This window comes from Coregonus clupeaformis, unplaced genomic scaffold (genome assembly GCF_020615455.1).
Source record: "Coregonus clupeaformis isolate EN_2021a unplaced genomic scaffold, ASM2061545v1 scaf0225, whole genome shotgun sequence".
Lineage (NCBI taxonomy): Eukaryota > Metazoa > Chordata > Actinopteri > Salmoniformes > Salmonidae > Coregonus > Coregonus clupeaformis.
Genome location: NW_025533680.1, coordinates 271 through 72,359, shown reverse-complemented (window position 1 = coordinate 72,359; position 72,089 = coordinate 271). Strand labels below are relative to the sequence as shown.

Here is a 72,089-nt window from a genome sequence, read left to right as displayed (position 1 = left end):
CACTCACAAACTCACACATTCACACACTGGACACTTACACACACACACACACACACACACACTGGACACACACACACACACTCACTGGACACACACACGCACTGGACACACACACTCACAAACTCACACATTCACACACTGGACACACACAAACACACACACACATGGACCCACATACATACACACTGGACACACACACACATACACACTGGACACACACACATACGCTGGACACACACACACTGGACAAACACACACATACACACTGGACACACACACCTGACACACACACACACACAGGACACACACATTGGACACACACACACACACACACACACACACACACACACACACACACACTGGACACACACACTCATACACACTGGACACACACACACACTGGACACACAAACACTGGACACACACACACACCCTGACACACACACACACACACACTGGACACATACAAACACACACACACTCACACTGGACCCACACACTCATTACATACTGGACACACACACACACACACTGGACACACACACACCTGACACACACACACACACACAGGACACACACACACTGGACACACACACACACACTGGACACACACACTCACACACACTGGACACACACACTGGACACACACACTCACACACACTGGACACACACACACCTGACACACACACACACACACACAGGACACACACACACTGGACACACACACACACACACTGGACACACACACTCACACACACTGGACACACACACTGGACACTCACACTCACACACACTGGACACACACAGACACTGGACACACACACACTGGACACACACACACACACTGGACACACACACTGGACACACACCGCACACTGGACACACACACTCACACACTCACACACACTGGACACACACAAACACACACACTGGACCCACACACATACACACTGGACACACACACACATACACACTGGACACACACTTACGCTGGACACACACACACTGGACACCCACACACATACACACTGGACACACACACAGGACACACACATTGGACACACACACACACACACTCACACACACTGGACACACACACCGGACACACACACACACTGGACACACACACACACACTGGACACACACACACTGGACACATTTCCATGTGTTGTATTTTGATGAAAGGAAATCCCATATAGCCTACTGGACAGGACTTTGCTATGGCATCTTCTGTTTGGGTGTCTCAGGTCAGGTGTGAGCCATGATCAGAATGTGTCTCTGTGTCTATTTCCAGCCCTTCCATTTCTACCTGTCCTGATCTAGTGTTTCACCCTGACCTCCTCACACCGTCTCACTGTCCATGTCTGCTTTTAGCTCCCACCTCTACTTCACTGTGTTATAATGGACCTTATGCTTGTTATGTCACCTCTGTAACCAGTTATCAAACATACTGACCTTTCTGACCCTATCCCATGGCCCTACTTTCTACAACTGAACATTTAAATTCCTCTATGAGTTTTGATTAGTGTCCATTTACTTATTTATGTATTTGTTGTATATTGGGGTTGTGCTGCAGAGCATCATGGGGGGTTTGTATGTATTGAGATGATCACGTTCCAGATAAATGGTTGAACTGATTCCTGTCTCCTGTCTCATCATTATTGAATTGTTATACAGACGTGGTTATGAAACCCACGAGACATAACAAAAGATTGGTGATGAGGTAAGTCTGAATCTACAGGAACTATTCTGTCTGGAAGAAGTGGGTTTTTACAACTGTTTAAAACTGTTATTTTCTGTGGTCCAGTCTAGGCTAATGTTAGCACAGTCTATTGATAGCAGAGGCAAGTGCATAGTTGAGCTAGCTAAGAGAGAGAGTTAACCAGTCTTGTAAAGTACTTAAGTAAAATACTTTAAAGTACTACTTAAGTAGTTTTTGGGGTATCTGTACTTGACTTTACTATTTATATTTTTGACTACTTTTACTTTCACTTCACTACATTCCTAAAGAAAATAATGTACTTTTTACTCCATACATTTTCCCTGACACCCAAAAGTACTTGTTACATTTTGAATGCTTAGCAGGACAGAAAATGGTCCAATTCACGCACTTATCAAGAGAACATCCCTACTGCCTCTGATCTGGCAGACTCACTAAACACAAATGCTTCGTTTGTAAATTGTCTGAGTGTTGGAGTTTGCCTCTGGCTCAACGTACATTTTAAAAACAAGAAAAACGTCTGGTTTGCTTTATGTAAGGAATTTGAAATGATTTATACTTGTACTTTTACTTTTGATACTTTAGTATATTATAGCAATTACATTTACTTTTTATACTTAAGTATATTTAAAACCAAATACTTTTAGACTTTTACTCAAGTAGTATTTTACTGGGTGACTTTCACTTTTAGTTGAGTCATTTTCTATTAAGGTATCTTTACTTTTACTCAAGTATGACAATTGGGTACTTTTTTCCACCACTGGAGTTAACATCGTGGACGGCAGAAAAGGACTGGAGATGGACATCGCATAACTTTGTCCAAGTGGTGGTCAGAATGTTTGTCTTAACTAGCCTGATAACTACAACATGTCTGATATGAACATTGACATAAACCCTCTACATACTTGAGTTTCTCCAGTCTGCAGTGTGGATGCTCCAGTCCAGCAGAGAGCAGTCTGACTCCTGAGTCTCCTGGGTGATTGTAGCTCAGGTCCAGCTCTCTCAGGTGTGAGGGGTTTGACTTCAGAGCTGAGACCAGAGAAGCACAGCCTTCCTCTGTGACTAGACAGCCTGACAGCCTGCAAAGTCAAATCATATTAAAACCACACTGCTATTCTTTGTTGGGGAAGATATTGACAGTATATTTTTCAACATTTTCATTTAAATCAGTGTCCTGAAACCTGCTCTATCTATTCATAAATGGATGTTTCATTATTAGAAATGACAAATTATCAAAGTATTGCTTGTAGATAGAAAAATGTATAGTCCAAATATTTGAGTAGACTGACCAGAGCAGTTTAAAAAGCAGTATCAGTCCAAGACAGACAGTGAGGTATCAGATTTAGATTGTATTGAGTATACAGTCCACACCATATCTACAGTGCATTCAAAAAGTATTCAGACCCCTTGATTTTTTCCACATTTTGTTAAGTTACAGCCTTATTCTAAAATAGATTAAATTAGTTATTTTCCCCCATCAATTTACACACAATACCCCATAATGACAAAGTGAAAACAGGTTTTTAGACATGTTTGCAAATATATAGAAATACCTTATTTACAGAAGTTTTCAGACCCTTTGTTATGAGACACTAAATTGAGCTCAGGTGCATCCTGTTTCCATTGATCATCCTTGAGATGTTTCTACAACTTGATTGGATTCCACCTGTGGTAAATTCAATTGATTGGACATGATTTGAAAGGCACACACCTGTCTATATAAGGTCCCACAGTTGACAGTGCATGTCAGAGCAAAAACAAAGCCATGAGGTCGAAGGAATGGTCCGTGAGGCTCCGAGACAGGATTGTGCCGAGGGGAAGGGGTACCAAAAAATGTCTGCAGCATTGAAGGTCCCCAAGAACACAGTGGCCTCCATCATTCTTAAATGGAATAAGTTTGGAACCACCAAGATTCTTCCTAGAGCTTGCCGCCTCGGCCAAACTGAGCAATCGGGGGAGAAGGGCCTTGGTCAGGAGGTGACCAAGAACCCGATGGTCACTCTGACAGAGCTCCAGAGTTCCTCTGTGGAGATGGGAGAACCTTCCAGAAGGACATCTCTGCAGCACTCCACCAATCAGGTCTTTATGGTAGAGTGGCCAGGCGGGAAGCCACTCCTCAGTAAAAGGCACATGACAGCCCGCTTGGAGTTTGCCAAAAGGCACCTAAAGACTCTCAGACCATGAGAAACAAGATTCTCTGGTCTGATGAAACCAAGATTGATCTCTTTGGCCTGAATGTCTTTGGCGTCACGTCTGGAGGAAACCTGGCACCATCCCTACGGTGAAGCATGATGGTGGCAGCATGCTGTGGGGATGTTTTTTAGTGGCAGGGACTGGGAGACTAGTCAGGATCGAGGGAAAGATGAACAGAGCAAAGTACAGAGAGATCCTTGATGAAAACCTGCTCCAGAGCGCTCTGGATTCAGACTGGGGTGAAGGTTCACCTTCCAACAGGACAATGAGCCCTAAGCACACAACCAAGACAACACAGGAGTTCTAAAAACCCATAACTTTGTCATTATGGGATGTTGTGTGTAGATTGATGAGGGAAAAAAACAGTTTAATCAATTTTAGAATAAGGCTTTAACGTAACAAAATGTGGAAAAAGTCAAGGGGGTCTGAATACTTTCCGAAAGCACTGTGTAACTATACACTATATATACAGCAGTATGTGGACACCCTTTCAAATGAGTGGATTTTTGATATTTCAGCCACACCGGTTGCTGACAGGTGTATAAAATCGAGCACACAGCCATGCAATCTCCATAGACACTAAAGCGGTCCAGTTCTGTGAGCTTGTGTGGCCTACAACTTCACGGCTGAGCCGTTGTTGCTCCTAGACGTTTCCACTTCACAATAAAAGCACTTACAGTTGACCGGGCAGCTCTAGCAGGGCAGAAATGTGACTTGTTGGAAAGGTGGCATTCTATGACGGTGCCATGTTGAAAGTCAATGAGCACTTCAGTAAGGCCATTCTACTGCCAATGTTTGTCTATGGAGATTGCATGGCTGTGTGCTGGATTTCATACACCTGTCAGCAACGGGTTTGGCTGAAATAGCCGAATCCACTCATTTGAAGGGGTGTCCACATACTTTTGTATATATAGTGTATTTCCCTGGTATATTACTCATGTCTCACCAGTCCAGTTATGCTGCTCTGGCGCCATCCTGTGGACAGCTGGGAACACAACTTCAACTCCATTACATTCAATGTATCCCACAAAGTGCCACTTGGCTGGACAAAGCAGTCTGAATGGAAATCAGGTACTTATATGAAATCAAGCAGACACACAGCCTTACATGTCATATCACTGAGTCTCAGTTTAAATCACGGTTTAAACATAACAAGTCATTGCAAGTGAAACCATTTCTCAATGAGGTTTTAGGTTTTATTTATTCACACCAAAGAAAAGAAGTGAAAGACAAAACACTGCAGATAAATAAACAGGTAAAAACGGTGTTCAGGTGAGGATGGGAAGCTCAAAGGGCTGATATGAAAACCACACCACAAACAAAAGTAAAAAAAAAACTTTGTTCAATCAGTTAAACAAAACATATTAATTTTAATTATAAATGTATATATAAGTGGTTTGCAAAGTATTCACTCCCCTTGGCATTTTTCCTATTTTGTTGCCTTACAACCTGGAATTAAAATTGATTTTTTCGGGGTTTGTATCTATTGATTTACACAACATGCCTACCACTTTGAAGATGAAAAATATTTTTATTGTGAAACAAACAAGAAATAACACAAAAAAACAGAACACTTGAGCGCGCATAACTATTCACCCCCCCACCCCCCAAAGTCAATACTTTGTAGAGCCACCTTTGCAGCAATTACAGCTGCAAGTCTCTTGGGGTATGTCTCTATAAGCTTGGCACATCTAGCCACTGGGATCTTTGACCATTCTTCAACGCAAAACTGGTCCAGCTCCTTCAAGTTGGATGGGTTCCGCTGGTGTACAGCAATCTTTAAGTCATACCACAGATTCTCAATTGGATTGAGGTCTGGGCTTTGACAAGGCCATTCCAAGATATTTAAATGTTTCCCCTTAAACCACTCAAGTGTTGCTTTAGCAGTATGCTTAGGGTCATTGACCTGCTGGAAGGTGAACCTCCGTCCCAGTCTCAAATCTCTGGAAGACTGAAACAGGTTTCCCTCAAGAATTTCCCTGTGTTTAGCGCCATCCATCATTCCTTCAATTCTGACCAGTAAGAGCTGATATATCATGTAGATTAAAAATAGTGGAGAAACACTGGAGAACCACTCAGAGAGGTATTCATCTACAGGACTGAAACACTGTAGAACCACTCAGAGAGATATTCATCTACAGGACTGAGACACTGTAGAACCACTCAGAGAGGTATTCATCTACAGGACTGGGACACTGTAAAACCACTCAGAGAGGTATTCATCTACAGGACTGAGACACTGTAAAACCACTCAGAGAGGTATTCATCTACAGGACTGGGACACTGTAAAACCACTCAGAGAGGTATTCATCTACAGGACTGGGACACTGTAAAACCACTCAGAGAGGTATTCATCTACAGGACTGAGACACTGTAAAACCACTCAGAGATGTATTCATCTACAGGACTGAAACACTGGAGAACCACTCAGAGAGGTATTCATCTACAGGACTGAGACACTGTAAAACCACTCAGAGAGGTATTCATCTACAGGACTGAAACACTGGAGAACCACTCAGAGAGGTATTCATCTACAGGACTGGGACACTGTAAAACCACTCAGAGAGGTATTCATCTACAGGACTGGGTGGGTATTATTAGTCTGTTCTGAGTAGAAATTGATATAAACTGTGATTAAAACACAAAAACAGCGAGTTTAGTGCCCAGATTATGACACTTATCTCCAAGAAGAGAATTCCCATTTATAGTTATTTTGATACTACACGCAAAGGGGTTCTTCGTTTGTCCACAATAGGAAAACCCTTTTTTTGTTTCAGGTAGAACCCTCGGGTGGTGAAAAAGGTTCTACTTAGAACCTTTTAGTGGTGAAAGGTTCCACTTGTAACAAAAAAAAAATATTTTCAGAGGGTTCTCCTACGAGGATAATTGAAAAACCATTACGGTTCTAGGTAGCGCCTTCTTTTCTAAGAGTGTAGTCTGAGGTTAACTTATAGAACATTACTTTTCCCGTTGATTCTTCTGCTCCAAGTCTTTCTCTAGCTCAGAGTTCTTCTGCTTCAAGTCTTCAGAAGTTTTCTTTAATTCAGAGTTCTTCTGCTTTAAGTCTTCAGAAGTTTTCTTTAATTCAGAGTTCTTCTGCTTTAAGTCTTCATAAGTTTTCTCTAGCTCAGAGTTCTTCTGCTTTAAGTCTTCAGAAGTTTTCTCTAGTTCAGAGTTCTTCTGCTTTAAGTCTTTAGAAGTTTTCTTTAATTCAGAGTTCTTCTGCTTTAAGTCTTCATACGTTTTCTCTAGTTCAGAGTTCTTCTGCTTTAAGTCTTCAGAAGTTTTCTCTAGTTCAGAGTTCTTCTGCTTTAAGTCTTCAGAAGTGTTCTCTAGCTCAGAGTTCTTATTTCCCTCATTAAAATGCAAATCAATTCATAACATTTTTGAAATGCTTTTTTCTGGATTTTTTTGTTGCTATTCTGTCTCTCACTGTTCAAATAAACCTACCATTAAAATTATAGACTGATAATTTCTTTGTCAGTGGGCAAACGTACAAAATCAGCAGGGGATCAAATACTTTTTCCCTCACTGTACATACATACAGTACATATCCTTTAAAAAAAATATATTCCCCTTTATTACTTTCTAACCCCTTCCCTATTTGGAGTAAACTAGTGAACAACAACGCTTAGGCCTCTACTTCCAGCTTATACTTACTATATACATTTTATGGACACAGTCAATTTTACAATAATTATATTTTGTTTGTTTTTGCTCCTGAACTTCTTCTACTCTCAACCTCTCCGATCATTTTCATGATGTCCATCCGGTTTGCCTCTATATACCATATCTTTCTAACTGTGCTCTTTCCCAAAAGCTCCCAACCTACAACCTATATACTTATTATGGACACAGTATGCTTACGTTATTAGTTATCTTGTTATTATTTGTTGTTATTTGTTATTAGTCCCATCCTTCAACTCTATTCAATACCTCCCATCTATCTCTTAACACCATCCATATAGGATTTCTATTTGCCATATATGTTTCTACTGTACTGTGATGTTTTACAAAAGTTCTGAACCTTTCTATTAATTAATATTATTACTATATTGTATTTTATGTAAAATATCAGTATTTTTAAGTAAAAAATGTATATTGTAAAATTATGTAAATTCTACAGGTTACCCTACATTTATACAGGAGGTACCCGAAGTCATTGATGTGGATCAAGAAGCAACACCACAAACAGAAGTGATTGTTATAGAGGATAACGAGTTTGAGGAACAACAGACAGAAGCTGTATCTTTACTCAGTCACTCGCCATCAAGATATTTTAGACGTGAGTCAACATTTAAATTAGTAATCATCTTTATATAATAAGCAATAAACAAAAGGTGTACTATGTTTTAAAAACCTAATCTTGTGTTTACAGCTGACACTCCATGTAGAAGCGTGTACAGCGTTCAACCCAGGCATTATGGACTCCTCCGTTGAATGACTGCTTGAATAATTGTGAAAACGACGTTCTCCTCTCTTTCTGTACAGCAGGCTTTGACATAGACGAAACTCAAACCAACCCAAGAACAGAGGGATTGTCATACCTAGACACGCCTCCAAACCCCCCCTGAGGCGTTCAGTATATAATAGAGCACCGACACTATTTCAAAGTCCAGCACGGCTCCACAGACACATAGTTCAAGTTGACAGAATGGCTTCACCTTTGACCGAGGAGAACGATTGGTCTGAAAACGACTGGATTGAAGAACCAGCTCTTTATGGATATGGTCTGTTTTATTATAGATATAACTTTTAATGACTATGTTAAAAACAATATTATGATTATTATTTTTGTAAAAAGACAGACTCAGACATTGGACAACAGGAAGAAAACACACCTTCCATGACTCCACAGAAAAACAGGTTTAGTCAACAAACAGACAGCTATTTCCCTGTAACCCAAGTCCGAACAGTGAGAAACAGAAACAGTGAGTTAGGATATATTGATATGTTAACATATAATACATTAACTGATATACTGATTACTGCATCTAAACAGGTCCATACATTCAATGATGATAATGATGAGGATGATGTGTTGAGCTATGATGAGGATGATGTGTTGAGCTATGATGAGGATGATGTGTTGATGTATGATGAGGATGATGTGTTGAGCTATGATGAGGATGATGTGTTGAGCTATGATGAGGATGATGTGTTGATGTATGATGAGGATGATGTGTTGAGGTATGATGAGGATGATGTGTTGAGCTATGATGAGGATGATGTGTTGATGTATGATGAGGATGATGTGTTGAGGTATGATGAGGATGATGAGGTATGATGAGGATGATGTGTTGATGTATGATGAGGATGATGTGTTGATGTATGATGAGGATGATGTGTTGAGCTATGATGAGGATGATGTGTTGAGGTATGATGAGGATGATGTGTTGATGTATGATGAGGATGATGTGTTGAGCTATGATGAGGATGATGTGTTGAGCTATGATGAGGATGATGTGTTGATGTATGATGAGGATGATGTGTTGAGGTATGATGAGGATGATGTGTTGAGCTATGATGAGGATGATGTGTTGATGTATGATGAGGATGATGCGTTGAGCTATGATGAGGATGATGTGTTGATGTATGATGAGGATGATGAGGTATGATGAGGATGATGTGTTGATGTATGATGAGGATGATGTGTTGATGTATGATGAGGATGATGTGTTGATGTATGATGAGGATGATGTGTTGATGTATGATGAGGATGATGTGTTGATGTATGATGAGGATGATGTGTTGAGGTATGATGCGGCTAATCAGCTTGATACAATACATTCTGAGGTAGAGCCTATACTGATTGAGGACAGCGTCAGTGGGGACGAGGATCAGGATATAGATCTTCAAGATAGGTTTCTCACAGCCTTTTACAGGGCTCTGAAAGCCAGAGAGGTCCAGTTACACACATGTATGGTTGCTTTGCTAAAACGTCGGTACATCCAAGACATAGCCATCTGGAAGAAAAACACGTCAAATTTGATAAGCAGCAATCTGATTAAAAAACGGCCCAAACAAACGATATATAGCCGTATGTAACATGGATACTTCTAGAATACCCCTAGAACTAAGCTCATTAATCAAACAAATTAAGGATCCAGGACCAACCCCTACACAACAACACACACCTCCTTTAACTCATACAAATGAGGACACATTATCACAGGTACTCCCAGAACTTAGCTCCTTAATTAAACAAATTAACGAGCTAACCCCACCCTTAAATTAGACAACCCCCCCAACCTCACGTATATGGTATCCTAAACTGCCCTATCTGTAAAGGGCCTTTGAAAAGCAGAAACCCAGAAGTGGCTCAATAATTGGAACATGAGTGCTACCTTCAACCATCTGGTGAAGATGAACATTCAGAGAAATGTGTGTTTATGACTTTGAGAGTAATCAGCAATCAGGGGTTCATCTGCCTATTTCTGTATCTACCAGGACTTTCAAGGGTGAAAAGTGGTCGGCAGAGGACCCCAATGGTGCACTACTCTTTCTGAAACGTTTCTGAAAACCCCAGTACAAAAACTTATAAGTAAGTGTTAGACTTGTCCTGTGAACACTACGAGTGACAAGAAACCTCAAGAGAGATCAACCACAGAAAACTCCAGAAAACACGTCTCCTAGACCAATTCTAGGTGTGTTGTGTCCTTCATGTCTGGGCCACAATGACAAAACCATCGATGCCATTCTTTGTGATGCACCTGATTGTTTTAATGGTGGGATTGATATGAGTGGAGGCCAACCGGACGATTCAACAGTGAAGATTTTCACACACAGCTGTCTCAACAACCTTTTTCAGCCAAAAAAACTGGAGTTTTTCTCCTGCGTTTCACATGAGGGAATGGCTTAAGATAAGACTTGCTCTATGTCAGATCTAAAAGGCCCTGAATGGACCATCCCTGCCTGGGTACGCACTGGAAGAGGAAGTCTGCGGGCCAGATGATTTGAAACTCATACGAATCTCTTCAGTAGCGTAGAGTCCAGACTCCAAAGTGACAATTTTAGGTTGTTCTAAATTCAATAGCGCAAATGCCTCCAAATCTGTTAGTTTGTATGTATTTTCAAACGCTTGCACAGAGGTCAACTATTTTGTGCCTGTCTTTAGCTTCAAGTGGCGAGATTGGTTTAATTGTTTTGTAAACCTGTTTACCCTTTTAGAAAGAGTTCTCAGCTATCCATATTTTAATGGTCAACAGTTTGCTCATCTAGGGGGTCCCTTACACACAAGGGAACTGTATGTACACATGGGGTCCCCCAAGTGTCTTTGAAACTACTTTTTTAAACCTGTTTAACCTTTAACCTTTTAAAAATAGCTCTCAGGGGGGGGTTGTCTGGGAATGTCCGGGAGGCATCCGAGGATGGAATGTCCAGTGGATGTCTCAGTCAATTAAAAACAAAAAAAACAATTGTATTCTTAAAGATGTCCCGTTTTACTGCTGACCTAAACAGATCCATTTGACCCCATAAAAGAGCGTCCGTGGGATGTCTCAGTCAACCAAGAAAAAAGACCCAGAGGACCAGAAGGCCTGAAGACATACATCTTAAAGAGACTCCTTGAATCATTTATTCCTCATGGAGCATTTTGAAGGAGAGTTGAATTTTCAATATGATGAAGGCTTCTATATCTAACTATGCATATATATATATATATATATATATATATATATATATATATATATATATATATATATATATATATATATATATTATTTATGTTGTATATTATAAATGAATATTTTTAATAATGTATTGTATAAAATGATATAGTATATAATGAATGAGATGTTGTGTTATTGATTTTTTAAAACGAGAATGGACTCTACCTACATATGTATATATCCTACTGTTTATACCAAACAAATGTAAATTTTATGTGACATGTCTCAAGGTGTCTCAAAACCCATGAAAATGCATGCCAAACCAAGTCTCTACTCAAGAGTGGACCACTGTCTCCACCTAGTGGATGTACCGTTAAATCACAGTTATAGAAAAACTACTAGTCAATTGATTATGTGTGTGTGTGTGTGTGTATCTAGAATGTTAGTATAATATATATATATATATATATATATATATATATATCTACCTACATATGTATTTATCCTACTGTTTTTACCAAACAAATTTCTATTTTATGTGAAGTGTCTAATCAAGAGTGGACCACTGGCTCCACCTAGTGGATGTTCAGTTACATCACAGTTGTAGAAATAAATTACCCAGCACGTTAGTATACTATTCTATATCCCTCTCTCAATGGATAACAATTCACTCAATGGATAACAATGGTTTTTTAAATATTTAACAGTATTTCAATATTTGTTTTTTGCATTCATTTTAAGACTGAATGATATACAATTTTCAGGTAATTAATATTATTACTATATTGTATTTTATGTTCAATATCTGTATTTTTAAGTAAAAAATGTATATTGTAATATAATGTAAATTCTACAGGTTACCCTACATTTATACAGGAGGTACCCAAAGTCATTGATGTGGATCAAGAAGCAACACCACAAACAGAAGTGATTGTTATAGAGGATAACGAGTTAGAGGAACAACAGACAGAAGCTGTATCTTTACTCAGTCATTTGCCATCAAGATATTTTAGACGTGAGTCAACATTTATAAATAAATAAATAACTGAGTAATAATCTTTATATAATAAGCAATAAACAAAAGGTGTACTATGTTTTAAAAACCTAATCTTGTGTTTACAGCTGACTCTCCATGTAGAGGCGTGCACAGCGTTCAACCCAAGCATTATGGACTCCTCCGTCGAATGACTGCTTGAATGATTGTGAAAACGACGTTCTCCTCTCTTTCTGTACAGCAGGCTTTGACATAGACGAAACTCAAACCAACCCAAGAACAGAGGATTGTCATACCTAGACACGCCTCCAACCCCCCCGAGGCGTTCAGTATATAATAGGGCATCGACACTATTTCAAAGTCCAGCACGGCTCCACAGACACATAGTTCAAGTTGACAGAATGGCTTCATCTTTGACCGAGGAGAACGATTGGTCTGAAAAGGACTGGATTGAAGAATGCTCTTTATGGATATGGCCTGTTTTATTATAGATATAACTTTTAATGACTATGTTAAAAACAATATTATGATTATTATTTTTGTAAAAAGACTCAGACTCAGACAATGGACAGCGGGAAGAAAACATCGCCTTCCATGACTCCACAGAAAAAACAGGTTTAGTCAACAAACAGACAGCTATTTCCCTGTAACCCAAGTCCAAACAGTGAGAAACAGAAACAGTGAGTTAGGATATATTGATATGTTAACACATAATAAATTAACTGATATTATGATTACTGCATCTATACAGGTCCATACATTCAATGATGATATACTGATTACTGCATCTAAACAGGTCAATACATTCAATGATGATGTACTGATTACTGCATCTAAACAAGTCAATACAATGAGGATGATGTGTTGATGTATGTTGAGGATGATGTGTTGAGCTATGATGAGAATGATGTGTTGAGCTATGATGAGGATGATGTGTTGATGTATGATGAGGATGATGTGTTGAGGTATGATGAGGATGATGTGTTGAGGTATGATGAGGATGATGTGTTGATGTATGATGAGGATGATGTGTTGAGCTATGTTGAGGATGATGTGTTGAGCTATGATGAGGATGATGTGTTGAGCTATGATGAGGATGATGTGTTGATGTATGATGAGGATGATGTGTTGAGGTATGATGAGGATGATGTGTTGAGCTATGTTGAGGATGATGTGTTGAGCTATGATGAGGATGATGTGTTGAGCTATGATGAGGATGATGTGTTGATGTATGATGAGGATGATGTGTTGAGGTATGATGAGGATGATGTGTTGATGTATGATGAGGATGATGTGTTGAGGTTGTTTTTTTCAGACCAATCTGACATTTCAAATGTTTTGTTCATGAATCAAGACATAGCTCTGGTGTAATGGAGACGCAACAAGAAGTGGGTTCTACCCCCGAGTAATGGAAACGTGTTTCTAGCAGCTTTTACCACGGCCTATGGGCGACTTGAACTACACACCCTCATGGAGCAGCTGCAGAGTCGGGTTCTTTACCCTGACACAGACTCTGGGGTCTATGGAAGCAAGCCTGGTGATTGGAACCCCCCTCTTAGCAACTATCTGGGAGGTTTAACGAGTGAACTCGAAGATGGTGACCATATTTACATTACATTTACGTCATTTAGCAGATGCTCTTATCCAGAGCGACTTACAAATTGGTGCATTCACCTTATAGCCAGTGGGATAACCACTTTACAATTTTATTTTATTTTATTAATTTTTTTGGTGGGGTGGGGTTAGGGGTGGGGGGGTTAGAAGGATTACTTTATCCTATCCCAGGTGTTATCCTGTGGACCCAAACGCTATGATTTTAGGACTAAACACAATCACGTAGTGTTGAAAGCCAAAGGCTTGACACAAAACTATGAAAATTCCCTGCGTGTAAACTTGGAATCAATCACACGCTTAGTCAAGGGTTTTATAAACGACCGAAATAGTGTTTTAGAAATGTTGAAACTCCTACAAAAAGATTGTTAGGGATTAAAAGGGTTTCCATCTACGTAATGCCCCACTTACTAAAATATTCCGGGTCGTCTATGACAAGAGATTACTTTTACCTGACGGGACCACCTTACCCTTTGGTTACTGACTTTATGTTCCAATCCTTTTACCTGACGGGACCACCTTACCCTTTGGTTACTGACTTTATGTTCCAATCCTTTTACCTGACGGGACCACCTTACCCTTTGGTTACTGACTTTATGTTACAATCCTTTTACCTGACGGGATCACCTTACCCTGTGGTTACTGACTTTATGTTCCAATCCTTTTACCTGACGGGACCACCTTACCCTTTGGTTACTGACTTTATGTTCCAATCCTTTTACCTGACGGGACCACCTTACCCTTTGGTTACTGACTTTATGTTCCAATCCTTTTACCTGACGGGACCACCTTACCCTTTGGTTACTGGCTTTATGTTCCAATCCTTTTACCTGACGGGACCACCTTACCCTTTGGTTACTGACTTTATGTTCCAATCCTTTTACCTGGCGGGACCACCTTACCCTTTGGTTACTGACTTTATGTTACAATCCTTTTACCTGACGGGACCACCTTACCCTTTGGTTACTGACTTTATGTTCCAATCCTTTTACCTGACGGGACCACCTTACCCTGTGGTTACTGACTTTATGTTCCAATCCTTTTACCTGGCGGGACCACCTTACCCTTTGGTTACTGACTTTATGTTCCAATCCTTTTACCTGACGGGACCACCTTACCCTTTGGTTACTGACTTTATGTTCCAATCCTTTTACCTGACGGGACCACTTTACCCCTTTGGTTACTGACTTTATGTTACAATCCTTTTACCTGACGGGACCACCTTACCCTTTGGTTACTGACTTTATGTTCCAATCCTTTTACCTGACGGGACCACCTTACCCTTTGGTTACTGACTTTATGTTCCAATCCTTTTACCTGACGGGACCACCTTACCCTTTGGTTACTGACTTTATGTTCCAATCCTTTTACCTGACGGGACCACCTTACCCTTTGGTTACTGACTTTATGTTCCAATCCTTTTACCTGACGGGACCACCTTACCCCTTTGGTTACTGACTTTATGTTCCAATCCTTTTACCTGACGGGACCACCTTACCCTTTGGTTACTGACTTTATGTTCCAATCCTTTTACCTGACGGGACCACCTTACCCTTTGGTTACTGACTTTATGTTCCAATCCTTTTTACCTGACGGGACCACCTTACCCTTTGGTTACTGACTTTATGTTCCAATCCTTTTACCTGACGGGACCACTTTACCCTTTGGTTACTGACTTTATGTTCCAATCCTTTTACCTGACGGGACCACCTTACCCCTTTGGTTACTGACTTTATGTTCCAATCCTTTTACCTGACGGGACCACCTTACCCTTTGGTTACTGACTTTATGTTCCAATCCTTTTACCTGACGGGACCACCTTACCCTTTGGTTACTGACTTTATGTTCCAATCCTTTTACCTGACGGGACCACCTTACCCCTTTGGTTACTGACTTTATGTTCCAATCCTTTTACCTGACGGGACCACCTTACCCTTTGGTTACTGACTTTATGTTCCAATCCTTTTACCTGACGGGATCACCTTACCCTTTGGTTACTGACTTTATGTTCCAATCCTTTTACCTGACGGGACCACCTTACCCTTTGGTTACTGACTTTATGTTCCAATCCTTTTACCTGACGGGACCACTTTACCCTTTGGTTACTGACTTTATGTTCCAATCCTTTTACCTGACGGGGACCACCTTACCCTTTGGTTACTGACTTTATGTTCCAATCCTTTTACCTGACGGGACCACCTTACCCTTTGGTTACTGACTTTATGTTCCAATCCTTTTACCTGACCGGGACCACCTTACCCCTTTGGTTACTGACTTTATGTTCCAATCCTTTTACCTGACGGGACCACCTTACCCTTTGGTTACTGACTTTATGTTCCAATCCTTTTACCTGACGGGACCACTTTACCCTTTGGTTACTGACTTTATGTTACAATCCTTGTGTGTCTTAACCCTGAAGATACAATGGATGCTGTAGAAGGTTTTGATCCTAGGTTGCAACTACCATTTCAGCCTTAATCGCAGGACCATCCAATAGTGGTAAAACTTGTTTTGTAAAAAGGATTTTAGAGAATTCTGAACATGTATTATCTCAGAACCTGACAATATTGTGTGGTGTTATTCATTTTATCAAATTTTGTATGATGAGTTGTTGAAGAAAATAAAAATCTAATTTGTTGACGGGATACCAGCATCCCTGTCTGATGATGAACTCTTACCTCCTCATAAAAAAAAATCTGCTGGTTTTGGATGATATGGTTTTTGCCGGTAGTGAACATCCTGAAATAGCTCAAGCTTTTATTCAATACACTCATCATCGAATCTTGTCAGTACTTTACTTGGTACAAAATGTGTTTCACCAAGGTAAAATAGCCGTACCGTTAGCTTGAACGCCAATTACTTGGTTTTGCGCAAAACCCTAGAGACAAACTACAAATAAACATTCTAGCTCAGCAGAATTCCTACTTTATGGAAAGCTATGAGGATGCTACCAAAGCACAATTTTCTTATTTAATCGTGGATTTAAAATCGAATACTCCAGAACACCTGAGGCTCAGAACAGGATTGTTTCTGTGGGAGTAGCCAACAGTTTACATTCCGATTTTTATTTATTTTAATCTGCGTTTAAAAAGAAACCAACCGCTCTTGAGATCCCTAGTTGTGGCTACCTCATAAATGACGTAAAGCCATCTTGGGCCGTTGTTCTTCAGATCTCATATTATCCCTATGTGAGGTTGCTTTGGATCTTCTCAAAGGACGCATTCCACTCACCCCGACCCAATTAAAACAGTCTAAGAGACCAAAGGCAGCGATCAAACTCTTTGCCAATAAAAGGGCAAGTATTCAGAAGAAAAGACCATACAACAGTCTGGAGGTTTTCTTCTACCTTCACTCAGTATAGCCCTGCCCTTCATCACCAGCCTTATTGTTGCCGGGGGGGGTTGAACACAGAGTGTGATGGCCAGGCGTGGGGGTTGAACACAGAGTGTGATGGCCAGGCGTGGGGGTTGAACACAGAGTGTGATGGCCAGACGTGAGGGTTGAACACAGAGGGTGATGGCCAGGCGTGGGGGTTGAACACAGAGTGTGATGGCCAGGCGTGGGGGTTGAACACAGAGGGTGATGGCCAGGCGTGGGGGTTGAACACAGAGTGTGATGGCCAGGCGTGGGGGTTGAACACAGAGTGTGATGGCCAGGCGTGGGAGTTGAACACAGAGTGTGATGGCCAGGCGTGGGGGTTGAACACAGAGTGTGATGGCCAGGCGTGGGGGTTTGAACACAGAGGGTGATGGCCAGGCGTGGGGTTGAACACAGAGTGTGATGGCCAGGCATGGGGGTTGAACACAGAGTGTGATGGCCAGGCGTGGGGGTTGAACACAGAGGGTGATGGCCAGGCGTGGGGGTTGAACACAGAGGGTGATGGCCAGGCGTGGGGGTTGAACACAGAGTGTGATGGCCAGGCGTGGGGTTGAACACAGAGTGTGATGGCCAGGCGTGGGGTTGAACACAGAGTGTGATGGCCAGGCGTGGGGGTTGAACACAGAGTGTGATGGCCAATAAAATGTACTTAGTGCCTCAACAAGATTTGGATAGACTTAAACAACAATTACAGGGCCCTGAAAATATCAGACAAACAGCAGGAAATGATTTGGATACGGCCATGAAGGATATTTTGAACAGAAAAGGATTGAATCCCTATGATAAGGTCCAAAAATACACAAACCTCTTTGCAAAGGTATTTTGGCCTTGGTAAAACAAGGTGAGAGAGACCAACCATTTATCGCTTTCTCTACCAGAACTCTTAAAGGAGGAAGAGCACAGAGAGAGGCCTGCCCTGGTAATGCCTGGACCGGAGACCTTACAGGTTGAAGATCAAATACATGTTGAAGATAATGTTCTGCATGACATGTGGACACATGTTCCAGCACGTAACCAGAGAAATGTTAGATACATTATGAACAAAATAAAAGACTCACCAGTCGTGGGGTCTATGTCTTCCATGGAAGCTCCAGCAGTATCCTCCAGTCCTTTGTTTCCACCAGTCGTGGGGTCTATGTCTTCCATAGAAGCTCCAGCAGTATCCTCCAGTCCTTTGTTTCCACCAGTCGTGGGGTCTATGCCTTCCATAGAAGCTCCAGCAGTATCCTCCAGTCCTTTGTTTCCACCAGTCGTGGGGTCTATGTCTTCCATAGAAGCTCCAGCAGTATCCTTGCTAAACAGCCCAGCGCTGAACTGTGTCTTCAAAGTGTCTTCGGAGTAGTTTAGTAAACATTCCAGGATAGCCCTGTAAGGATAGGTGGCACTGCTTTGACTGATAAGGCGTTCACCCAAAGTCACATCCACTTGGGAGAAGATGGTAGCCAAGGGGTAATTAATGAGGCTCACCTTGGCATCATTTGCAATATTGGTCCCATCTCTTTAGGCCACTCTGAGACGCAAAGGTAATAAGGTGTTGTTGAGGTCCAGGTAGTTGTCACCATGGCCTGGGATGGACAACTCTATAGGTCCATTGTCTGTGTTGTTGAGGTCCAGGTAGTTGTCACCATGGCCTGGGATGGACAACTCTATAGGTCCATTGTCTGTGTTGTTGAGGTCCAGGTAGTTGTCACCATGGCCTGGGGTGAACAACTCTATAGGTCCATTGTCTGTGTTGTTGAGGTCCAGGTAGTTGTCACCATGGCCTGGGGTGAACAACTCTATAGGTCCATTGTCTGTAATGGCAGAGAGTGGGGCTATCTCCACATAACAGGACCTATCTATTGGAAACTGGGTTAAGGGGTCCGTGAAAAGATGGAGCTCTGTCTTTATAGCTCCAGAGGACATGCGGTGTAAAAGAGACATGTTGATTGTTCTTTTAGAAAACGCTTCTGAGTTTATATTTTAGCAGTTTTTGGTCGAGACCTCCTCACTTTACGTCGTCTTTGACTTACTGACTTTCTTCCAGCGGTTAACCTCCGCTTTTTAAGGAAGGACATACGTCTTCTACCCAGAGGTCTCTTTTTAAGGGAGGACATACGTCTTCTACCCAGAGTTCTCTTTTTAAGGGAGGACATACGTCTTCTACCCAGAGGTCTCTTTTTAAGGGAGGACATACGTCTCATACCCAGAGGTCTCTTTTTAAGGGAGGACATACGTCTTCTACCCAGAGGTCTCTTTTTAAGGGAGCACATACGTCTTATACCCAGAAGTGTCTTTTTAAGGGAGGACATACGTCTTCTACCCAGAGGTCTCTTTTTAAGGGAGCACATACGTCTTCTACCCAGAGGTCTCTTTTTAAGGGAGCACATACGTCTTCTACCCAGAGGTCTCTTTTTAAGGGAGGACATACGTCTTATACCCAGAGGTCTCTTTTTAAGGGAGGACATACGTCTTCTACCCAGAGGTCTCTTTTTTAAGGGAGGACATACGTCTTCTACCCAGAGGTCTCTTTTTAAGGGAGGACATACGTCTCATACCCAGAGGTCTCTTTTTAAGGGAGGACATACGTCTTCTACCCAGAGGTCTCTTTTAGGGAGGACATACGTCTTCTACCCAGAGGTCTCTTTTTAAGGGAGGACATACGTCTTCTACCCAGAGGTCTCTTTTTAAGGGAGGACATATGTCTTCTACCCAGAGGTCTCTTTTTAAGGGAGGACATACGTCTTCTACCCAGAGGTCTCTTTTAAGGGAGGACATACGTCTTCTACCCAGAGGTCTCTTTTAAGGGGAGGACATACGTCTTATACCCAGAGGTCTCTTTTTAAGGGAGGACATATGTCTTCTACTCAGAGGTCTCTTTTTAAGGGAGGACATACGTCTTCTACCCAGAGGTCTCTTTTTAAGGGAGGACATATGTCTTCTACCCAGAGGTCTCTTTTTAAGGGAGGACATACGTCTTCTACCCAGAGGTCTCTTTTTAAGGGAGGGCATATGTCTTATTCCCAGAGGTCTCTTTTTAAGGGAGGACATACGTCTTCTACCCAGAGGTCTCTTTTTAAGGGAGGACATATGTCTTATACCCAGAGGTCTCTTTTTAAGGGAGGACATACGTCTTCTACCCAGAGGTCTCTTTTTAAGGGAGGACATACGTCTTCTACCCAGAGGTCTCTTTTTTGGTCTTTGAGACAACAGCATGAGGCCTGATCCTTCTTGATGGTCAGGATCTGATGACCCACGTCTAGTCATAGCAATAGCCACCACTTCACTTACTATGTTTTTTGGCTGCTGATTTTAAATGAGGTTTGGCTATGCTAATGCCTCTCTTCATAAAGGGTATAACCATCCTAGAGAGGTTACGATATATACCCCCTATCCCCGAACCATACATGGTCTGGGTTCCATAATAACCGGGAAATCCATTACCCACTTGATCAACATAGTATGATACATAGTGGTTAGGATCAAGATGGTATTTGTCTACCATAACCATTTTATTTTTGTATTGAAATATACATATTTTATTATTATTATTGTTTTTGTTTTTTATTAGATATGTAGAGAAGCTTTGACAGGTCTAAAGTGGAGTTTTACAATCACTTTTCCAGAAGGAAACTCTATATTTTGGTTCTGATCCGTTTTGATCTCAAGCTGAATGTTTTCAAAAATATTTATTGCTTACAGTTACGTAGTGTGGCTTGTCATAGTTAACACTGACTACATCCCCATCCTTGCCATCTATATGAACTGTTCTCAGGAGGGGTACATAACTGTCTCCTACCCTTTGTGTCACAGTTCCCTCAGCCAGAACCCAGAAGCAGACCAGGACAAGGAGAGTTGAACGAAGGTGAGGGTTTATTCAGATACAAAAAGGTGCAGAATAATCCAGGGACAGAGCGGGCGGCGTGGATGAGTAGTTGGGGGTGCAGTTCTAGGTCCAGTGATGGCTCGGCAGCCGCCCGACCATCAGGCAGAGGTGGGGTGAAGGTTCCCGACGTGTGACTGCAGATGGGACAAAAACGGAGGTAAGGAAACAATAACCCAACAAAGTACAAAACAACAAAACTCACGTTAGATACTCTAAACTGATACTCAGAACACCTACTGTTCATGGCTAACGATCCGGCAGGAACTGGATGTTTGGCCAGAGCCTAAGAAGGGTGATGATGAGGACCAGGTGTGCAGATTGCTGACGGGATGCAGGTGTGGAAAACAAGAGAGCTCCCCGGAGCGTTCCCGAACCCTCGGGAAACTGGAAACTACGAACCGTAACACTAGTCACCAGACAGGACCCGACTCAGACTGCCGGGATCGTTACAGTACCCCCCTCCGACGAACGCCACCGGGCGGACTCCCGGAGCGCCAGGATGGAGGCGGTAGGAATTCGCTGATGAGGTCAGCATCTAGGACCTGTCGCCGCGGAATCCAACTCCTCTCTTCAGGACCATACCCCTCCCAGTCCACGAGGTACTGGAAACCCCGGCCCCGCCGTCTGGAATCCATGATGCGACGCACCGTGTAGGCAGGACCACCTCCGATCATCCGAGGAGGAGGAGGAGGGGGCGGAGGAGGCAACAGAGGACTGAGGAAGACAGGCTTGAGGCAGGAGACATGAAAGGTGGGATGGACTCTGAGCGTCCTCGGTAGTTTGAGTCGAACTGCCACCGGATTGATCACCTTCTCCACCACAAACGGACCAATGAACTTCGGTAACAACTTCCTAGACTCAGTCCGTAACGGAAGATCCCGTGTGGCCAACCAAACCCTATCTCCGATGGTATAGGTGGGAGCGGGGATCCGGCGACGATTCGCCTGGAGCTGATACCGGTCCGAACCTCTAAGGAGTGCCTTTCTGGCCCGATGCCAGGTCCGGTGGCAACGACGAATATGGGCCTGAACAGAAGGCACTGAGAGCTCCTTCTCCTGAGAAGGGAACAGGGGAGGTTGGTAGCCATACAGGCACTGGAAGGGAGACATCCCAGTGGCAGATGTAGGGAGAGTATTGTGGGAATACTCAACCCAAGGCAACTGAGAGGCCCAGGAGGTGGGGTTGGAAGAGACCAGACAGCGTAGCGTGGATTCCATCTTCTGGTTGGCTCTCTCCGCCTGACCATTGGATTGGGGGTGAAAACCAGATGTGAGACTGACTGTAGCTCCAATGGCCAAACAGAAGGACTTCCAGACAGCAGAGGTAAACTGAGGGCCACGGTCGGAAACGATATCACTGGGCAAACCGTGGACCCTGAAAACCTCCCTAACCAGGATCTCGGACGTCTCCGAGGCAGAGGGAAGCTTGGCAATAGGCACAAAGTGGGCGAACTTGCTGAATCTGTCCACGATAGTCAGAACGACCGTGTTCCCCTCAGAAGCGGGCAACCCCGTGACGAAGTCCAGGGCCAGATGCGACCATGGACGCCGGGGAATAGGAAGGGGGTGAAGTAGTCCAGAGCTGGGCCGATTGGTACTCTTATTCTGCGCACACACTGGACAGGCAGCAACAAAACCCCGAGTATCCTCGGCCATGGCAGGCCACCAAAAAGCGTCTGCGAAGAAACGCCATTGTCCGAGCCACGCCAGGGTGACAAGCCATCTTACTGGCGTGGGACCATTTGAGGACAGCAGGACGAACCGACTCAGGCACAAACAACCGACCGGGTGGACCGTTACCGGGACCGGGCTGAGTCCGAAGGGCCGCCAGCACCTCCTCCTCAATCTTCCACATAACTGCTCCCACGACGCAGTTCCGGGGGAGAATTGTCTCGGTCTTGGACCCACTCTCCTCCGTCTTGGAGAACATCCGGGACAAGGCGTCCGCCTTGCCGTTCTTAGACCCAGGTCGGAACGTCAGGACAAACCTGAATCGTCCGAAAAACAACGCCCACCTGGCCTGGACGGGAGTTGAGACGTTTAGCCGATTGCACGTAAGCAAGATTCTTGTGGTCAGTCCAGACAATAAACGGTTGCTCCGCCCCCTCCAACCAGTGGCGCCACTCCTCCAAGGCAAGTTTCACCGCGAGAAGCTCCCCGGTTACCCACATCGTAATTCCTCTCCGCAGGCGAAGGGCGGCGAGAGTAGTAGGCGCAGGGATGGAGTTTACTGTCCGTGGAGCATCGCTGCGACAGGATGGCGCCAACTCCCACATCAGACGCGTCCACTTCAACGACGAACTGACGGGCCGTGTCCGGTTGAGAGAGAATCGGTGCGTTGGTGAATCGCCTCTTCAACTCCAGAAACGCTCGATCCGCCTCCGGATTCCACTTGAAGGTCCTGATACTGGAAGTCAAGGCAGTTAATGGAGCGGCCACACGGCTGTAATCCCGGATGAATCTGCGGTAGAAATTCGCAAACCCCAAAAATCTCTGGAGCTGCAATCTCGTACCGGGCTGGGCCCATTCCAGAACCGCTCTAACCTTCTCCTGGTCCATCCTAATCTCACCCCCTGGAGATGATGTACCCGAGAAAGGATGTTGTGTGGGCGTGAAACTCGCACTTCTCGGCCTTCACGAACAGGCGATTCTCCAATAATCGCTGCAGAACCTGCCGGACATGCTGGACGTGGTCGGAAGGTTCCTTCGAGAAGATCAGAATGTCATCCAGGTAAACAAACACGAAGAGACCGATCATATCTCTCAGGACGTCGTTCACCATACTCTGGAATACCGCTGGAGCATTGGTCAGTCCAAACGGCATCACCTGATACTCGAAGTGCCCCCATCGGTGTATTGAACCCCGTCAACCACTCGTCCCCCTCTCTGATCCGGACCAGGTGATACGCATTGCGTAGGTCTAGCTTAGTGAACACCGTAGCCCCCTGTAAGGAGTCGAAGGCAGAACTCATCAAGGGCAGGGGATACTTGTTCTTGACCGTGATGTCATTCAACCCCCCGATAATCAATACACGGTCGAAGAGAGCCATCCTTCTTACCCACAAAGAAGAATCCTGCCCCCAGGGGGTGATGACGAGGGACGAACGAGACCAGCAGCTAGGGACTCCTTGATGTAGGTCTCCAACGCCTCACGTTCAGGTCGGGAGATACTGTATAACCTTCCCTTGGGGTAGACAGCTCCAGGGACCAGGTTGATGGCACAATCATATGGTCGGTGGGGAGGGAGTGACAGAGCCTTCTGCTTACTGAAAACTTCCCCCAAATCGTGATATGTCTCGGGAACCAGGGACAAATCTGGGGGTTTAGCCTCAATCACCTGACTGGGAACCGAATGGGGGCAGGCAGTCTTGAGACAGTTAGCATGACAATCCAGGCTCCAACTCGTTACCTTGCCCGTCACCCAATCGAACGTGGGATTGTGTTCCTTCAGCCAGGGGTATCCAAGGACCAGAGGAACATGGGAAGACGGCAGAATGAAAAATGAAATCATCTCAGAATGATTCCCTGACAACCGCATCTTAACCGGTTCAGTCCTCATCGTGATACGTGCCAGACTACTGCCGTTCAGAGTGGTCGCTTCAATGGCTTCCGGCAATTGCTCCTTGGAAAGCCCCAGCTGTTCCACCAACTCGGCATCAAGAAAGCTTCCGTCGGCACCTGAATCGATAAAAGCGTTAAGCGCTAAGCTCTGATTCCTGTTCACAAGGGTAGCCGGGAAGCGGGGTCTGACAGAGGTACTGAGAGGTTGAAACTGGCTCGCTAAAAGTCCTCCCAACTTTAGCGAGCCGGGCAGTTTGACGACCGCCGGGAGCAAGTGGAGATGTAATGTCCCGAGCGACCACAGTAGAGGCAGCAGTTGGTCCTACGTCTATGTTGACGCTCCTCCTTGGTTAACCCGTGCCGCCCCACTTGCATGGGTTCAGAATCGGGAGAGAGGTCCTCTCCACTAATCCTTTGTGGTGGAGAATGATCGACGTGTTGTGGTCCACCACCCGACCCGACTGGGAACTGAGAAGCTGATCGATTGGACGGACCCCATTGCTTCTCCCTCCTTCGCTCTCGGACTCGATTATCCACCCGAATAGACAAGGCTACCAAGCTGTCCAGGTCACTAGGCTCCGGATAGGAGATCAACTCATCCTTGAGCTGCTCCGACAGACCCTGGTAAAAGGCCGCTTTGCAACGACTCCTCGTTCACCCACTCTCCACAGCCAACGTCTTGAACTCGATCACGAAGTCGGCCACGCTGCGAGTTCCTTGGTGAAGAGAAAACAGGCGCCTAGCTGCGTCCCTCCCTCGGACGGAATGGTCGAAGAGCTTCCTCATCTCGGCCGTGAACCCCTGGTATGAAGCCATGCAGGGATCCTGTCGTTCCCAAACGGCTGAAGCCCACTCCAGCGCTCGACCACGCAGCAACTCAATCACAAAGGCTATCCTAGCCTTGTCTGTGGCATAAGAGTAGGGCTGTAGATCGAACACTAATCCACACTGCATAAGGAAGGAACGGCATCTTCCCAGCTCCCCCTCATATTTATCCGGCTCGGAACCTTGGGCTCACGGAGGGACACAACTTCAGAAGCGGCAGGCGAGATGGGTGAAACCGGTAGTGGGTCCTCCACCGGACACTGGCGTTGGTTCTGGACCTCCATCAGGCCGGTAGAAAGGTTCCGAACTGACAACGCGATCTCCTGTAGTACCGTGCTATGATGGCCCAACATCTTCTCCTGCTGGGTAATGGCATGGCGAACTGAGTCCAGGTCCGCTGGGTTCATAATTGGCCGGATCGTTCTGTCACAGTTCCCTCAGCCAGAACCCAGAAGCAGACCAGGACAAGGAGAGTTGAACGAAGGTGAGGGTTTATTCAGATACAAAAAGGTGCAGAATAATCCAGGGACAGAGCGGGCGGCGTGGATGAGTAGTTGGGGGTGCAGTTCTAGGTCCAGTGATGGCTCGGCAGCCGCCGACCATCAGGCAGAGGTGGGGTGAAGGTTCCGGACGTGTGACTGCAGATGGGACAAAAACGGAGGTAAGGAAACAATAACCCAACAAAGTACAAAACAACAAAACTCACGTTAGATACTCTAAACTGATACTCAGAACACCTACTGTTCATGGCTAACGATCCGGCAGGAACTGGATGTTTGGCCAGAGCCTAAGAAGGGTGATGATGAGGACCAGGTGTGCAGATTGCTGACGGGATGCAGGTGTGGAAAACAAGAGAGCTCCCCGGAGCGTTCCCGAACCCTCGGGAAACTGGAAACTACGAACCGTAACACTAGTCACCAGACAGGACCCGACTCAGACTGCCGGGATCGTTACACTTTGATAGGATATGATGTCGGTATGCACAAACATGGGGTCAAACCCTGCATGTATATCCACAGGGTATGGGAATAATCTATCCGTCACAGCCACCCCTTTATTGGGCGTCGTCCCCAACATGGTGTAAAGCCCTGCATGCATATCCACAGGGTATGTGAATAATCTATCTGTCACAGCCACCCCTTTATTGGGCGTCGTCCCCAACATGGAGGATAAATGACCACTGGTCTGTATAGCTAGCTCATCACCCCCTGTGATTTATACACGTTGTTGAATAGGGTTGTAGGTCAACACTATTTTCATATGATTCAGGGCTAGGAGGCCGTTCATCTCAAAGACCATCCTCTCTACAGTTCTACAGAATCATTTGTTTAAGCTTAACAGGTTTAGGGGGTTCAGATATCCTTTAAAAATAAAAATCACCGTCATTTTCCTTGACATTATACCAACTATGGGGGTATGTAATCTCGCTGAGACCTACTTCCCAGGCCTCTGATAACTCGATAGGTTTTGGAAAATTGGTTGTAAAATCCAAACTTGTGTTATTCCTATATATATCTGCAGACAAATTACTGGGGAGAGTCGGGTAAAATCCACTGTGCTCCATGATGCACTCCAGTGTACACTGGAATGGAAGTGTGTTTATCATGCGTGAGGGTTTAAGTTTACGCCCCTGCCTCCACGACCTCTTCCTCTAAAACCCAAATGTTTATTTTTTGGGGGGCCAGTTTTTCCAACGGACCAACACCCATGTTTTCCCCTTTTCTCTCTTTTGATCCAGAATCTTCTCCACATGAACGACTTTGTCTATACCCATCTTTACCTTCTGGAGTTCCTTCTCGTAAAAGGACCCCTCTATATGCTCCCCATCATAATCTTTTAACTTGTAGACAGGAGGTATACGGGGTGAACATTCTGTAACTGTGAACAGCTCATCCTTTAACTTGTAGACAGGAGGTATACGGGGTGAACATTCTGTAACTGTGAACAGCTCATCCTTTAACTTGTAGACAGGAGGTATACGGGGTGAACATTCTGTAACTGTGAACAGCTCACCGCTGTAACCTTGCTCATATGTTTTGTCTAAAAACACCCCTCAACTTGGAGATACGTACCAAGTCACCAACTATGAATTTAAAATCAATTTCTTTCTTACGGTGAAGGGGATCAACCCATACAGATTTTTAAAGACATGAAAAGAGTTATCCAAAGACACCTCATAGGGCTTCATACGGACACTCTTGTGGTAGCTGTAGTTATACCCCTTTACTAAATCTTGAACTATAGCCACATATCTACGGGTGTTGTGAGCCGTAAAGTATTTCCACATCCTCTCCTTCAAAGTCCCGTTAAAGCGTTCGACCACTGAAGCTTTAAAATCCGAGCCTGTAGCAAAATGCACGATATTGTGCTTCTTCACGAGTTTCTGAAAAATGCTTTACCACCGTCAGTCTGTACTTTCTTGGGTGCTCCTCCTTCCTCCAAGACAGAGTCAAAGGCCCGAGTCTCCTCTGCCCCACTCTTATTTTTTAAGACCCTTACAAAAGCTATTTTAGAGTAAAACGTCTATAACCGTTAGCATGTATCGATCTCCATCATTTTTATCGGCAAGTGCCTGCATGGCACATAGATCAGCCTGAAACTGTGACAAGGGATGAATAGAAAAAAACTATATTTCGATGAAAATTGTTTTTCGCACAGGTTTATGCAAAGTGTAAGCATCCTGCTCTGCTAGCCAATCGGTCACTTGGTCATCATTTAACCTGCGGCCTGTTTCTTCAGCTGCAGCTGTCTGGAACCTCTCCTTCCCACCCAAAGACCCTGGGTTAGAGGGGGTATAATACATGACCCTGGGTTAGAGGGGGTATAATACATGACCCTGGGTTAGAGGGGGTATAATACATGACCCTGGGTTAGAGGGGGTATAATACATGACCCTTGGTTAGAGGGGGTATAATACATGACCCTGGGTTAGAGGGGGTATAATACATGACCCTGGGTTAGAGGGGGTATAATACATGACCCTGGGTTAGAGGGGGTATAATACATGACCCTGGGTTAGAGGGGGTATAATACATGACCCTGGGTTAGAGGGGGGTATAATACATGACCCTGGGTTAGAGGGGGTATAATACATGACCCTGGGTTAGAGGGGGTATAATACATGACCCTGGGTTAGAGGGGGTATAATACATGACCCTGGGTTAGAGGGGGTATAATACATGACCCTGGGTTAGAGGGGGTATAATACATGACCCTGGGTTAGAGGGGGTATAATACATGACTCTGGGTTAGAGGGGGTATAATACATGACCCTGGGTTAGAGGGGGTATAATACATGACCCTGGGTTAGAGGGGGGTATAATACATGACCCTGGGTTAGAGGGGGTATAATACATGACCCTGGGTTAGAGGGGGTATAATACATGACCCTGGGTTAGAGGGGGTATAATACATGACCCTGGGTTAGAGGGGGTATAATACATGACCCTGGGTTAGAGGGGGTATAATACATGACCCTGGGTTAGAGGGGGTATAATGCATGACCCTGGGTTAGAGGGGGTATAATACATGACCCTGGGTTAGAGGGGGTATAATACATGACCCTGGGTTAGAGGGGGTATAATACATGGCCCTGGGTTAGAGGGGGTATAATACATGACCCTGGGTTAGAGGGGGTATAATACATGACCCTGGGTTAGAGGGGGTATAATACATGACCCTTGGTTAGAGGGGGTATAATACATGACCCTGGGTTAGAGGGGGTATAATACATGACCCTGGGTTAGAGGGGGTATAATACATGACCCTGGGTTAGAGGGGGTATAATACATGACCCTGGGTTAGAGGGGGTATAATACATGACCCTGGGTTAGAGGGGGTATAATACATGACCCTGGGTTAGAGGGGGTATAATACATGACCCTGGGTTAGAGGGGGTATAATACATGTTATTAATCAACTGCTCAGCCATCCTTCTGGCCTCTTTGATGACCATAACAATAATTCACCCATTTCAAATAACGAGAACATTTCATTTGCATTTTTGCATTTTATTTTTGCGTACATTTTTATGTATTACGTATCCATTCAGTTTAGGTTGTAAAGACATATCTAGGATGATCAATGGAAACAGGATGCACATGAGCTCAATTTCCAGTCTCAAAGCAAAGGGGTCTGAATACATCTGTAAATAAGGCATTTCAGTTTTTATTTTTAATACATTTGCAAACATTTCTAAAAACCTGTTTTCGCTTCATCATTATGGGGTATTGTGGGTAGATTGATGAGGATTATTATTTATTTTTTTTAAATAAGGCTGTAACGTAACAAAATGTGGAAAAAGGGAAGGGGTCTGAATACTTTCTGTATATGGGGAAATGCCATTTGGAAGATATATTCTTGTTTTACTGAACCATCACAATAATAAATAGAATGTTAGATCACACATTTTGAACATACTTGGACATTGTCCCAGGTCATTGAGAACGTTCCGTACATCACCGTTTCCTCCTGGGAATAGGCCAGTCTCCTCTTAAATATCTTAGTCTGGAATTAACATTGAGATTACTGACATACACGTAATAACCACTCATTGTACTCATAAATAAGGTAGCCTGTGTAATCACCTTGAAATAACAGAATTATGAAATAGGCTGAATCAGATTGTGTTTACATATGTTTAAGACTCACACTTACCTCAGCCTGTTTCTTCCACTTCATGATCTGGGTATCATTGCCGACCCTCAACCTGTTAACATGTCCTCTAGTGGCATCAGAACATAGGCAGATGGCCATGGAGTTCAGAGTGAAGAACATCTTCTCACAGCATCCTCCCCTCCACAGCTCCATCTCCAGGCATGTTGGTACAAACTTCATTATATTTTGCCTGCTGGTGAACAAGGCCATTGACAGCACCATCCATGTCCCTCTGTCATGGAGGTCCTGCTTCTTACGTTGAAAGTCGTCTCTGAAAGAGGAGACATTAGAAGGTTTCTTGTCTTAGTTTTGTCTTTTGTTTCGGACAAGGCTTACATGTCAGAGGCGTACTTACTTTACTAATTGACTTGTAGAAACGGTACAACTATATACAACATGTCAATTGTGAAATGATTGATATTGGACATCTAGTGTGAACATGATATTGGGTTAATCCTCACATTGTGGTGATTTCTCTACCTTTGATGAGGTCTACTTTGAGGTTTCTGGCCTGGGGAAGGGTTGCCCTCTAACAGGTGGTCATCAAAGGTGCCTTCTCCTCTGCCCACGCCAGAGTCTCACTCCAGGAAAAGGTCTGAAAGACCTCTGTCTCCACCGGTTGGGACAAGGGACCATCTTTTTCCAGCACTAACTCCTTTCTCTGAAAGTACATAGAAATCACACAAACCTATGATCCTACATTGTAGATATATGGTATGGCATATCAACTGAATTATAATCTCAAGTCTAAAAAACAATCACTCTTATCACATACTTCTACTACCTTACCTCTTGATGATGTCCTCTTTGTACTTCTTCACGTGTGACCTCATAAACAAAGCATGGAGGTATCGATGGCAATCCAGGTAATATCTGGCCATGGCAAGGGGACCAGACCCATAGACTGGAGGTGTCCTCTTCACCTCGGGGACAGGGGACTTTGTTGGTCTTCCAGACAATCTCACCTTCTTCACCTTAGCTGGTGTAACAGCCAATCTCACCTTCTTCTCCTTAGCTGGTGTAACAGCCAATCTCACCTTCTTCACCTTAGCTGGTGTAACAGCCAATCTCACCTTCTCCTCCTTAGCTGGTGTAACAGCCAATCTCACCTTCTTCACCTTAGCTGGTGTAACAGCCAATCTCACCTTCTTCTCCTTAGCTGGTGTAACAGCCAATCTCACCTTCTTCACCTTAGCTGGTGTAAGAGCCAATCTCACCTTCTTCACCTTAGCTGGTGTAACAGCCAATCTCACCTTCTTCACCTTAGCTGGTGTAAGAGCCAATCTCACCTTCTTCTCCTTAGCTGCTGTAACAGCCAATCTCACCTTCTTCACCTTAGCTGGTGTAACAGCCAATCTCACCTTCTTCACATTAGCTGGTGTAACAGACAATCTCACCTTCTTCTCCTTAGCTGGTGTAACAGCCAATCTCACCTTCTTCACATTAGCTGGTGTAACAGCCAATCTCACCTTCTTCTCCTTAGCTGGTGTAACAGCCAATCTCACCTTCTCCTCCTTAGCTGGTGTTCCAGCCAATCTCACCTTCTCCTCCTTAGCTGGTGTAACAGCCAATCTCACCTTCTTCACCTTAGCTGGTGTAACAGCCAATCTCACCTTCTCCTCCTTAGCTGGTGTTCCAGCCAATCTCACCTTCTCCTCCTTAGCTGGTGTAACAGCCAATCTCACCTTCTTCTCCTTAGCTGGTGTAACAGCCAATCTCACCTTCTTCTCCTTAGCTGGTGTAACAGCCAATCTCACCTTCTTCACCTTAGCTGGTGTAACAGCCAATCTCACCTTCTTCACCTTAGCTGGTGTAAGAGCCAATCTCACCTTCTTCTCCTTAGCTGGTGTAACAGCCAATCTCACCTTCTTCACCTTAGCTGGTGTAACAGACAATCTCACCTTCTTCACCTTAGCTGGTGTTCCAGCCAATCTCACCTTCTTCACCTTAGCTGGTGTAACAGCCAATCTCACCTTCTTCTCCTTAGCTGGTGTTCCAGCCAATCTCACCTTCTTCACCTTAGCTGGTGTAACAGACAATCTCACCTTCTTCACCTTAGGTGGTGTAACAGACAATCTTACCTTCTTCACCTTAGCTGTTTGTGTGTGTGTGTGTGTGTGTGTGTGTGTGTGTCTATATAGTAAATGCTATATATATATTATATGGTTATATATTGATCATTATATATTATATTTATATAAATGACGGTAGTGTGTGTATATATATATATATATAAATATAATGTGTAAAACTAGCAGTGTAAATGTTATAGAATAAGAGTTTACTGAAAATAATAAGTAATTAAGTGAATAATGGAACAAATGTAGTGAATGTGTCTGTTTGTAAATGAAACCTAGGCTATACAATTATTGTAATATGTAAATAAACATATATTTTTATGATTTATCTTTCCTGGTTGTTTTTTCTCAGTATCTCTAAACAGAAAATGTGCCAATCAATAAAGTTTTCTTTGGTTGAAGCACCATCTGTAGATTGTGTGATTTGATTGGACAACGAGTATTTAAAGAAAGACACGCAACTACAGAGGACAAACATTTTATGATTCATTATTTTTTGAAGTATTGACCTTGGGAGAATACCTTTTTAGTGTTTTTCAAAAATTGTATTACATGACACGTTCAAGGCAATTTTGTCTGTATTTTGAAATGATATATACTTATGTCTTATGCCTTAATTGTAGTAGCGTAACTGTGTTGTGAGATCTTAACTAGAACAATAAGAAACTATTACTGGATATAGTCAATAGGATAGTTGTTGTCATGGTAGACTTTTAAAAATAATTATGTTGCTGGCCACCCCTTTACAACTCGGAAGGCATGGTTTTGCAGATAAATGAGTAAACGTGAACTACACTCTTAAAAGAAAAGCTTCCTGTAGAATCCTTTAGGATAATATAAGGTAAAAAATATACTTTAAGATGAATTTCCAAGCCTATACTCTGCCATCAGCTCGTTGTTGAACCGTTGTAGACTTCAGGGGTTCTTTGAAGAAGCCTTTTCAAAAGAGGGGTTCGGTTTGGAACCAGCAGCGCCCTCGTGAGTAAAGGGCGCTCCAGCGCAGAATTCAAATTGAGACCGTTGGTGAAAAGACAACTGGAAGCGGGAAGCGCGCGGATGGTTGGAGAGACGCGACCAATAAGAGATGACTTGCAACGGATTGACGTGAAAGGTGAGTGAACCTTAGCTATTCGCTTAGCTAAGATAATAATTCATCAAACTACTATCAAATAACTTAAAAACAATACATGATGTAATGTACTCTTGGTTTTTCATTAGCTAGCCAAGCTACATAGCCTGTAATGTTAGCTGGTAATTGTTGTATAAATGTTGGTACGTTTTAGCTAACGTTAGCTACAGTAGCTAGCTAGTTACAGTTACTGTAACGTTAGCTAACTTTAGCTAGCTAGACTCAATATTGAGAAATTGTAGTCATTTAAACCCATGATATACTTTCTCACCATCTCCTTCCATCCTCCTCCCTTTAGTACCTGGCTTATCCTGCCCCTGTCCAGTTAAGTGGTGGAGAGTTTGGGAGCTGTGAGCTCGGATAGAAAAATGTATCAACCACCACGAACAGGTAAAACAGACACACACACACACACACACACACACACACACACACACACACAGATGACCCAATGTAGATTATGTTCGACTTGACAAAAAGAAGAATACATAAAGCAGATCAGATTAGTTAGATGCATTTGATATTGAATACTCATGTTGTTTATGTTGTGTTTGTGTCTAATTGATGTCTTTCAGGTTGGTGTATTGGGGCGGATTGTTCTGTCCTCTGTATTTCAGACCAAAGCAAGACAACGTTTAAAGCTCACTATGGATCTACTAACAGGTTAGCCTCTATAAAGTATTTGGATGTATTTGAAGTGTGATTATAGTGTGTTCTGTGTAATTCCTTTAGTCTTTTCCAATACTAACTGAATGGTGAATGAATATATTTGCAGTCAATCAATCAATCAATACAGTGTTTGAACAAAATTCAACTCCAGTTGAAGAACTGGGACAAGCTACAAATGTCATTGTGGGGTAGGCCACATGTTATGAAGATGGTTAAAGCTCCTAAACTGAATTACATCATCAGCATGTTTCCACTGTCCATACCTGCCTACACCTTTAACACCATAGACAAAATGATTCATTTGGACTATTAAAAGGGCCAGGATGAACCAAGCTAGATTACAGGTAAAGACTTAGAAGGGAGGATTAAAGCTCCCTAACATGTAATTATAGCAAGAAGCCTTTATAACTGCCCAGATAGGCTCTCTTTATTGAAAACTCTAATAGGCCAATTTGGGTTGACATGGAAGAATAACTTAATGCCCCATTTGGAGCATCATATTATCTGAGTCAACACTTAAATGTGGGACTGCAGAATCCCATAATGTCCCATACTAAGAAATATGGCGTCAGATAAATAAGAGACAGACATCTTCACCTTTCCTGACAAGCTCTGCTTCGTTATGGAACAACCATAAATACAAATGAGGAGGGTGGTTGTCTGGAAAGACAACATTTTTTTTTCACTTTTGCTTCATGTGTCAACTTTAATTTGAGTGTGGCTGTGGAAGACTGGTCCCGTGATGATGTCTGCAAGTGGCTGAGTACCAATGATCTCCATGATTCCATCCCATCATTCCAAGGTTCACAATCTTTCTGAAGAATGCCAACTCTATTCAATTGTCCACTTTGCAACGAGCATACTGTCTTTGTGTCCAGACGACTCACACATATTGGCCTCTATCACCAGCATGAACCACATTTTCTAATTACCTGTGGAATTAATGGGTGTGGGAAAACAAATGGATGTTTTAGCGCCTGTCGGTCACACATTTACCAAAACCACAGAGCTTTTAAGCCCCAATCTCAGGGACTTGCTTAACAACTCTGAAGTATTTGAGGAATGCATTAGATGCATAAGCTCTGAGTGGATGCTGGAGCATTACTGTGTGAAAGAATTGGGCATGGTCAGGCCAATTGAAGTACCACTGAGCAACAAAGAAGGTTATAAAACAAGGTGATTTCAATACAGCTACATAGTCCCTAGGGTATTTGAATATAAAGAGACATGAGACAAAACAATCATAATGAATAAGATTACATGGACAGGGAGACCTGATCCTAGGTCAGCACTCCTCCTCTGAGACACTTCCCAGGAGTCACCAGGACCAAGAAACATAACACTTACTGTTGTAAAGTCTAGTTACAGCAGGTGTTTACTGCCATCTAGTGGAAGATACCAATAAAACACTTTATTATCAGGGTGTGGAGACTGCTGAGTGAAACAGAAAGTAAATGTTTTTTTTTTTTACAGGATCCATTTTGAGACGACAGAGCAGAAAACACTATATGGAGAGAACTAAAAAATAAAGTGAGTATTTCTAAGTATTTCTGAACAATAATCTATTCTAAAGGACAGAGTAAGAATGAATACCTGGAATGAGATATTACTAGTTAGTAGAACTGCTACTTGAGTTGAGTTGCTGACAGACAGCAGTTTTCAAAGTGGAAACTAATCAGTAGGCCCACATGTTATGAGGTAGGCTATTATCATTGTCATTAAAGTAAGCCTATAACTTCAGTTTATTGTTGTTGTAGCCTTGTGTTATTATGTAATTAATAATGGCCGTGTTTAGTTAATTCAATTGGAAGTTATCAAGTGTCACCATGGTCACAGTTCTATTGCAATTGCTGATCAGATGTTAGAATGCATTAGATTGAAGGTAACAGTCAGCCAGATTAGGCTACAGGTATAAAAATAACCTGGCTGTTGTTGACAAGCATGGACCTATTCAGTTCATATCCATATTATTAATATTTCATTCATTGATTGAAATTACGACCCCATTCTCAGTAGCCTATTCCAGCAGGCTACTGGGCAACAGAAGCACTTCCTACCTCAACATCGCCTTGCTGTTCATGTTAAATAAATGTATCTGTCAATTTGAACTAAGCAAGCTGCTAAATCATTCAGCTTACATCTTGCCTACATCTTGCCCAGGCTATCAGGGGCTATGTTTTGGCCTAGTTTTCAGGCCTTGTTGGTGGGTTTTGAGTAGTCATTGGGCTAGAAAAAGTCATTGCATTAAATCACCTGACTGTTTGGATGCGTCTGTTAGTAAACTGTTTTATTTTTGAGAGATCATGAATAAAAGAGAACAATGGACATTCTAGAATGAGTTGTCACTGTGTTCACCACAACCAACATGCTGCATCTCTGTTTAGGGGTCAGTGCTCTAAAATGAGTCTCTCTGGGGAGAGAGAGGAGGGGGGCCCTGCCTCTAAAATGAGTCTCTCTGGGGAGAGAGAGGAGGGGGGCCCTGCCTCTAAAATGAATATCTCTGGGGAGAGAGAGGAGGGGGGCCCTGCCTCTAAAATGAATCTCTTTGGGGGACATGACACCAAAACTAAGAGGTGAGCTGACAATATTGTTTAAGAATTTATATTCCAAAGTGCTATATAGGAGTAAAGAAAATCACATTTGTGTTTTTTCATCAGAAATGATTACTAATAGGTACCTTCAATATAACTATTGTAGATTTGAGATGTGATTTAAAACCATTGTTTTGCTGGAATGTAATGTTCGTATCCTGTATATTTGACTGTGATACGTGGTCGTCTCACCTAGCTACCTTAAGATGAATGCATTTACAGATGCCATATCTTAATTTGACCCAGTTTCTCACAGCAGGAACATAATCCTGGAGCAATAGCAAATGTGTATTTTTAGGTGGATTATAATTAAGGGATATTTTCTGAAGGGGTTCATACATTTTTCATCAGGGAAAATCAAGTCTGACATTTTAAAGTGGAAATTACACACTTTAGACACCTTTATAAAGCCTTGTAGTGGTTTAATAATTTATTTAAACAATAAAAGCTAATTGACCAACATTTCTGAAAATTGATATATAGCGTTTTGGAATGAAACTCTTCTTATGTTTCCCCATCTGAGCTCAGAGTAGATGAGAGACGTAATGTTTGTCTCTGTTGTGTTGAAGTCCAATCAAGCAGGAGAGACCAGCCTCCCCTGTACCCAGCTGTGTGTCCATGAAGAGTGACCGGTCTATGAATCGTCCTATAAAGTTTAGAGAGGGAGACTTTTCTACTGAACAAAGGTAAGAAGAACTCATGGGTCATGGTCAGTGAGTTAAACAACACTGTCTCTAGTCATTTCTCCTATCCCATTTTCCCATTTATTTTTGTTGTTTTCATAATCCATAGGCAAATCCTTTTTTTCTATTTTCATAGTCCTAAAACAATATTAAACTAACACAACATTCCTTCCCTGTGTGTGTGTGTGTGTGTGTGTGTGTGTGTGTGTGTGTGTGTGTGTGTGTGCACTCCCTGGATGAGGAGATTTAATCTCTATCCTGATTGCCTAGTCACTTTTACCCCTACCTACATGTAAATATTACCTCAACTACCTGGTACCCCTGCACATTGACTCAGTACTGGTACTCCTTATAGCCTCATTATTACATAAACTACCTGGTACCTTGCACATTGACTCAGTACTGGTACTCCTTGTTTATAGTCTAGTTATTACCTCAACTACCTGGTACCCCTGCACGTTGACTCAGTACTGGTACTTCTTGTATATAGTCTAGTTATTACGTCAACTGCCTGGTACCCCTGTACATTGACTCAGTACTGGTACTCCTTGTATATAGTCTAGTTATTACCTCAACTTCCTGGTATCCCTGCACATTGACTCAGTACTGGTACTCCTTATATATAGTCTAGTTATTACCTCAACTACCTGGTACCCTGCACATTGACTCAGTACTGGTACTCCTTGTATATAGTCTAGTTATTACGTCAACTACCTGGTACCCCTGGACATTGACTCAGTACTGGTACTCCTTGTATATAGTCTAGTTATTACCTCAACTACCTGGTACCCTGCACATTGACTCAGTACTGGTACTCCTTGTATATAGTCTAGTTATTACCTCAACTACCTGGTACCCTGCACATTGACTCAGTACTGGTACTCCTTGTATATAGTCTAGTTATTACGTCAACTACCTGGTACCCCTGGACATTGACTCAGTACTGGTACTCCTTGTATATAGTCTAGTTATTACCTCAACTACCTGGTACCCCTGTACATTGACTCAGTACTGGTACTCCTTGTATATAGTCTAGTTATTACCTCAACTACCTGGTACCCCTGGACATTGACTCAGTACTGGTACTCCTTGTATATAGTCTAGTTATTACCTCAACTACCTGGTACCCCTGGACATTGACTCAGTACTGGTACTCCTTGTATATAGTCTAGTTATTACCTCAACTACCTGGTACCCCTGCACATTGACTCAGTACTGGTACTCCTTGTATATAGTCTAGTTATTACCTCAACTACCTGGTACCCTGCACATTGACTCAGTACTGGTACTCCTTGTATATAGTCTAGTTATTACCTCAACTACCTGGTACCCCTGTACATTGACTCAGTACTGGTACTCCTTATATATAGTCTAGTTATTACCTCAACTACCTGGTACCCTGCACATTGACTCAGTACTGGTACTCCTTGTATATAGTCTAGTTATTACCTCAACTTCCTGGTACCCTGCACATTGACTCAGTACTGGTACTCCTTATATATAGTCTAGTTATTACCTCAACTACCTGGTACCCTGCACATTGACTCAGTACTGGTACTCCTTGTATATAGTCTAGTTATTACCTCAACTTCCTGGTACCCTGCACATTGACTCAGTACTGGTACTCCTTGTATATAGTCTAGTTATTACCTCAACTTCCTGGTACCCTGCACATTGACTCAGTACTGGTACTCCTTGTATATAGTCTAGTTATTACCTCAACTTCCTGGTACCCTGCACATTGACTCAGTACTGGTACTCCTTGTATATAGTCTAGTTATTACCTCAACTACCTGGTACCCCTGGACATTGACTCAGTACTGGTACTCCTTGTATATAGTCTAGTTATTACCTCAACTACCTGGTACCCTTGGACATTGACTCAGTACTGGTACTCCTTGTATATAGTCTAGTTATTACCTCAACTACCTGGTACCCCTGGACATTGACTCAGTACTGGTACTCCTTATATATAGTCTAGTTATTACCTCAACTACCTGGTGCCCCTGGACATTGACTCAGTACTGGTACTCCTTGTATATAGTCTAGTTATTACCTCAACTACCTGGTACCCCTGCACATTGACTCAGTACTGGTACTCCTTGTATATAGTCTAGTTATTACCTCAACTACCTGGTACCCCTGGACATTGACTCAGTACTGGTACTCCTTGTATATAGTCTAGTTATTACCTCAACTTCCTGGTACCCTGCACATTGACTCAGTACTGGTACTCCTTGTATATAGTCTAGTTATTACCTCAACTACCTGGTACCCCTGGACATTGACTCAGTACTGGTACTCCTTGTATATAGTCTAGTTATTACCTCAACTACCTGGTACCCCTGCACATTGACTCAGTACTGGTACTCCTTGTATATAGTCTAGTTATTACCTCAACTACCTGGTACCCCTGGACATTGACTCAGTACTGGTACTCCTTGTATATAGTCTAGTTATTACCTCAACTACCTGGTACCCCTGGACATTGACTCAGTACTGGTACTCCTTGTATATAGTCTAGTTATTACCTCAACTACCTGGTACCCCTGCACATTGACTCAGTACTGGTACTCCTTGTATATAGTCTAGTTATTACCTCAACTACCTGGTACCCCTGCACATTGACTCAGTACTGGTACTCCTTGTATATAGTCTAGTTATTACCTCAACTACCTGGTACCCCTGTACATTGACTCAGTACTGGTACTCCTTATATATAGTCTAGTTATTACCTCAACTACCTGGTACCCTGCACATTGACTCAGTACTGGTACTCCTTGTATATAGTCTAGTTATTACCTCAACTTCCTGGTACCCTGCACATTGACTCAGTACTGGTACTCCTTATATATAGTCTAGTTATTACCTCAACTACCTGGTACCCTGCAAATTGACTCAGTACTGGTACTCCTTGTATATAGTCTAGTTATTACCTCAACTTCCTGGTACCCTGCACATTGACTCAGTACTGGTACTCCTTGTATATAGTCTAGTTATTACCTCAACTTCCTGGTACCCTGCACATTGACTCAGTACTGGTACTCCTTGTATATAGTCTAGTTATTACCTCAACTTCCTGGTACCCCTGCACATTGACTCAGTACTGGTACTCCTTGTATATAGTCTAGTTATTACCTCAACTACCTGGTACCCCTGGACATTGACTCAGTACTGGTACTCCTTGTATATAGTCTAGTTATTACCTCAACTACCTGGTACCCCTGCACATTGACTCAGTACTGGTACTCCTTGTATATAGTCTAGTTATTACCTCAACTACCTGGTACCCCTGGACATTGACTCAGTACTGGTACTCCTTGTATATAGTCTAGTTATTACCTCAACTACCTGGTACCCCTGGACATTGACTCAGTACTGGTACTCCTTGTATATAGTCTAGTTATTACCTCAACTACCTGGTACCCCTGCACATTGACTCAGTACTGGTACTCCTTGTATATAGTCTAGTTATTACCTCAACTACCTGGTACCCCTGGACATTGACTCAGTACTGGTACTCCTTATATATAGTCTAGTTATTACCTCAACTACCTGGTACCCCTGCACATTGACTCAGTACTGGTACTCCTTGTATATAGTCTAGTTATTACCTCAACTACCTGGTACCCCTGTACATTGACTCAGTACTGGTACTCCTTATATATAGTCTAGTTATTACCTCAACTACCTGGTACCCTGCACATTGACTCAGTACTGGTACTCCTTGTATATAGTCTAGTTATTACCTCAACTTCCTGGTACCCTGCACATTGACTCAGTACTGGTACTCCTTATATATAGTCTAGTTATTACCTCAACTACCTGGTACCCTGCACATTGACTCAGTACTGGTACTCCTTGTATATAGTCTAGTTATTACCTCAACTACCTGGTACCCCTGGACATTGACTCAGTACTGGTACTCCTTGTATATAGTCTAGTTATTACCTCAACTACCTGGTACCCCTGCACATTGACTCAGTACTGGTACTCCTTGTATATAGTCTAGTTATTACCTCAACTACCTGGTACCCCTGCACATTGACTCAGTACTGGTACTCCTTGTATATAGTCTAGTTATTACCTCAACTACCTGGTACCCCTGCACATTGACTCAGTACTGGTACTCCTTGTATATAGTCTAGTTATTACCTCAACTACCTGGTACCCCTGTACATTGACTCAGTACTGGTACTCCTTATATATAGTCTAGTTATTACCTCAACTACCTGGTACCCTGCACATTGACTCAGTACTGGTACTCCTTGTATATAGTCTAGTTATTACCTCAACTACCTGGTACCCTGCACATTGTCATACCTAGACACGCCTCCAAACCCCCCGAGGCGTTCAGTATATAATAGGGCACGGACACTATTTCAAAGTCCAGCACGGCTCCACAGACACATAGTTCAAGTTGACAGAATGGCTTCACCTTTGACCGAGGAGAACGATTGGTCTGAAAAGGACTGGATTGAAGAACCAGCTCTTTATGGATATGGCCTGTTTTATTATAGTTATAACTTTTAATGACTATGTTAAAAACAATATTATGATGATTATTTTTGTAAAAAGACATACTCAGACAATGGACAACGGGAAGAAATCACGCCTTCCATGACTCCACAGAAAAACAGTTTTAGTCAACAAACAGACAGCTATTTCCCTGGAACCCAAGTCCGAACAGTGAGAAACAGAAACAGTGAGTTAGGATATATTGATATGTTAACATATAATACATTAACTGATATACTGATTACTGCATCTATACAAGTCAATACATTCAATGATGATAATGTCAATGATGTTAATGTTGAGGATGATGTGTTGAGCTATGATGAGGATGATGTGTTGATGTATGATGAGGATGATGTGTTGAGGTATGATGAGGATGATGTGTTGAGGTATGATGAGGATGATGTGATGATGTATGATGAGGATGATGTGTTGACTGCAAGAAGCCCGAACAGATATAATGTTTGACTAAAATATAATTACTCAAACCTTGATTATGATCAGGTACCTCTATTATGCATGGGGATACTTGAACTGATTTCTTAAATAAAATTCATTGAATTAAATAAATAAAAATGGTGTGGGGGGGGGATAGAACCACCCACGGGCCAAATTCGCCCCGCGAGTTGGGGGAACCCTGCTTTGTTCTCACTGTCACTCAGAAACTAATTCCAATGTTGCCTGGTAATGGTTCTCCTCACTGTCACTCAGAAACTAATTCCAATGTTGCCTGGTAATGGTTCTCCTCACTGTCAATTAGAAACTAATTCCAATGTTGCCTGGTAATGGTTCTCCTCCCTGTCACTCAGAAACTAATTCCAATGTTGCCTGGTAATGGTTCTCCTCCCTGTCACTCAGAAACTAATTCCAATGTTGCCTGGTAATGGTTCTGTTCACTGTCACTCAGAAACTAATTCCAATGTTGCCTGGTAATGGTTCTCCTCACTGTCACTCAGAAACTAATTCCAATGTTGCCTGGTAATGGTTCTCCTCACTGTCACTCAGAAACTAATTCCAATGTTGCCTGGTAATGGTTCTCCTCCCTGTCACTCAGAAACTAATTCCAATGTTGCCTGGTAATGGTTCTCCTCCCTGTCACTCAGAAACTAATTCCAATGTTGCCTGGAAATGGTTTGAGTTTGAGTTTGAGTTTATTTTTACAGGGACAGTGCACATTAATCAACGTTTCAGTAAAAGTGCCGGTTTTAGCCAGCCGGCTAATTTTCAACCGCAGTCCCTGGGCAGGTTATTAAAAACAATTACAATATAGACAATAACAACATAGAACAAGACATAGCATACAGGCATAGCAACATAGGACAAGCAAGACGTAGCATACAGACAGAGCAACATAGAACAAAAAGCAGCAAGACAAAATTCATAAAAGCAACAAAGTGTTTCCACACCTCACAAGTTACAGACAACAGACATGGAAAGCGGCAACACACAGCTAGGGACCATGTTCACAAATCTGATTGACCTCCTCACTGTCACTCAGAAACTAATTCCAATGTTGCCTGGTAATGGTTCTCCTCACTGTCACTCAGAAACTAATTCCAATGTTGCCTGGTAATGGTTCTCCTCACTGTCACTCAGAAACTAATTCCAATGTTGCCTGGTAATGGTTCTCCTCCCTGTCACTCAGAAACTAATTCCAATGTTGCCTGGTAATGGTTCTCCTCACTGTCACTCAGAAACTAATTCCAATGTTGCCTGTTAATGGTTCTCCTCCCTGTCACTCAGAAACTAATTCCAATGTTGCCTGGTAATGGTTCTCCTCACTGTCACTCAGAAACTAATTCCAATGTTGCCTGGTAATGGTTCTCCTCCCTGTCACTCAGAAACTAATCCCAATGTTGCCTGGTAATGGTTCTGTTCAAAACAATACGATGTTGCAGGCAGCGGATGTTGAGGCCTGGAAGGGGTTGAGGGAGCTACTCCACATGCCTGCAGTGGAGCTGGAATGTCCTCCACCCAACGCCGTCTGCAGTGGAGCTGGAATGTCCTCCACCCAACGCCATCTGCAGTGTGTGTAGAGTTTTGGAGGAGGCTGAGCTATGGCGCGGTGGGGATTGTGGCTCCGATAAATATTTCTGTGCCACTTGTGCCGTGAGAACACACAGCACTCCCAACATTGTCCACCAGTTGGAGTTATGGAAGGTAATACATTTTATGTTATGTCAACAAACCGGTTGGAACCAGCAGCGCCCTCGTGAGTAAAGGGCGCTCGAGCGTAGAATTCAAATTGAGACCGTTGGTCATAAGACAACTGGAAGCGGGAAGCGCGCGGATGGTTGGAGAGACGCGACCAATAAGAGATGACTTGCATCGGATTGACGTGAAAGGTGAGTGATACCTTAGCTATTCGCTTAGCTAAGATAATAATTCATCAAACTACTATCAAATTACTAAAAAACAATAAATGATGTAATGTACTCTTGGTTTTTAATCAGCTAGCCAAGCTACATAGCCTGTAATGTTAGCTGGTAATTGTTGTATAAATGTTGGTACGTTTTAGCTAACGTTAGCTACAGTAGCTAGCTAGTTACAGTTACTGTAACGTTAGCTAACTTTAGCTAGCTAGACTCAATATTGAGAAATTGCAGTCATTTAAACCCATGATATACTTTCTCACCATCTCCTTCCATCCTCCTCCCTTTAGTACCTGGCTTATCCTGCCCCTGTCCAGTTAAGTGGTGGAGAGTTTGGGAGCTGTGAGCTCTGATAGAGAAATGTATCAACCACCACAAACAGGTAAGACACACACACACACACACGCACACACACACACACACAGATGACCCAATGTAGATTATGTTCGACTTGACAAAAAGAAGAATACATAAAGCAGATCAGATTAGTTAGATGCATTTGATATTGAATACTCATGTTGTTTATGTTGTGTTTGTGTCTAATTGATGTCTTTCAGGTTGGCGTATTGGGGCGGATTGTTCTGTCCTCTGTATTTCAGACCAAAGCAAGACAATATTTAAAGCTCGCTATGGATCTACTAACAGGTTAGCCTCTATAAAGTATTTGGATGTATTTGAAGTGTGATTATAGTGTGTTCTGTGTTACTCCTTTGTCTATCCAATACTAACTGAATGGTGAATGAATGTATTTACAGTGAATCAATCAATCAATACAGTTTGATTATAGTGTGTTCTGTGTAATTCCTTCATCTTTTCCAATACTAACTGAATGGTGAATGAAGGTATTTGCAGTCAATCAATCAATCAATCAATACAGTGTTTGAACAAAATTCAACTCCAGTTGAAGAACTGGGACAAGCTATACATCTCATTGTGGGGTAGGCCACATGTTATGAAGATGGTTAAAGCTCCTAAACGGAATTACGTCATCAGCATGTTTCCACTGTCCATACCTGCCTACACCTTTAACACCATAGACAAAATGATTCATTTGGACTATTAAAAGGGCCAGGATGAACCAAGCTAGATTACAGGTAAAGACTTAGAAGGGAGGATTAAAGCTCCCTAACATGTAATTATAGCAAGAAGCCTTTATAACTGCCCAGATAGGCTCTCTTTATTGAGAACTCTAATAGGCCAATTTGGGTTGACATGGAAGAAGAACTTAATGCCCCATTTGGAGCATCATATTATCTGAGCCAACACTTAAATGTGGGACTGCAGAATCCCATAATGTCCCATGCTAAGAAATATGGCGTCAGATAAATAAGAGACAGACATCTTCACCTTTCCTGACAAGCTCTGCTTCTTTATGGAACAACCATAAATACAAATTAGGAGGAAAGGTGGTTGTCTGGAAAGACACATTTTTTTCTTCACTTTTGCGCTATGTGTCAACTTTAATTTGAGTGTGGCTGTGGAAGACTGGTCCCTTGATGATGTCTGCAAGTGGCTGAGTACCAATGATCTCCATGATTCCATCCCATCATTCCAAGGTTCACAATCTTTCTGAAGAATGCCAACTCTCTTCAATTGTCCACTTTGCAACGAGCATACTGTCTTTGTGTCCAGACGACTCACACATATTGGCCTCTATCACCAGCATGAACCACATTTTCTAATTACCTGTGGAATTAATGGGTGTGGGAAAGCAAATATATGTTTTAGCGCCTATCGGTCACACATCTACCAAAACCACAGAGCTTTTAAGCCCCAACTTAGATGAGAATTGCCCTCATGATGAATTTGAGACGGGGACTGATCCCATTGAAGATGACATGAGCGATGTAGAGAGTCTGCCAGAGGCTGAATATGTTCAAGCCACAGAGATCAACACTGAGCAGCTAATTGAAGGTCTCAAAAAGAATATCTATTTTTTGATTTTGGAAATCAGGAAAGAACACTGCATCCCTGCTACGGTACAGAATAGCATTGTTGAGGACCTCAGAACCATTTTTGATGCATTTATGACACACTACAGTGATCCCCTCAGGTTTCATCTTACATATAAGCAAATACATGTGGATGAAGATGGGACTTGCTTAACAACTCTGCAGTATTTGAGGAATGCATTAGATGCATAAGCTCTGAGTGGATGCTGGAGCATTACCGTGTGAAAGAATTGGGCATGGTCCGGCCAATTGAAGTACCACTGAGCAACAAAGAAGGTTATAAAACAAGGTGATTTCAATCCAGCTACATAGTACCCAGGCTATATGAATATAAAGAGACATGAGACAAAACAATGGACCTGTAGAATGGAATAAGTTATAAGACCTCTATGATTCATTTCATTTGTCAGTTCTTCCAGCTAATGTGAGATGTTTAGATGACATAACATTTGAGGACACATACTGTAATTTAGCTGGCCATCTTTTCCCCTCCCTTTCTGGCTGTCCTCCCCCTTCCCTTCTAAGTTCAAGTTGGTTTATTTGTCATATACATGGAGTTAACAGTGCAATGAAATGCTGACTAGCAGGTTAACCTCTTGACAACAACAATAGAACAAGTCAGTAGCTAAGTTAATATAAAGAGTAATACAATAGTAATAAACCCTGCATTCATAACTATCCTTAACATACCTGGGGTGTTTCTGGGATAGAGGGTTGATATAAAAGGCAATATAATCAGCAATACAGGAAGATTCTGAGACACAATCACTTACTATTGGTCAGCCGTAGGGAACCGCCAACGTCTCAGGAGATATGTATTTTAGGCAGTAAGTAAAACTGCCTAGGCCTTGGAGAATCTGCCCCAAAAAGATAGACCATCTGTTTATCTGTAATGTACTGATCCTCATATAGTTTACTCACTATCTCCTGGATTAATCTTTGTGTTTTCCGGTTGTGTTGAGTGGGACAATGGAACATAGTGTTTACCATTATCCTATTGTCTATTGGCTTCAAGAAGATATTCACTTTATCCATTACAACAATCTGAGCCCCCTTATCTGCTGGTTTAATCACTATATTCTGATGTTCAATGTTTCTAGAGCTTGATTTTTAGAAAGATGTGTAAGGTTGAGCTGATATACAGGTCTGGTTCTGAATTGGGAAAAGGAAGCCACATCCCAACGTATAACAGTCTGTATAGTTTCTGACACTGACTCCAACTGAGGTTCCCAATGTGAGGGGTTTGGAAATAGTATATGAGGAAAATCTGTTTCATAATCAAAATGATCTAATAACTTCAATCTTCTATGATAGAAGTGTAGATCCCTCCGGAGCTCCCCGCAGTCCACCTGTTTAGGAGTTGGTATGAAAGTCAGTCCTCTTTCTAGAACCTCACTCTCGGCTTGGTTGAGCCCAATGGGACGTTGCTGGTCAAGACCTCAAATCGGTCGTGAAGTAGTATGGACATATTGATGGAACAAGGTCACTAAACTGGTGGTTAGACAGGGTAGATCCAAGAGCAGGCCTCTGCTGTCATCTAGAGGGCGTTTCTCTGTACTGCTTGACACATGGAGACTCAATGGAGGCCCAGTGCAAGTGCTCAAAGTAAGGCCCAAACAATTGTTTGTCAGGCTGGGATCTATAAAGCAGTATGTTCTTCAATTAGATGCCAACTAATATTCATACAGGGACAATAGGTGGGGCAGGAGGAAGAATGGTGTTCCTGATTTTCAGAGGAATTCCCCTTTTTTCTTTAGAGCTTCAGATTGAGATTGTTGTTATTCTCCAATATGTTTTTCTTCAGTGAGCCACTCTGGATTCTCCAAGGGGAATACTCCCTCTATTCTCCACTAGAGAGTTGTAGCTCCATGCTTTTGCTGGGAATTGTCCACTTGTTGGTATACATTTATTTGGCCCCCCAAATACCAAAATAAAAAGGTGTATTTGTCTAGTTTTAGCTGAGTCCCCAGTTAGAATCCATGTGATTCATTTAAAAGTTTCTAAAAAGATTAAAAGTACATTTTAAAAATGTGCTCCTGACGTTTCACCACAATAGGCTTCTTCAGACAATGGACAGAAAGTAGCCAAACAAAGCCAAAGGAAGAGTGATGAGCAGCAGCAGCATCATCAAACCAGCGAGGCCGCCGGCAAGCCCAACAGTGATGATGCTGCCGAGCTCCAGTTAGCTCCGTGTGCAGAGCCTACCCACCCTTCCACAAGCACCGCCAGGATAATGGCTCCACAGCCCCCTCCACCTCCGACTGTTCCTGACTATCTTGGAACAGAGGTGCCAGCCCAGATTAGCCTAGAATTCTACCGTAGCCGCAGGTTTTCTGTAAAAAAAAACTTCATTTAATAGCAACTGGTTCATAAGAAGAGAGTGTCTGGAATACTCGCTTACTGAAGATGCTGCATTGCTGAAAGTTCTGCGTGGGGTCCATCTATTGGGAGATGGCTAACTAGTCTGTATTTTCCACTGATTCATATGGATGCCAGTAACATTTACATTGGCTGTAAAACTTTTACATTGGCTGTAAAAGTGGGTAAAAACAGAAAAGCATATAACTGTAGCTATGTGGTCTTTCCTTGGGTGTGTTTCAGCAGGGTGAGGTCAGAGAGATGCTTCCAAGTCTGTATTTTTCAGAACTCATAAAATCCTTTACACAATCTGATGGGATGAATGTTCAACCCCATTTAAATGACCATAAAGTCTATATAGTACCTTTAAGTTAAGACCTCACAGATCTGTTCATGGCAAAGCAGTTCAATTAATGATATTAATATTTCTGTGAGCTTGTGTGGCCTACCACTTCACGGTTGAGCAGTTGTTGCTCCTAGATGTTTCCACTTCACAATAACAGCACTCACAGTTGACCGGGGCAGCTCTAGCAGGGTAGGAATTTGACGAACTGACTTGTTGGAAAGGTGGCATCCTATGACGGTGCCACGTTGAAAGTCACATATGCATCGTTTTTCAAAACATAGTGAACCTGGAGGCAAAAAGCGAACCCCACATTCGAACTAAATGTTGTTTATTAGCACTCAAATATATCCATGGCGTTTTCGGCACAATTTGGTGAAAGCCCCAAAGGGTTCAGAAAGCCTCTGTTTCCCACCACTAGTGGACACCCCCATGAGTGTCTTTCAGAACCCCTCCTAAAACCACCTGTTTCGTTTTGGTTGTTGTTAGTGACTCTTTGTTAGTTCCTTCTTCTGTTTGAGAGACAATGTTTTATTTCTTGTTGAGGAACGTAACAATGTTCATGTGATTAAATTAAATCACGCGACTGTTTGGATATGTCTGTTAGTAAATGTTTTATTTCTAAGAGATCATGAGTAAAAGAGAACAATTGACATTCTAGAATGAGTTGTCACTGTGTTAACCACAACCAACATGCTGCATCTCTGTTTAGGGGTCAGTGGTCTAAAATGAGTCTCTCTGGGGAGAGAGAGGAGGGGGGCCCTGCCTCTAAAAGGAGTCTCTCTGGGAAGAGAGAGGAGGGGGGCCCTGCCTCTAAACGGAGTCTCTCTGGGGAGAGAGAGGAGGGGGGCCCTGCCTCTAAAATGCATCTCTCTGGGGAACATGACACCAAAGCTAAGAGGTGAGATGACAATTTTATTAAGAATTTATTACGTTTATTTCTAAAATAAATAGCTATCTTAAGATGAATGCACTTACTGTAAATCGCTCTGGATAAGAGCATCTGCTAAATCAGGAGTTCTCAATCCGGGATTCGCAGAGGTACTGCAGGGGTTCTGCAGCACCCTGACTGGACTCGTTGCAATGTAAAACATTTGATAGAATTTTAATACGACACAACCACTTTGCCTACTCTTCATTATTGCCTAATATAATGTAATGTAAATATTTTTAACCAATTCTGATGGTTGTTACAAGCGGAATTTTGACAATATTACCGTTATACCAACACACTCTTCACACCCGTTTAACAACTCTAAATAGCTTTGGCATCGTAGGCATCAAGTCCCTTGCCAATAATGTTGCCTACTACGTTGCATACAATGTTCATTTTCATCGAACATATATTTCGCCCTAGATGCCTTCAATTGCCCAATTTATAGCCATGGCCAATTTAGGATGATTTTTTAACAACGTGATGTTCCGCTCCAAAAGGATAACTTGAAATAGCATGACTTAGGTAATTAAATAATCAAAAGAAAACATGTTTATTATACACTTAGAAAATAAGGTTTGTTAGAGCCGATTTGGGCATATTTTGTATAAAAGACTGAACATACTGAGCTCCATGTACATTTGTGTAAATATATTAAATATTAATGTATATGATGAAATATTAGGTACGTACCTTTATGATTTATTTACCGGATTGAGATATATTCATTTGTTATTAGTGTAACTCAGTTTTTGGCCCCCCCTCTCGCCCATTCATTGTACTGTGTTAATTGTGTTAGTATAAAGGCAGGAAGTTGGGCCTTCGGGGGGAGGAGTCCTTGCTAGATGCGGGAGCGGTATAGTTTTTTGACCATATAGACATACAGAAATACAGACAGACAGGTCATATTATATTATGTATTTGCATTTCAAGTAATCTCTGCTTTAAGTTGATTGGAGAATACCTTTTTGTTAGATAAGAAGAATAAACATTTTTGTTGCACTATATCCCTGGATCTCATTGAATGTTTGGCCGTTTGGAAACGTTGAGTGTGGACTGTATGCGTCCGAAACAACCCCGCTTCAGGCTAGGGCAGTGGCTATGGTAAAGAGGAAAGGAAGCCACTACATTCAAGTCAAAAAACTCCGTGAAGGATTACTACCGGAAGGAAATCTCCGGTTCGGACACACGCTGGATTTTGTTCTATTTGTAATTGCATTCGGACCATAAGGACAGCTCGCTTGGAAGGATTTGAACTCCTAGATTTCGCCAGCCGTGAGTAACCACTGCGAATGAATGAGCTGCCCTGTTCAAGGCGAGCGTTTGATCATGCATATTATGGAAGCGCAAATGTGCTTATAATTGGAATGTTTGATAAACTTGGGAATGGAATTCAAAATACAGCGCTGTGAAAACAATTAAGAAGTTTAAGTTCGGGAAACACAGATCCTATGCACAATGTAGCCTAATCATATATCTAATATTTGGCCTAACGTGGAAATGCAATCCATCAACGCAACGAATGCAACTTAAGGATCTAAAGATACTGCGTGTTAAAACTTCATTAAAGGGACAAAACCTCAACGGGATGAAATGTTTAAAACGCATCTAAAATGCCAAACTTGCACATGTGCAATTCAAAATGGGTCAATATGCTGAAATGGATGACTGTGTTTTTAAAGATTAAAGGAGGTCTAAAGGGGCATTACGTTTAACAATCAAACCAAGAACCGTGTTATTGTAAATTGAGTGAACTAAAAGTGAATGATGGAGGAGGAAATCCCAAATAAGACTCCACTGGAGAGGGCAGAGGAGCATCTAAATTCACTCTATGCAGCCCGGAGAGGCAAACTTGGAGTGTGTACACGCAAAATGAATGAAATAAAAGTCCTTCTTGTTGATGGAGGAAACATTGCAACTGTGAATGAGAGTCTTGAAGCATTTGATGCTGTGCTCAATGACTTTAAGAAGGCTCATGAATCTGTGCTAGAGCTGGTCACAGAGGAGGAACAGGAACAGGAGAGCATTAACTATTATCAACCAAGAATGAGAACTTATGAACATTTCCTGAAAGAGGTGGAAATATGGAAAAAGGCTGAAGTTGAGCCACAAACGCTCATTGAACCACATGACAGCATTTCCAATGTGTCAAAAAATATCAAGTAAAACTAAGTATTCTAAGACTGCTTCCTCAGTGTCCTCTGAACGCCTTAAAGCCGAGGCAGAACGAGCAGCTCTACTAGCTCGCCAAGCATCATTACAAGACAAGCATGCATTGGAACTGGAGAAAGCTCAACTGAATGTTAGGATGGAAAAAATGCCACTGGAAACGGACATAGCAGCATATAATGCCAAACTGAAGGTCCTGGAGAGTACCGAGTCAACTTCTCAATCCCATTCTGTGGCAGCCCATTTACTAAGCCAAGAAGATGGAATGAACTCTTATTTTGAGAAACAGGAACCAGAGGTCTATGTGGAACCTGAACCATCACCTGTTGAGTTTGCTGCATTAGGTGCAGTTCCAAAGACCCCACTACAAAGAGTTTTACAACAACCGACCACAAAGCCATCAAACCCTATTCCGAAAACAGTCGTAAACCACACTCTTCAGCAGCCAACAGCAAGGTCTAGCAATCGACACAGAATCAACACTGCGGGTATCAGCCATAATACCAGCCATGATAACCTCTCTACTGTCATGCAAAGGCAGAATGAAATTGCTGACCTCCTTGTACTACAGCACAAACAAGCCACACTCCCTGTTAGGGAGATACCTATGTTTGACGGTGATCCTCTAAACTTTAGGCCATTCATGCGTGCATTTGAGCATGGTATAGAAGATAAGACAAGCAGTCACCAGGATAGGCTCTATTACCTGGAACAATACACCTCTGGTCAGCCCAAGGATCTGGTCCGTAGTTGTCTGCATATGGAAGCCAGAAGAGGCTATGCAGTAGCTAAGAGGTTGTTAAAGGAACACTTTGGCAATGAAATCAAAGTCACCACTGCTTACATGGAAAAGGCTTGGAACTGGACAAACATCAAACCCGATGATGGAAAGGGACTGGGTGGTTATGCACTCTATCTAAGAGGTTGCTGTAACGCTATGCAAGACCTACAGAACATGGAAGAGCTTAATCTTCCCTCCAACATAAAGCTGATCATGTCAAAACTTCCCTACAAACTAAGGGAAAAATGGAGGTCTATGGCATGTGATATTTTAGAGAGAAGTCACCTGAGGGCCCAGTTCAGTGACCTGGTAACGTTCATGGAAAAACAGGCCAAAATACTGCAGGATCCGTTTATGGAGATATTCAAGATCCCCCTGTACAACAAAAGGTTTTAAAACCCAAAACAGAAGCTGACTTTAAACAGCAGTTCAAGTCCAAGAGTAGGGGAAGCAGCTTTGCCACTACAGTAGCTGTAGTGGCAGATTGTGACTCTGAAAAACCTTTAAAAGAACAAACATTCAAAGTAAAGAGACCAGGCACCTACCCTTCTGATGCTCCCAGTATCTCATGTATATTTTGTGCTGGTGCGCATTTATTGGTCGACTGCCAACAGGTGAAGGCACAGCCACATGAATTCAAGGTTGAGTTTCTGAGATCAAAAGGCCTTTGTTTTGGCTGTTTGATGAGAGGACACTTAAGCAGAGAATGTAAAAGAAGGATGACCTGTCAGAGCTGTCAAAGAAAGCACCCCACTATCCTGCACATTGAAGGAAGAGAGAGATTTAGATCTCAAAAGGCAGATATGAGTGGTGTAGCAGTAAAGCGGGAGGAGACTGTCAGCAGTGCTCTTGTTTCACTGGAAGATACCGGGGCCGGTACAGATTGTGCACTTGCAATTGTGCCAGTTCAAGTAAAGGTGGCAAATGGAAGCAAGTCTGTGTTAACCTATGCGTTTCTCGATTCTGGTAGCTCAGCAACATTTTGTACGGAGAGACTCATGAGGCAGTTGCAAGCTAAAGGCAGTGTGACTGAAATTCTGCTACGCACAATGGGGCAGGAGAGTCCTACCAAGAGCTTCGAGATATCTGGATTAGAGATTGGCAATGTGGAAGGCGACACATTTCTTGCATTACCAAAGGTCTACACCCAACATAAGATCCCAGTGACAAGAGAGAACATTCCCACTCAGAAAGAGCTCAAAAGGTGGCCATACCTGAAAGAGGTTCAGTTGAAGGAGATTGATGCCGACGTCGAACTTCTGATTGGCGTAAATGCTCCAAAGGCAATGGAACCCTGGCAAATCATAAATAGCCAAGGCAACGGACCGTATGCAGTGAAAACCCTCTTTGGATGGGTGATGAATGGTCCTCTCAACAGCTGTACCATGGCAGAAGAATCCGGGCGTCCTACATTGATGGCCAATCGTATCTCAATGGCCGACCTGGGGGTTCTTCTTGTAAATCAGTACAACCATGACTTCCCTGAGAGAGAGTATGAAGAGAAAAGTGAGATGTCAGCTGAGGATCGTAGGTTTATGGAGATAGTATCAAGCTCCATAACCCTCAAAGACCATCACTACTACTTACCGTTGCCCTTTCGCAACAAAGATGTAGTCCTGCCAAACAACCGTGACATGGCAAAGCAGCGGGCTCTAAATATTATCAGGAAGTTCAAGAAGGACAAAGGTTACGCTGCAGAGTACAAAGGCTTCATGGAAGAGATGATAACAAAAGGTTACGCCGAGAAGGTACCACAAGAACAGCTCCTCAGAGAGAAAGGCAAGGTATGGTACATACCACACCATGGCGTTCACCATAAGCGCAAAGGAACGATACGAGTGGTGTTTGACTGTTCATCATCCTATAAAGGTACATCTCTTAACAGTGAACTCCTTCAAGGCCCTGACCTGGCAAACACGCTTATAGGAGTCTTGCTAAGATTTCGGCAAGAGCACATTGCCATGATGGCAGACATCGAAGGAATGTTCCATCAAGTACGTGTCCATGAAGATGACTTAGACTTCCTGCGATTCCTATGGTGGCCGGATGGTGATAGTAACAAAAGATTGGAGGAGTACAGAATGACAGTACATCTTTTCGGTGCTATATCCTCTCCAAGTTGTGCAAACTTTGCACTGCGAAAGACTGCAGAAGACAACTGTGAGGGGTACGATGAAGAGGTGATTCAAACAGTCAAGTCCAACTTCTATGTTGATGACTGCCTCAAGTCAGTGGCCACAGAAGAACAAGCCATAGCTCTCACAAGAAACCTCAGGGATGTGTGCTCTCAAGGTGGGTTCAAATTGACCAAGTGGGTCAGCAACAGCCGCACTGTACTAGCTTCTATCCCTGATGAACACAAAGCCAAGCAGATAAAAGAACTGGACCTGGACAGAGAAAAGCTGCCTGTTGAAAGAGCACTTGGAATCCGATGGAACATTGAAAGGGATGTGTTTACCTTCCAGGTCACTGTCAAGAACAGACCCCTTACAAGAAGAGGTATTCTCTCAACTGTCAGCTCTATTTATGATCCATTAGGTTTCCTCGCCCCATTCGTATTAAAGGCAAAGCAAATTCTTCAAGTGCTCTGCAAGCTAAAGTGTGGATGGGACGAAGTCATCCCTGAAGAACACTCTATTTCATGGAAGAGATGGCTCTCAGAGCTGGACCAGCTCTCCAGATTCCAGATCAACAGGTGTATGATGCCGGAGAACTTTGGTCAAATCAAGACCGCACAGCTGCATCACTTCGGTGATGCAAGTGAACAAGGTTATGGCACGGCAAGCTACCTTAGGTTCACAAACGTTATGGAAAAGGTCCACATCGCATTCATACTGGGGAAATCAAGGGTGACCCCACTCAAGCAGATGACGATCCCCAGACTGGAACTAGCTGCAGCAACATTGGCAGTGCGAGTGGACAGGATGTTAAGGTTGGAGCTCCAGATTGAACTTGAGGAGTCAACTTTCTGGACAGACAGCCAGTCGGTGCTAAAATACATCCGCAACGATACCAAGAGATTCCATACTTTTGTGGCTAATAGGGTTGCTATGATCCGTGACCTATCGAAAGCAAAACAGTGGAGGTATTTGAACTCCAAACACAACCCAGCCGATGATGCCTCAAGAGGATTACATGTTGAAACTTTCCTGAACTCAAAGAGATGGCGCAAAGGACCAGAATTCCTGGAGAAAACAGAAACACAATGGCCGAAAGTCCCCGAGGAGCTTGGCTCCATCCCTCCAGATGATCCAGAGGTGAGAAAAGACGTCATCGTAAACAGTACATGTGTGGAAGAAAAGAGTCCGACCAGCAAACTGATTGAGTACTATTCAACATGGAACAGCTTGAAGAAAGCAGTTGCCTGGATGCTGAAACTGAAGAGACTTCTACTACAGTTAAGCCAGAAAAGGAAAGTTCTCACCCAAACCGATCCAGGATCAGATCAGAGTCTGACAAACTCACTGAAGGAACAAATTGACAAGTTCAAACTGACGTTTGGAAAAGAAAGTCTGTCTGTAGATGACCTAGATGAAGCAGAAAAGGTCATCATTCGATTTGAGCAACGACAGCACTTTAAACAAGAAATTGCACTAGTTGTAAAAGGAAAACAATGTGCCAAGAGAAGCGGCTCAATCTGTAAGCTTGATCCAATAGTTGACAATGGCATTCTGAGAGTAGGAGGAAGGTTAAGCAAAGCTGCTATGCCTACGGAACTAAAGAATCCTATGATCCTGCCCAAAGACTCCTACATCTCCAGACTGATCTTACTCCACATCCATGAGCAGGTTGGCCACTCTGGGAGAGGTCACATGCTTTCTAGACTTCGCCAGCGATATTGGATACCCTGTGCCAACTCCTTAGCAAGGAAGATCCTTAAGAGCTGTGTCTTCTGCAGGCGGATGCAAGCTAGAGCTGGGGAACAGAAGATGGCTGACCTTCCACAAGATCGGGTAGCACCTGATTTGCCGCCTTTCACCCATGTGGGCATAGATTACTTCGGCCCCATAGAGGTGAAGCGAGGCCGCGTTCATGTGAAGCGGTATGGTGTGATCTTTACTTGCCTTGTGAGTCGAGCTGTCCATCTAGAAGTTGCTAGTTATCTGGATACTGATTCCTGCATCAATGCCCTGCGCAGGTTCATCTGTCGAAGGGCCCAGTAACAAGTATCAGAACAGACAATGGCACCAACTTTGTCGGAACACACAGAGAGCTAGGAGAAGCTCTGAAAGAGCTGGATCACAACAAGATTCAAAATAAATTACTGAAGGAAGGAGTGACATGGTCATTCAACCCTCCCTCTGGAGCCCACCATGGGGGGTATGGGAGAGGTTGATCCGACTGGTGAAAAAGATCCTCTATTCAGTCCTTAAAGAGCAAGTACTGGATGATGAGGCTTTGCAGACAGCCTTGTGGAAGTTGAGGCGATTATGAACGACAGACCAATCACTACTGTAACAAATGACCCTAACGATCTAGAACCCCTGACTCGAACCATCTGCTTCATCTGAAAGCAAAGCCAGTCCTGCCACCAGGACTATTCCAGAGAAGTGACCTATATTCAAGAAGGAGATGGAAGCAAGTACAATATATCACTGACCTCTTCTGGAAGAGATGGATCAGGGGAGTATCTTCCACTTATGCAGGAGCGGAACAAGTGGAACAAAACTAAGAGAAACTTCAGTCCTGGTGACCTTGTGGTCATCGTCGATGACACCGCCCCAAGGAACTCTTGGCTAATGGGGCGTGTGGTGAAGGCTTTGCCAGGGGCCAAAGGTCTTGTCCGGAGCGTCATGGTTAAGACTAAGACCAATATCCTACAGAGACCTATCAATAAACTCTGTCTGCTCCTTGAGGCGACGAAGTGAGACACACACACACACAGTGCTCCATCTTTGAATCACGTGCACCTCTGATTCGTTGATGTCGTACTCTTACATTCTTTGATGTCATACATTTTGTGGACGTCAAACTCTTGACATTTTTTGGAAGTTGAACACCTTTACACTTAAACTCAGACTGAGATCTATGGACTATTTTCCTATATAGCACCTTGTATATTTGTATATAGCTATGAACTGTAATGGTGCTCTGGTATAGAATGTTTTTGTATTGGCTCTACGTTTGAATATTAAGTAATTGTTGTGCATTCAGTGCAGTCAACAATTAGGGGCCGGTATGTTAGAGCCGATTTGGGCATATTTTGTATAAAAGACTGAACATACTGAGCTCCATGTACATTTGTGTAAATATATTAAATATTAATGTATATGATGAAATATTAGGTACGTGCCTTTATGATGTATTTACCGGATTAAGATATATTCATTTGTTATTAGTGTAACTCAGTTTTTGGCCCCCCTCTCGCCCATTCATTGTACTGTGTTAATTGTGTTAGTATAAAGGCAGGAAGTTGGGCCTTCGGGGGAGGAGTCCTTGCTAGATGCGGGAGCGGTATAGTTTTTTGACCATATAGACATACAGAAATACAGACAGACAGGTCATATTATATTATGTATTTGCATTTCAAGTAATCTCTGCTTTAAGTTGATTGGAGAATACCTTTTTGTTAGATAAGAAGAATAAACATTTTTGTTGCACTATATCCCTGGATCTCATTGAATGTTTGGCCGTTTGGAAACGTTGAGTGTGGACTGTATGCGTCCGAAACAACCCCGCTTCAGGCTAGGGCAGTGGCTATGGTAAAGAGGAAAGGAAGCCACTACAAGGTTCCTTATAGAACCAAAAAGGCTTCTATCACTTCCTTAATATATGGAACCACTAAAAGTTAGATACATTTTTGGGTTCAGTGAAGAACAACCTCTAGAGTTCTGATCAACAAAAGTAGAATGTTTTGAGGATGTGAACCCAGCAGCCTTCCAGTGGTCAGATCAAGCCCGCCCATTTTTTCCAGCGCCCGGCCCGGGATTCGAACCAGCCACCTTTCTGCCATAGGTCCAACTCCTGCCACTGCTCCAACTCCTTAGCCGCTGGGCGAAAACCTGAGTTAATCTTCAGAAATAAGCATGAGTTAATCTATGCAGACATACATGGTATCACTTATACATAATTATTATACATAAATCATTGCCAAAAGCACAAGACATATCTATATTATTTATGGATTGATCATATAGAAATATATGATCTACTCCAAAACAATTACATGTGGCGCAGGAACCACTGACTCACTGCATTATTCTATAGTATTATCAAGACACCTGCTGTTAACTCTTAACTGGTTAGGACAGCTCATGAGGTGTCCTAAATATCTACCGACTAGGTGGGACTAGAGGCTTCATGCATAGCTTTAATTTATACCCATAAGAGTAGAAGTCTTTATTCTCAGCACTTATACGACCAATTTTCTACTCTGAGACACTTTGTGGATATGGGCCCAGATCTCAAAATATTGTTATAAAAAAACGTAGAATGTTTGTTGTACATAATAAAAAAAATGTAAGCCACTGTAAAGACTGGGTTTAGTTTATTGTGTGGCTCTGCTCATGTCCGCGTTCTGGAACTGCCCGCGTCCACGTACAGAACTGCCCGCGTCCACGTACGGTTTGGCGCCAAGCATATTGTCCAGTTAGGAGCAGAGTGGTCTGAGGTGATCTTGGGGAACAACAACGGAGTTCGATACAGTGTTGAGACACCAACGTTTATTGTCCAATTTGCTTTTTGGTTTACGGTCAGGGACAGTATGAGTGTAGCCAGATCCTTTTCACTCGCTATTCTTGTTTCATTTTGTGGTTAACCAGATTCGTCATCATCCTCGAGACAAGGGACAGACGAATGACCTGCTAGCTAGCCAAGCTAGTCGGTACAGCTAGCTAAGCTAGCTACTCTACCAGCAGCATCCTAGTTACCCTAGCTACCACTAAATCATTACCGGCTTCCTGCATTTATTGTGGACCGATGGAGCTCCCTGGTTGTTTCTTCCACCTGTTAAATACCGTGGAGGGCTTCTCCCTCTCTCGTTGACGGATGCTGGCCTACGCTCCCTCTGTCCGGTTCTCCTCTCTTCACTAGATGGACGGTAACTTTAATGTTTAACCCCTCTGTGTCCAAGGACTGAACTTTTGAATATTATTTTCGGGGCGACTCAATTTTTTACAACGTTTTTTTTCTGATAAAAGTAGTTAATTGCATCTATGGAGCCTTGTTTCATAATATTACCTTATGTCCCTGGTTATGAAGTAATCGCGAAAAAACAGGCCTTATGTTTAGTCATTTTTCACCCTACCAGCTCCTATTAGTTCTATTGAGCTCCGTGACACCGACTCGCCTTCAGAACATTCTATTCCCAGCCCATTGTTCTGCGTCACAATGCCAGCTTCACTATTGTTGTCAGTGAGAACGACCTGCCTTTGTTAAACCTGTAGGTTTACCTCAGGTAACTTATAATTAACAAGGTTACGGCTACTTGGTGAGCGTTAACCCTGTAGGTTTACCTCAGGTAACTTATTATTAACAAGGTTACAGCTACTTGGTGAGCGTTAACCCTGTAGGTTTACCTCAGGTAACTTATTATTAACATTGTGTTAGAAATTGCGTAATTCAAATCTGGTATTGGAATAAGAGAATATCAAGAGATATTCAATCCAAGCTAAATTTATTATATGCAAAATGTATGTATGATAAGTATGATGGTTCGTATACGGGCTCACTGAAATACCACGCAGCGCAGACAGAGAACTGATCCATTGTTATGAGTTCTTCTTAAAATACTCTGACAGAGATAGTTCCCGCTCCCTGCTGGCCAATCAGAGTAGAGACTGAGCGTGGTTTAGACTTATTCAGCCTATCCGTTGGCGCACCGGCTGGTCCCAGGCCCTTGGCGCTCCACTGTTGCCAGGTGTCTAGTTGTTTTGCAACTTATCCAGAAAGTCAGCACTTTTGCAGTACACGTCCTTGGACGGTTGACAGATCACAATACAGGCAGTGTAGTCTAGTATTTTGAGACACAAGTTCTTATCTCATCCTACCCGCTAATGTTCCTCACATGAATCACAGCTTGTTATGTGAAACAATTTATATCAGTACAGTACAAACCTTTTATGTTTAATCACCAATGCATTCCTTCTAAGCTATTCATCACATACAGATCCAATTATGAGAAAATAGAACCCCACAAAGGTTACGGCTACTTGGTGAGCGTTAACCCTGTAGGTTTACCTCAGGTAATTTATTATTAACAGGTTACGGCTACTTGGTGAACGTTAACCCTGTAGGTTTACCTCAGGTAACTTATTATTAACAAGGTTACGGCTACTTGGTGAGCATTAACCCTGTAGGTTTACCTCAGGTGACTTATTATTAACAAGGTTATGGCTACTTGGTGAGTGCGCACACTGTTCACCTGAGTACATGTTGTGGTCTCCAATAGTGAGGTGAGACACAGTTTTAGAGGCGATGGCTGGCGGATAGCCATCAAACATTAAACATTTTCTGGTCATGGTTAACCATATTTGTTTTAAGAAAAAAGTGTACAATCTAAATAAAACGCATGTCCCTGTCCTCTTTTTCAAGATGTGGGCGATTTAAACAGCCAGAATAAATTTTTTAATTAAGAAATAACCTTTTCTTTGAGAACTTGTTGTTTCTAAAAGGCTGCTGTGTAATTTGATAATTTGATATGCATCAAGTCTTCGTTCGTAGGCATCAAATTGAGCGAATGCTGCGCAGGTTCACTGAGTTGCAAACCAAATGGGTATAATGGGGTGATTGTTGTCTAATCGGGTGGTCTAGCTAATGGATTTGTAGATCTGAGGCAGTTGCTACCTCAGATTATGAGCCTAGCAAGTGTCATGAAGTGTCAGGTCTACCGAGTGGCGCAGTGGTCTAAGGTACTAGAGATCCTGGTTCGAATCCAGTTTCTGTCGTAGCCGGCCTCGACCGGGAGACCCATGACAAAAAATAAATGTAAATGTAATGAATGAGTTATGTAGTACCCATTATACGGCCACAAGGAGGAGCAAGAGTGCCATAAACCCATACAGTTTTTTGCCATATAAACCCTAAACCTAACAATCAATCAAATGTATTTATAAAGCCCTTTTTACACCAGCAGATGTCACAAAGTGCTATACAGAAACTCTTACCCTACTTATAACCTATTTTAGGCTACAAGCAGCAATATGATTGACATAAAATATTATGCAACCAAATACTATATGCCCCATGATTTTCTAAGTTGGTCACTCATTACTTTAGTTAGCTATATATCTCGTATTAGGCCTGTGATGCTTTTGGAAGAGCAACAAAATAGTGACTATAGCAGGTGTTGAACCCTGGGTAAATAATCACTAGTCAGATGCACTAACCTCAACCCTAGTTTACATGCATTATAGAAAATAATCTTAATATCTGATATTGTGAGTAAATAACCTCGGAATAGAAAAGACAAGAGTGCATCTTCCAGCCCGCCAATAAATTACATCAAATCAAATCAAATGTTATTTGTCACATACACGTGTTTAGCAGATGTTATAGCAGGTGTAGCGAAATGCTTGTGCTTCTAGATCCGACAGTGCAGTAATATTTAACAAGTAATATCTAATAATTTCACAACATATACCCAATACACACAAAACTAGTAAGGAATGGAATTTAAGAATATATACATATATGGACAAGCAATGACAGAGCGGCATGGACTAAGATACAGTAGTATATAATAGAATACAGTATATACATATGAGATGAGTAGTGCAAGATATGTAAACATTATTAAAGTGAACAGTGATTTCAAAAGGCAGCAGCAGCCTCTAATGTGTTAGTGATGGCTATTTAACAGTCTGATGGCCTTGAGATAGAAGATGTTTTTCATTCTCTCAGTCCCAGCTTTGATGCACCTGTACTGACCTCGCTATTGGATGATAGCAGAGTGAAGAGGCAGTGGCTCGGTTGGTTGATGAATCTGACTATGAATGAATGTACTAGGAAAATACGTTTTCGACCAGAGGTGACTAAATTAATGTTCAAGCTTATTGCGTTAGCAGTGTGGAAAGGGACAGTAAAAAGCGTGTGCAGGAGTTTTCCTGTGAGGGGGAGTGGTGGTGTATCCAGGGAGAAAACTAAACTAACCTTCTGAAATGTCATTCATGGTCTTATGCTGCTATCTATTGGAATTATTTAGCAACTACAGTAGTACTGAATAAAGTGTATATCCTTATTAAAGTAGTAATTACTCAGAATTGCAAAATATGACATTTTCTAGTTCATTTTACCACTTACAACAATAAAACAACAATTTGTAGCATAGCACAATGACACTGACATAAACCAAAAACAACATACATTTAGTTAATTATAAAAAATAAATAAAAAACGATGTATTTAGATGGGTGACATTATCTGCCAAAGTAACACCTCGATCGAGCGTTCTTTTTGATTATTATTACTGTGTTAAACCTAGCAGTACTACTAATTTCTCTGAGAGTGAGGCAGATATATTATTACTGTGTAAAACCTAGTAGTACTACTTATTTATCTGAGAGTGAGGCAGATATATTATTACTGTGTAAAACCTAGTAGTACTACTTATTTCTCTGAGAGTGAGGCAGATATGTAGTATTTAGCAAAAAACATGATTCTTGGTCTCTCTGAAATGAAACCATCAAGTGATAGATTTTAAAACAAATACATGTCTTTCATTGAACAACCCCATGCCATGATTAGATAGTGAAAAAACAAACCAATCTCTTTCATAATTTCTTTAAACAATAAAAGCTAATTTACCAACATTTCTGAAAATGGATATATAGCGTTTTGGAATGAAACTCTTCTTATGTTTCCCCATCTGAGCTCAGAGTAGATGAGAGATGTAATGTTTGTCTCTGTTGTGTTGAAGTCCAATCAAGCAGGAGAGACCAGCCTCCCCCTGTACCCAGCTGTGTGTCCATGAAGAGTGACTGGTCTATGGCTGAACCTATATTCTTCAGAGAGGGAGACTTTTCTAGTGAACAAAGGTAAGAAGAACAAATGGGTCATGGTCAGTGAGTTAAAAAACACTGTCTCTAGTCATTTCTCCTCTCCCATTTTCCCATTTATTTTTGTTATTTTCATAATCCATAGGCTAATCCTTTTTTCCATTTTCATAGTCCTGAAACATTATCAAACAAACACAACATTCCCTGTGTGTGTGTGTGTGTGTGTGTGTGTGTGTGTGTGTGTGTGTGTGTGTGTGTGTGTCAGTGAGTGTGTGTGTGTGCACTCCCCTGGATGAGGAGATGTAATCTCTATCCTGATTGCCTAGTCACTTTTACCCCTACCTACATGTATATATTACCTCAACTACCTGATACCCCTGCACATTGACTCAGTACTGGTACTCCTTGTATATAGTCTAGTTATTACCTCAACTACCTGGTACCCCTGTACATTGACTCAGTACTGGTACTCCTTGTATATAGTCTAGTTATTACCTCAACTACCTGGTACCCCTGCACATTGACTCAGTACTGGTACTCCTTGTATATAGTCTAGTTATTACCCTCAACTACCTGGTACCCCTGCACATTGACTCGGTACTGGTACTCCTTGTATATAGTCTAGTTATTACCTCAACTACCTGGTACCCCTGCACATTGACTCGGTACTGGTACTCCTTGTATATAGTCTAGTTATTACCTCAACTACCTGGTACCCCTGCACATTGACTCAGTACTGGCACTCCTTGTATATAGTCTAGTTATTACCTCAACTACCTGGTACCTCTGCACATTGACTCAGTACTGGTACTCCTTGTATATAGTCTAGTTATTACCTCAACTACCTGGTACCCCTGCACATTGACTCAGTACTGGTACTCCTTGTATATAGTGTAGTTATTACCTCAACTACCTGGTACCCCTGCACATTGACTCAATACTGGTACTCCTTGTATATAGTCTAGTTATTACCTCAACTACCTGGTACCCCTGCACATTGACTCAGTACTGGTACTCCTTGTATATAGTCTAGTTATTACCTCAACTACCTGGTACCCCTGCACATTGACTCAGTACTGGTACTCCTTGTATATAGTCTAGTTATTACCTCAACTACCTGGTACCCCTGCACATTGACTCGGTACTGGTACTCCTTGTATATAGTCTAGTTATTACCTCAACTACCTGGTACCCCTGCACATTGACTCAGTACTGGTGCTCCTTGTATATAGTCTAGTTATTACCTCAACTACCTGGTACCTCTGCACATTGACTCAGTACTGGTACTCCTTGTATATAGTCTAGTTATTACCTCAACTACCTGGTACCCCTGCACATTGACTCAGTACTGGTACTCCTTGTATATAGTCTAGTTATTACCTCAACTACCTGGTACCCCTGCACATTGACTCGGTACTGGTACTCCTTGTATATAGTCTAGTTATTACCTCAACTACCTGGTACCCTGCACATTGACTCAGTACTGGTACTCCTTGTATATAGTCTAGTTATTACCTTAACTACCTGGTACCCCTGCACATTGACTCAGTACTGGTACTCCTTATAGCCTCATTATTGTTATATCATTATGTTGCTATTTCCTTTTTTTATTTAGCTAATTTTCTTACGTTTTAACTGCATTGTTGGGAAAGGGCTCGTTAGTAAGCATTTCACGGTAAAGTGTACAGCTGTTGTATTCAGCGCATGTAGAAATACAATTTGATTTGAAGGTCATTGGCAGAAACACATCATTGGCTCTAACGGTCGTCTCGTGCCGAACAGCGCATGTTCGGATGTTGAAGCACTGTGGCTAGGAAAAACACCCTAGAAAGGCAGGAACCTAGGAAGAAACCTAGAGAGGAACCAGGCTCTGAGGGGTGGCCAGTCCTCTTCTGGCTGTGCTGGGGGGAGATTATAAGAGGATATGGCCATTAAGGCCAGATCATTCTTCAAGATGTTCAAATGTTCATAGATGACCAGCAGGGTCAAATAATAATCACATTGGTTATAGAGGTTGCAACAGGTCAGCATCTCAGGAGTAAATTTCAGTTGCCTTTTCATAGTCGATCATTCAGAGGTTGAGACAGCAGGTGTGTGTGTGTGTGTGTGTGTGTGTGTGTGTGTGTGTGTGTGTGAGAGAGAGAGAGAGAGAGAGAGAGAGAGAGAGAGAGAGAGAGAGAGAGAGAGAGAGAGAGAGAGAGAGAGAGAGAGAGAGAGAGAGAGAGAGAGAGAGAGAGAGAGAGAGAGAGAGAGAAGGCAACAGGTAAAAAAATAAATTACCTGGCTGTTGTTGACAAGCATTGTCCTAATCAGTTCATATCCATATTATTAATATTTGATTCATTGATTGAAATTATGACCCCATTCTCAGTAGCCTATTCCAGCAGGTTACTTGGTAACAGAATCACTTCCTACCTCAAAATTAGTTAAATAAATTAATCTGTCAATTTGAACTAAGCATTATTTTATACGCCGCTTGTTTGCATCAATTGCAAAGACATTTGCAACTTTGTATTTGTAGTCAACTTTGTTCAGAATTTATCAGCGGTCACAGACAGACAGATAAACCGTGTGATTCTATGTTTAGCGGAGATCTTCTGTGTATAAAGTGTTGCGGGAGGGCAAAAAAGCATCTAACGACGCACTTGCCTGTTCTACAAGTGGTCTGAGGCAGGTGTTAGAATATGAGCGTTTTCAAGTGCAACGTTAATAACGATGGTTTTGGGAAACAGCTCAGAGATTTAACAATGCTCCTACGAAGGTTCTAACGGTTAACTTAGCCTTAAGATGCTTTTGGGATACCAGGCCCTGGAAAAAAACATCTGCTAAATGTTTTACATACAGATCTCATATTACTGGATTTATTTTTTTAAACAATTTTTAATATTGATGTTACAAATGTATCATGTGTAGAGTTCTTTATAATTTTTTTTTGTTATTTGTTACATTTGACTGTGTACAACCTAGCAGTACTACTTATTTCTCTGAGAGTGAGGCAGATGTACATTCAAGAATTAGTTTTCACTGTGTTAACCACAACCAACATGCTGTATCTCTGTTTAGGGGTTAGTGGTCTAAAATGAGTCTGTCTGGGAGAGAGAGGACCAATTTTCTACTCTGAGACTCTTTGTGGATACGGGCCCAGATCTCAAAATATTGTTTTAAAAAACGATTAATTTTTGTTTTACACAATAAAAAATTAATATTACTAATGTACCTGACTTTAAAGACCTGGTTTAGTTTATTGTGTGGCAGTGCTCATGTCCGCGTTCTGAAACTGTCCGCGTCCCCGTACAGAACTGTCCGCGTCCACGTACGGTTTGGCGCCAAGCATATTTTCCAGTTACGCGCAAAGTGGTCAGAGGTGATCTTGGGGAACAACAACGGAGTTCGTTACAGTGTTGAGACACCGAAGTTTATTGTTCAATTTGCTTTTTTGCGTAATGGTCAGTGACAGTATGAGTGTAGCCAGATCCTTTTCACTCGCTATTCTTGTTTAATTGTGTGGTTCAACGGATTCGTCATCATCCTCGAGGGACAGATGGACGACCTGCTAATTAGCCAAGCTAGTCGGTACAGCTAGCTAAGCTAGCTACTCTACCAGCAGCATCCTAGTTATCCTAGCTACCACTACATCATCACCGGCTGCCTGCATTTCTTGTGGACCGATGGAGCTCCCTGGTTGTTTCTTCCACCTGTTAAATACCGTGGAGGGCTTCTCCCTCTCTCGTTGACGGATGCTGGCTACCTACCATCCCTCTGTCCGGTTCTCCTCTCTTCACATGATGGACGGTAACTTTAGTGTTTAACCCCTCTGTGTCCAAGGACTGAACTTTTGAATATTATTTTCGGGGCGCCTCAAGTGACATTTTTTACAAAGTTTATTTCTGATAAAATTAGTTCATTGCATCCGCCATGGAGCCCAGTTTCATAATATTACCTTACGTCCCTGGTTATGAAGTAATCGCGAAAAAACAGGCCTTATGTTTGGGCATTTTTCACCCTGCCAGCTCCTATTAGTTCTACTGTAGGTTTACCTCAGGTAACTTTTATTTACAAGGTTACGGATACTTGGTGAGCGATAACCCTGTAGGTTTACCTCAGGTAACTTATTCTTAACAAGGTTACGGTTACTTGGTGAGCTTCGCTCAATGTTAACCCGAGTACATGTTGTGGTGAGCCACAGTCTAAGAGGCGTTGTCTAACGCAAAGCCATCAAACGTTAAACATTTTCTGGTCATGGTTAAACATATTTGTTTTAAGAAAAAAGTGTACAATCTAAACAAAACGCATGTCCCTGTCCTCTTTTTCAAGATGTGGCAGATTTAAACAGCCAGAATACATTTTTTAATTAAGAAATAACCATTTTCTGATGACTTGTTGTTTCTAAATGGCTGCTGGGTAATTTGATATGCATCGAAATCTTCGTTCGTAGGCATCAAATTGAGCGAATGCTGCGCAGGTTCACTGAGTTGCAAACCAAATGGGTATAATGGGGTGATTGTTGTCTAATCGGGTGGTCTAGCTAATGGATTTGTAGATCCGACGCAGTTGTTACCTCAGATTATGAGCCTAGCAAGTGTCATTTAGCTCAGTTGGTAGAGCATGGCGCTTGCAACGCCAGGGTTGTGGGTTCGTTTCCCACGGGGGGCCAGTATGAAAATGTATGCACTCTACTAACTGTAAGTCGCTCTGGATAAGAGCGTCTGCTAAATATGTAAAATGTAAATGTAAAAAATTTAATGAATGAGTTATGTAGTACCCACAGATGGCCAAAGGGAGGCGCAAGAGTGCTATAAACCCATACTGTTTTTTGCCATACAAACCCTAAACCTAACAATCAATCAAATGTATTTATAAAGCCCTTTTTACACCAGCAGATGTCACAAAGTGCTATACAGAAACTCTTACCCTACTTATAACCTATTTTAGCCGTAACCCCTAATTCTAGGGTAGGGTAGCCTAGAACACTTTTAGAAACTATTTTAGTAATAATATTATCTTAGTAAATACAATTATAGTATTAAATAGCGTTTTGATTATTTTGTTGTTATTTTATTATATGTATAATAGCAAGACAGAACACTTGATAAATAAGACACATTTGTATTATTTTTCAAATGTGGTTTGAATTGGGTGACCTAATAACCTCTGTGTGAAAGTCCAGCAATTGGTGTGGAGCAGGTTTGGAGACTGATATGTGAATTAATAACTTTTAATAGCTAAATTTTTTCCAATAGATGGCAGCATAAGACCACGAAGCATCAGTTATAGGCTACAAGCAGCAATATGATTGACATAAAATAGCATGCAACCAAATACTATATGTCCCATGATTTTCTGAAATGGTCACTCATTACTTTAGTTAGCTATATATCTCTGTATTAGGCCTGTGATGCTTTTGGAAGAGCAATTAAATAGTGACTATAGCAGGTGTTGAACCCCGGGTAAATAATCACTAGTCAGATGCTCCAACCTCAACCCTAGTATACATGCATTTTAAATATCTAATATTGCGATTAAACAACCTCGAATAGTTAAGACAACAGTGCGTCTTCCAGCACGCCAATAAATTAGATCGTGCAACCCTCCCCGTTAGCAAATGTACCTCAACATGCCCCTCGCTTGTGCTAGAAGGCAGAGTGCTCGCTGCTATTTATTTAGATGGGTGACATTATCTGCCAAAGTAATACCACTGTAGATAAAGAAGAGCTCTCCAGTAGGTGAACCAAAACATTCAAAGGCCATTTTCTCAAAATTGAGGTAACTAGTTTATCATCTTTCAAAGCAGAATTACTTTCCCATTGTTCTTCATCTATAGTGTATGATATACCTTTTTCAGCTGAGTCTCTACTTTTTATCCCATGTAAAAAAACCACAATTTCAAATTTTGCTACATAAGACCGAATCGAGCCAGTCGGCCACATTTGACTGTATAAAACATAGCAGTACTACTTATTTCTCTGAGAGTGAGGCAGATATATATATGTTATTACTGTGTAAAACCTAGCAGTACTACTTATTTCTCTGAGAGTGAGACATATATATATATATATATATATTATTACTGTGTAAAACCTAGCAGTACTACTTATTTCTCTGAGAGTAGGCAGCTATATATATTTTTACTGTGTAAAAACCTAGCAGTACTACTTTATTTCTGAGAGTGAGGCAGATATATATATTATTACTGTGTAAAACCTAGCAGTACTACTTATTTCTCTGAGAGTGAGGCAGATATATATATATTATTACTTGTAAAACCTAGCAGTACTACTTATTTCTCTGAGTGAGGCAGATATATAGCATTTTTACAAAAATAACATTATTTGTCTCTGAAATTAAATCATCAAGTGATGAATTTTAAACAAATACATGTCTGTCATTGAACAATCGCATGCCATGATTAGATAGTGAAAAAACACACCAATCTCTTTCATAATGTCTTTAAAACTATAAAAGCTAATTTTCCAACATTTCTGAAAATGGCGTTTTGCAATGAAACTCTTGTTATGTTTCTCCCCATCAGAGGCTCAGAGTAGATGAGAGACGTAATGTTTGTCTCTGTTGTGTTGAAGCCCAATCAGCAGGAGAGACCAGCCTCCCCTGTACCAGCTGTGTGTCCATGAAGAGTGACTGGTCTATGAATCGTCCTATATTCTTCAGAGAGGGAGACTTTTCTAGTGAACAAAGGTAAGAAGAACTCATGGGTCATGGTCAGTGAGTTAAACAACACTGTCTCTAGTCATTTCTCCTCTCCCATTTTACCATTTATTTTTGTTGTTTTCATAATCAATAGGCTAAACCTTTTTTTCCATTCTCATAGTCCTGAAACAATATTAAACAAACACAACATTCCCTCCCTGTGTGTGTGTGTGTGTGTGTGTGTGTGTGTGTGTGTGTGTGTGTGTGTGTGTGTGTGTGTGTGTGGTGTGCGCGCACTCCCTGGATGAGGAAATGTAATCTCATGTTTTGTCCACAGAAACCAACAGGAGAGATCAGAGTCAGTGATTCTCAGTGGTCAGTCTTCCCAGAGTCATCAAACAGACCTGGCCTCCATATTCAGTGTATGTGGTCCTGTTATGTACATTTGTTTTTGTTTACCTCAAGTAAAGTTGATCTGTCAATCATTCATTCATGTGTTAATGAGAAAGCAATTATTCTCTTGCTTAACTTATTTACTTGATTTATTTCAGTTGCTTGAAGAGAATATTATGACATTTGTGAAGAACGAGCTGAAGATGTTCAAGAGGATTTTAGTCCAGAACTCCCAGAAGGCTTTGAGAGTCAGAAGCAGGATAAGGACGTGGTGGATGCTGAAGATGAGAAGCAGGAGAGCAGTGCCAGAGAGAGGGGGCTCTGAAGATCACACGCACGTCCTGAGGAAAATGAACCAGAAGGAGCTTGCTGACACACTGGAGAAAAGTAAGAGCTGTCTGCCTCATGTTGAATGCTGTTTTATAACATTTAAAAGCTGTAGCTAAAGTACAGCTAAAGTAGCTGTGTAACTCAATGATATTGTAGCAGCATTAACACAACACCTAGTGATCTCATCAAGTAGCAGCAGGGATGTGTTGTGTGGATTCATTTAGACAGAGGAGAGAGAGAGAGAGAGAGAGACAACATTATTAATGCCATCAATAATACCAATAATGATATAAATCAGTCACACCAGTGTGTAATGAATTATGAAAACATTTACAGATTTATACAGACAAGAGAATAAATTATTATAATTTAAACTTTATAAGACAGTCTTAGAATACTGTAGGCATTAAAACAGATGTAATATTAATATCCTCTGTGTTATTTCTAGATTCAGATGAGCTTGCTGTGATTCTTCAACGTGAACTCAAATCCTAATCTAAAGAAGAAGTTTCAATGTGTATTTGAGGGATCGCTCAAACAAGGAAACCCAATACTTCTCAATAAGATCTACACAGAGCTCTACATCACAGAGGGTGGAACAGGAGAGGTCAATAATGAACATGAGCTGAGACAGATTGAGACAACAACCAGGAAACAAGCAAGACCAGAGACTGCAGTCAAATGTAACGACATCTTCAAACCCTTAACTGGACAAGACAAACTTATCAGAACTGTGCTGACAAAGGGAGTCGCTGGCATTGGAAAAAACAGTCTCTGTGCAGAAGTTCATTCTGGACT

The 72,089-nt window shown here is 42.2% G+C and overlaps 1 long non-coding RNA gene across 2 annotated transcripts; it reads left to right on the top strand.

Annotated features, from left to right (window-relative positions):
* The first annotated feature begins 33,966 nt into the window (after positions 1-33,966).
* LOC123484194 lies at positions 33,967-49,858 on the top strand. Of its 2 annotated transcripts, XR_006658424.1 has the most exons (4): positions 33,967-34,009; positions 34,195-34,282; positions 35,005-35,090; positions 35,762-35,804. It is a non-coding gene; the product is annotated as an uncharacterized LOC123484194 (long non-coding RNA). The 2 variants fall into 2 exon arrangements; XR_006658423.1 differs by lacking the exons at positions 35,005-35,090; positions 35,762-35,804 and adding an exon at positions 49,818-49,858.
* The last annotated feature ends 22,231 nt before the right edge of the window (positions 49,859-72,089 follow it).